This window comes from Topomyia yanbarensis, chromosome 2 (genome assembly GCF_030247195.1).
Source record: "Topomyia yanbarensis strain Yona2022 chromosome 2, ASM3024719v1, whole genome shotgun sequence".
In the NCBI taxonomy this organism is placed as follows: domain Eukaryota; kingdom Metazoa; phylum Arthropoda; class Insecta; order Diptera; family Culicidae; genus Topomyia; species Topomyia yanbarensis.
Window position 1 is genome coordinate 137,137,752 of NC_080671.1, and position 64,181 is coordinate 137,201,932.

The following is a 64,181-nucleotide window of genomic DNA, read 5'->3' on the forward strand; positions in this document are numbered from 1 at the left end:
ACTGTAACTAGCCGAGCCTCTGAGACTCCTTGCCTTTTTGAGGGTTAAAATTTGACAGAGATGTAATATATAGGTGAAAATATTTTTCTAAAGATTTTCTGGCAAGTCGGATCCTAAGTAGCAACTCTGACTACATAGTCGTTTCGTGAAAATGATATCTAATGCTCTTTGCTATGCTTCATACTCATGAAAATACAGTAAACCTTTTTAGACGTCTCTAGTGTTCACTTTCCAAATCCTGTTAATTTATGAATACTTTCAGATAACAGAAATTCAAAGTTCACGATTTATATGTGTATTTATTACTCTCAATGATTTTTTAGAATATTCGACATATAGAAAAAAAACGCTAAAAAACTTATGCTGAAAAAGTCGTACTTATTTCGTTACAAAATGTAAAACATACATTGCCGGAAATTATTTTTTGTATACAGGCCGGTGGATGCCCGTTGTAAGTAGTATATTTTCATATAGTACTTGTCACTGTCTTTCTCATAGAATCGAAATGTGTTCCACATATTTCCACATCTCTTAGAAATTGTCATTCAAAATGGCGGTATTTTTAACCCACTTTGTTTAATAACTCTTAAGTTCTGAAATATAAAATCTTGACGTCTTCGACAAATATCTGCAATTTCTTAATTTCAACAACTTCATAGAACATTTGAAGAATTGCAAAAATCTCAGAAAAAAGTTAAAATGAAAAAAATATTTTTTGGGTTCCTCCCACAAACAACGTGCTTTATCTCAACACCATTACATTTTAGAGAGTTTTCATGTTCAATAAGTTTTCTCGCAGTAGAATTTACTATAACTTTGTCATTGACATCGTGCCTCTATCTTAAATTTAGTGGAAATAAATTTTCTATCTCACTTTTAGGTGGATTAATCACAATTCAGTATACATCAAAAGAAGGGGGCTTCCATTCTGAAAAAGTGTTTCTAACACACCAAATCGCTAAAATCAACTCCTAGAGCACCATTAAATAAACGCACGTTTTGGTACCATTGCGACCACTGTGCAACGGCCGGCAAATTAAACCATTTTTGCATGAAAATATCAACATTTTTAGCAGTGTTTTGAGTAAGGCTTGGACTATATACATAAAAAAATCACGAAAACATATCAGCGAGCCTAAGGATATTTAGTCCATTGATTTGCAAATCAGTTGGAAAAGCACAATCTGCATTCATTGCTCACTCCAAATATTTGCCGGCAAAGATATTTCCTATAGAATTTCTTTCGCAGAACCGAAGCCTTTTGGAATAAATTAAAAATTGTTTTTCCCGGGATTCCCGAATCCCGGGAATGAGAAAACCCAATTTCCCGGGAATCGGGAATCCCGGGAAATCCAAAAATCCCGGGATTCCCGGGAAATAAATTCCCGGGATGGAAGCTCTAAGTGGAATTAAAACGGAAGACAACGGTTAAAGTGTTTAATATAACATTCCACTAAGTCGCTCAAAACAGTGCTTTTGTTAAAGTGATCAAAAAGGGTTTTCGTACGATAATGTCCTACCCGGAGTTTGAAAATATAACCAAAATCAAGAAATTTAAGCTGTTCTTTTCAATAAAAAAAACCAACCGAAACCACTGGCACAAGTCACTGAAAATATTGCAGTTTCCAAAATTTCATTGAATTTAAGGTATATAACTTTTTAACGCTAACTTAGTTTGCAATAATCAGTACAATGGCCAAAAAGTGCCAAAAATGATCATTTTAAATTAATTTAAAGTCATTAACAATTTTTTTTAATAAAAACACCCAAATACACCTTGCATATTTTGAATAACCAAAGTGTGCATGCTATATTTCTTATTGAAAAAAATGCCTAACTTTTTATATTTAATTTCATGGTTTTTCACTAAATAATGTTTAATGTTTTATGATAATATAAAGTTGAAAAATGTTTTTGCTGAAAATGGTTATTTTTTGGGTGGATCATTGGACCCATCATTGCGGATGTTTGATCTCCAATATGAACATTTATGATGCATCGAAGGCTGTTGATGTGAAATTCTTGGTTTTGGGCAAACAGTTTAATTTAAAAACATTTTTTTATGAAAACTCAAAAATAGCTTAAAATTGCAATAATTTGGACTTTTTGACCAATACCATTTTTTGCGCTTTCAGTTCTTGATTCTTTGAACTCAGGAACCTTCGTAGGTGACCAAGGCAACTTTGGACTAGCAAATCTGTTTGCACCCTTTTTATAAACTTTACATCATTTTGATATCATAATGGTACCAGTTTATATGGAAAATTAATGTGTGGCCACACTCCACAACCGTAACTCTGGAACCGAAATACCGATCGACCCAAAATTCAATTGCAGCTAATGGTAAGGTTGTACCTTTTATTTGTGACTAATTTGTGCTAATCGGTCAAACCATCTCTGAGAAAAAATAGTGACATTTTGACACATACACACACATACATACACACATAGACACACACAACCGGTAACCGCTGCTGACAAGGCACTGGAGGTAGGAAATGTTACAGTTAGATGGTCGGGATGCCCATTGAGAGGGGGTGAATAAACAAGCGTAGAATTTCTTCAAGTGTTTAGGCTTTGGACATTTGTAAATACCCGGATAGATTCAGGATGTGGTGGAAATTCGGGGAGACAGGCCATTTTGCGAGAGACTGCACGTAAACGCCGAAGTACATGCGTTGCACTTCAGTGGACGGAAACGACCATCAGACAGGTGGCTTCAAATGCTCTGCCCGCAAGAGGATGACTGCAGGCCAAAGATAATGGAGATAACCCAGATAAACCTGCATACTGTAATACAGCGCAGTAACTGTTGTGGCAGTCTACGACAGAAACAATGTGTGACGTAGCTTTGATTGCAGAGCGGAATCAAATGTCGAATGCTTCGTGATCGCCACAAATCAACGACGTCTTCGTGTGTAATTGTTACGCTCCTCCAAGATGGCCAGTGGAGCAGTTCAGCCTAATGTTGTAGCAGTTAACCGAGCAGTTTATCGGTTGATTCGCTAGTGTTCGGGTCTAAATTTAGAGGGGTGACGCTCTGAGCAAAAAAAAATCTAGCCTCATTCTGTTCGCCATACTTGTGGCACACAGATGGCCAGAAAAAAAGATGGCCGAAAAATCAACCGTGATTCGCTACTGTATTGGTAAACTGAACCCTGTTGCAGCACGGAGAAGGATGGCCGGGGAGCGAAAGTGGAAGACGAAAACTTTGAACAAAGACCTCTCCGTTGCGGCATTTCGACCGGACTGCGGGACCAAGAAGTTGGATTCGGCTGATCTAACAAGAAGGATTGTGGGGGCTTGTTACGCCACAATGCAGCGAAAACTGAAACCACGCAATAGACGGCATCCAGCTTATTGGTGAAACGAGACGCCAAGTACGCTACGCGCTCCTTATCTCAGAGCCAGAAGGCGGGATCAGAGAGCAATATTGAGGCCAGATTGAGAAATATGCAAGGCAGCGTTTCGGGAAGCTATGGTCACTTTAAAACGGGAGATCAGATTGCCACAAGGAGCTGTACCGAGAAGTAGACGCCAATCCCTGGAACGACGAGTACCGAGCCGGAATGGCGAAAATGAAGGACTCGATTACGCCAGCCCGAATGTGACCGGGTAAGCTGAAGATAATTGTCGAGGCCCGAAGCACGATCGAACTGTCTGACCACCAAGTCGTACGGCGTAGAAGAAGGAATAAACACGGACGATCGGCAAGTGACTAAGGATGAGTTCGTGAAAGCGTCCAAGCGCCTGAAATCAAAGAAAGACCCCGGTCCGTATGGAAAACCAAACATGGTGCAAAAAGCTGCAATTCTGGCATATTGGGACAAGCTGTTCATGATGGTGCTGCAAAAGTGTTTAAAGGAAGGCAACTTTCCCAAAATGTGGAAGGTACAGAAGGTGGTGTTTGTGTCGAAGCCAGGGAAACCACCAGGCGATCTGGTCTCGTATAGGTCTGTTGGATACACTCGAAAAACTTCCGGAATCATCCTTAACAGGTTGACGAAATACGGACTGTCCAAGATGCAGTTTGGATTCCGCAAAGGAGCATCGACAGTGGATGCAATTCGGACAGCCCTCGATGCTGCTGAGATATCATCTAAACAGAAGCGTCACGATAGATGTGAAGAACGCATTTAACAGCGTCAGCTGCGAAGCCATCGCTGCAACTCTGCACAGAATGGTGGTTCTCGACAGATCCTGAAGAGCTACTTCCAGAGCAGAGGGCTGCTGTACGAGAAGAGCAAAGGGCAGAAGTCAATGCGAGTCACAGTGGACGTTTCTCAGGGCTCCATTCTCAGTCCAACTCTTTGAAACGGGATGTACGATGGGGTTTTAGCGCTGCGGCTGCCCAGGAAAGTGAAAATCATAGGTTTCGCGGACGACGTGTCACCAACAGTGATTAGTGAGACACTTGAAGAAGTGGAGGTGTCGGTGACGAAGGCAATAGATGCGATCGGGAGCTGGATGAACGGAGTCAAGCTGCAAATAGCCCACCACAAGACGGAGGTGTTGTTGGTCAGCAACTGCAAAGCAGTCCAGCGGATGCAGATCGACGCCGCAGGCTACGTGATTGCATCGAAGCATGCACTGAAGCGTCCACGTCCACGTCGACTACGCCTGCGAAAAGCCGACGAACGCAACGAACGGAATAGCAAGAATCATGCCAAACGTCGGCGGCCCGAGAAGCAGCGTGAGACGACTCTGATATGGGGTTCCTGTCTAGGGTGCTGCGCTGAAAACCAAGCGGAACCCTGAAAAGCTGAACTGGACATGGTGGCTGGTGGCCGTTCAAGTATGCGTTATCGCTGGGATGATCCCTATCTACATCACTCTGGCTGAGGACGTGGAATGCTACCAGCAGAGAAATGCACGCAATGCAAGGAGATGAATCCGAACGGACTCGTTGACTAAGTGGCAGCCGGAGTAGGTCAACGTGGAGAAAGGAAGGTAGACTCACCGACTCAGCTCAAATGTGTCGGCTTGGGTGCATAGGAAGCATGGAGAGGTGAACTTGCATTTGACGCAGTTTTTGTTCGGGCACGGATGGTTCCAGAAGTACTTGCATCAGTTTAAACATGCTTCGTCACCCTTTTGCCCGGAGTGTGTGAACGTACAAGAGACACTGGAAAACGCGGTCTTCAAATGCCCTAGGTTCGAAGAAGTTCGAAGGTGTATGACTGGTGTGACAGTGGGCAATATCGTCGAAGAATTGCGTCACAACGAGCTTATCTGGGACGCTGTTAGAGTGGTTACGAGTATACTGTCAGGGCTGCATAGGAAGTGGCGAAGAGACCAACAGAGCAGCGCCGATTTGGCTAGAAAGTCGCCGTGGAACGACAAATCGGGTTTTGGGGAACTCTCCGTCGTTGTAGACTAGGTTCACCGCGGGTAATCAGTTGAGTAGTACGCAATGTAGCGCCATGTTCGGGTCGTCGAGGCACCAGTGAACCGGACGTCAGGCTTCATTGGAGTACCCGAACCGACATCGATACACTACCCGAGCAGAAGAAAATAACTTCAGAATATCAAATTCTGGTAATAACTGAGACATGTACTACGAATAACTAGCTAATAATGAAACGAGTTATTATAATATCTGAATAATAACATAAACTTTTCAAACTCCCAATAACAAAATTCATTGCATGGAGGTATTAATAAGGAATTGATTTGGTATTTGTAAAAATCACTGGAATACATCAATAATGCTAAAATAAAGTATTATACCTCATTGAGGTATTGAGCAGGTATTGAAGAATGTTTCTTCAATACCTGCTCAATACCGCGATGATGTATTAATAATCAATTAATACCAGGTTTTGGTGTGATACCAGAAAATAGTATGCTTGGGATATTGGTCAGTTATTTTCTCCTGGTCGGGTACCGGGCAGTGCTAGGTTTACCGCCGGGGACTAGACCAAGTAGACAGCATCGAATAGTTAGCAGTTGGTCATTGGGGCGCCAGTAAACCGGAAGCTACACTTCACCCGGAATCGCTGGATGGACCTCAGCACCTACTGGCTGGCCCGTTGAGTAGGCTAGATCGAGTAGATCGGGACGAAGCGGGAAGCTAAATGGCTCACGGAAACCAGTACCGGTATCGACTATCCGACTGTATCGTGACAAAAAAGGCAGCTAATTGGCTCACAAAACAAACTCCTATACCGAAAGAACTTCCGCAGCCGGTGAACTCTCAGTCGGAGAAGGGTAGTTCACCGTCGGATAATATCCGAGAAGATCTCGATAAAGCTGGGAGCTAAATGGCTCAAGGAAGCGGGTATCGGTGTTGGTAGAAATTTCTCCTTCCGGAAACCATCGGTAGGAATAAAGTGAATTCACCGTCGGAGACTATTCGAGTAGATCGTGATAAGGCTGAGAGCTCAATGACTCACGGAAACAGGAGCTAAAAAGGCGACGTAATAGATGGAGACAAGAAGCAAGAGAAGAGTCGAGAGTTAAATCAAAGCTCAAAGGTCGAACCATTTCATGAACCAAGTGAGGCTCCGAAGAAAGAGGTGCAACAAAAGCTCAACGAGCCCCCCACGAAGTAATACCTTGATGTAGTTCCGTGGGGAAGAATGGCGAAAAAAGAGTAGAGTGTTTTAGTGGTTAGATACGTACGTGAGTCGTAAGTCCCACGCAGTGCCAATACACCAATACACTACAGGGCAGGATTTTGAATCTTTTAAAACATTACTATAAAAAACGCACACACACATATACAGGCATTGTACCAATTTGTTGAGCTGAGTCGATTGGTATATGAGACTCGGCTCTCCAGGCCTCGGAACAAGTTTTCAAAGTTTGAGCGAATCATATACATTTCTTTTGTAAGAAATGTAAAAAATAAACGCTTTAGTCAATAACCGATTTCTGAGCCATATTCGAAAATCAGGTGTACACAAAAACCTACATATATCAGATTTGCTTCAAAGTCTGTTTGGAATCTGTTGAGATTAGAGAGACATCTGTTACAATAGTCAATACTCAGATAAAGCCAAAAAACTTGCCTGCTGACTATGTAAACAAAGTGATGTGTTTGTTTGATAAACATTGACATTGAAAATCGGTTTCTTGTTCGTATTTTTTAGATTGGCAAATTGTAAATTGATTGTCAAACACACAATAAATAAATCGAGTTTTTGAAAGTATAAGCTAGCACGTAAACAATCCCAATATGGTGAGCTTGTTCAACGTTCTTGGTTCAACACAGGTATTCAACGATGATTTCTACGTCCACAAACAAATGCGGAACACAGTTAACAAACTATAATTTATATATCAATGCCAACCTGCTTGACTTTTGGAAAGGATCAAAAAATGGATTTATCGAAACACTCTCAAGAGACGAAAAACTATTTTAACGTGGATAAGATCAACAAATCCTTTGCCAACAATTTTTCTTTCGATATTTCAGGTCGTTAATTTAGGTGTGAAATGCTGTTGCTCTCGACTAGGTGCCAATAAAATTAATAAAATTTCCATTCTAATCAATACACTGATCGATGAAAATAATAATAAACAACATTTAGAGTGGAAAACTTTTTCTAGTATCTGTTTAATCTTAAAGCGAATATTAGAACTTAATAGCCTTTATCGGTCGGGTTTAGCGAGTAGTATACTGTAGTACTAAAACAAGACACGCATTACACGAACTATATAAATCCGTCGATCAAATTTCAATTACGTCCCAGCTACTGAGAAACAAAAGTGCCACCTACCTGGGAAAAAACTTTCTGCCGCTGCCTGTGGCTCTGCCGGTTGGCCGCATCCGCGTCTAGCTTCCGCCGATTTTCCGTCTCATTAACTGCCACTTCCTCGCCCGGTAGCGCTTTCAGGATTTTCAGATTATGGAACGAATGCATCTGCTGGATTTGCTGCTGGCCCTGTTGCAGCGCTTCCGCCCGAGGTTCACCTCTAGGGTCATTGTCATCATAACCGTACTCTTCGGGTTCGTCATCATTCGAACCGTCGTCACCGTCGCCGTCGCCGTTGTCATCATCGGAGTAGTTCTTATCGTCGTAGTTCCACTGATTTCTATCCTCGGCAAAACCGACCGGGTTGTTGGCACTGTTGACAGCATAGTCCTGCGGGGCATCGCCACTTTTGATGCTCGCAGCCGTCGTCCCAAAGCCGGAAACGTCGCGCTCTCTATTTGGCCGTTGGTTGTTCCTTCGTCGCTCCCACCGGTCTTCATTGCCGATAATTAAGCGTTCGTCACAGTACTTGCTGATGCGAAAGTCTGGAAAAGTCAACAAAATTGCAGATTATTGAAGAGGCTAGTAGGGCAGAAAAAATATTTGCTGAGCAGTCAGTTAAGAGGTAGCGACAATCAACTTTAATGAAAATGAATATCATGAATTGGGTCATTAAGCTGTGTTTTTTATTTGGGTCTGCTCCGATTAAAATGACGTTAAAAATGCGTGGCGGAGTTATTTTTTTGTACGTAAAATGATACAAAAATTTTTATGAAATTTAATTAATAGAATCACACCTTTAATTCACCCCTTAACCTTGTGCTATGTTAACTAACAAAAATGTTAACCCATGTGTCTAAAACCACTTAGCCTTACTATGTCTTTAACTTTTTGTCATTCTAGATAGTCATACGACCTTCAGTGAAGTTCTTTATCGACAAGTCTTAGAATAGTTTGATGGAGACATATAAGTTATATCGGTCACACTTTTCATTTCACAATAAATCTAAAATCAAAGGCAAGCGTGCCTTTAAAAAAAAATTGTTCAATTCGAATAACTTTTGCAGTATAGATTTAAAACTAAAGTACTTTTCAGACAACTTTAAGATTGTTTTAATTTGTTTCATGGTACAACATATCTAACCATTATCGTTGAAAAGTTATGAGCGCGTTTTAGCCAAAAATGGGTTTCTTTAGAATAGCAATATCACCCACTGGAACAAATAAAAGGTAATTATTTTCCAAGTACATATAAGGTCATGTATTAATGGAAAATATTCGTCTTCAAAAACTCACATCTAAGGGATATGTTAGAAAATATGAAAACTGAAAAAGTCATATTAAAATTTTGGTTTTTCATGAGTTGTCTTCTGGTAGTATGTTTAACCGTTGTGTGTCCGACGCGGTACCCGGGTACCTTTTTAAGTTTCAATTAATTAAGTTCCTATGTTTTATCCATAGCTGGAAATTGAAATTTTGTGACATCTTAGAACATCACTAAGTCAAGCTTTTGGGTTAATAATATTGTTGATATAGAACGGGTGGGAGTGAGGAGGGGCTCCTGATTTTTTTTACTACGTAACAGGCCGACGTGGGTACCCGGGTACCCACAAAACTAAAATGCCCATAACTAAGGTAATATCCACCCGATTTCGATACTTTTGGCCGTCTTGGATTCAGGAACTCATCCACTTTTGGACTTGGTAAAAATGAATCGGGTTACTTCATTCGGTTCCCGCGAATCCGGGTTCCCGGATGCAGGTTCCAGTGCTGGGGTACTATTTGCGAACTTCAATGGAATACTAGCAATATGGGTATCAAAATTCTTGGAATTGCATCAGTAGGCCGTATCTCGTGGTTTTGGAACCATTTGGTGATTTGACCCCGGAACGGACATTCCGGAGCAGGTTCCCGTGGGGCCGTGAGTGGCCATTCCATTCCAATTCCATTTTTCAAATTGTCATAGGGTCCCGTAACAATAAAAAACAGACTTCCGAGACAATTTGAAGAGTTTTGATACTCATATTGCTAGGACATTATTAAAATTTACAAATCACATCCTAGTACTGGAACATTACTCCGGAAAGTCCGGATTACCAAAAACCAGATGCATTATTCCGGTTCTATTGTACAGAATCAAAAAGTAGACGAGTTCCTGAATCCAAAACATCTAAAAGTGTCCAAATCGGTTAAAGGAAGCCATAGTTATGAGCATTTCAATTTGTGGGTACCCGGGTACCCTCGTTGGCCTGTTAAAGGTGTTTTTATTGTTGGACACATAACTGTTAAATTACTTTCACGGTAGACAATATAAAAGATACTACTTCGATTTCATTAAAAAAATTGCACTTTACAAGACTTCTCTATTATTTTAAATAGTGGGTAGGGTGGTTTTAAATTTTTTTCATGTTTCAAGGTAGTTTTGCAATCCTTCAGAAAATTGAATAAAATCAAATTTTAAAAACATTGTTGAAAACACTGGAACTCTGTGTCTTGTACTTTTAATTTTTCATTTTTTACCGAAATAATAGGGTATTTCACAAAAATGGTTTTAGTTATATAACTTTTGCAGTTTTGAATTTTCATTGAGATGACTTTAGAAATATTTTAAGATACTTCATAGAAGAACAGTTTGTCCGAATATATTGAACCTCTAGCTTCTTTTGATTTAAAGTTATATGTAATTTTTACTAAAAATGAAATATATTTTGAGTAAATATTGCAAGGTATACAAAAACATCGTGCATGCCATTTTTTGGTAATCTATACTACAAAGCATGATATTTTATATGACAGCAACGGTATTTGAGTACTCTAATGAAAGATAATGTTATCTGAAAAAGTTATATTTTTTATGAAAAAGTTCTCATAACTTTGAAACAAAAAAAGTTTTGTAGCTGGAGCATAAAAACAAATTATGCGCTCTCAAATAATCTTTAAGTTGTCCAAAGGGTACATTAGTGTAAAAAAGTTACAAAAATTAAAGAAATAATACTGTTTTTTAAGGAAGACCCTACATTTTGATTTGTCGTGCAATGGAAAGTATAAAAGATAGAGTTTGCATGTCTTCAGCAATTTTTTTCAAAAATGTGTTGTTCTACCACTTTATCGAAGATAGTTAAGCTCTATCTCGAATCGTAGAAAAGTTCTTGCTATAATTAGAATCATTCTTAAAGGTTTTAAAGGTTGGACATATAGCTCAATCGATGTATGTAATAAAAGAAACATATAACTTCTTTATTCACCGAACTAATTACCTCGAATTGTTGGACTTAAATTATTTTATTCGGTTTAGATTGTACGATGTATAGATTGACTTGGAACTATCACCTGAAAAAGCAGAAAATCGTGAAAATCTGAAATGTTGCTTTATCTTCATTATAACAATACATTACACTTGTCCTTTCGATTTTCTTATAATCATTTCGTCTCATTCGTATCGTAACTCTCAGACAGCTTGGGTGTGATTGGACGCTTTGTCCACAGTATCTTATTCTCAAAACCACATTCCTCAGCCTTTTGTACGGTCGGCGAGAATTAAACAATAGCCAACTATACCTAAGCTGGATCTGCGCGCCATTGGAAACCAGTTTAAAGTGGATTTTATCTTTCTTAAGAAATTTATTGCTTTCTCCTGTCTGCGCGGGCGCCGACCCCGTGCGTTGACGTTTTCGATGGTTCCTTCTCCGGGTAGCACAATGGAAATCAAATCGGGTTCGTCTTCTAAAGCACCCCCTCCCCTCCCGAGCCAAACCTAAGTAACAATTGAAGTTTTATAGCACGCTACAAGTGCCATCTAAGTTTTATGAGTGGCTATAAAACTATCATAAAACCTCAATTGTTACTAGGTAAACGCTACTCAGAATTCTCAATGGGTCCATTTGTGATCCATGACTAAATCGTTAAATCTTCTGCAGATTTATAAATACCTGGCAGAACGGTCTCGGCTGTCACCGAAATTTCGGATAAGATCAGGGGTTTTTAATCAATTCAAAGCAGGCAAAGTCTATTGCTTGCTGTGAGCACTTTACACGAGATTATAATGTATATATCTCAGCTGCAAGGGTAGAAATTGACGGCACCGTCAACGATGCGGGTTTGACACGCAGCAGTAGGGGTTGGATGTTTTAGAGACAGCTTACTTCAGCCGGTGAAAATACGTATCGTAAACGTTTGAATGCAGTATTACTCGCAGGAGATGGTTCGAAAACATATCCCAAATCAAACTCTTTCCGCTGGAACCGCGTTACCGAACTACATCCTCTTGCACAAGGTTTGTCTGCCTGTCCGTCTGTTTTTACTGTGGGTCATGAAATGCTCTAAATGTAAACAACTTGGCACACACGCCGTGAAAGGTGCGACAAGAATCACGTGGATGATTCATGCATTAAGAATACTGTAAAGTGTTCTTACTCTGCAGAGAGTCTGCATATCTCGGGTTGTTCCCTTACGGGACGTTCCAAGCGATCTTTCGCAGAAATGTTAAAGAAATCTGCACCACCACTCTCAACGAACCTCTATGTTTACTTGCCTCCGAGCGAGGGCAAGGCTGATGATCCACAAGAGGAAACATCTACTAGCGAGCCTAGTAGAGGAACACCAAATGATCCCTTGTTTCAGTTCGAGAATGATCGCGGCACTGGAATTATCAAACTCTCCGACATTGTGGCCTGGATAATAAAAACTTTCATTATTGCTGATCTTATCCTGTTGTTAGCTATATTCTACCCACAGTAAGAATATTTTAAAAGCAGTTGATAGTTCTTTCAGCGGTTGTGTCCTTCGATAACTAACTCATCAAACTAAGTAACCGATTTGATCACTGGTCTACAGTGGAATTGCAAAAGCACATTCCGAAAGTCCTGAAACTGAAAGTTAATATTTTTCTCCCTTCTGTATGCAGGAATTCACATGTATGCATATCTGCCCTTCATGTCTTTCAAGTTTTAGTTGTTAAATACATAAGCTCGATAAAAATGCCCAACTGAAAAATAGACCTGACTCCAGTAATCTTAATAAAGTACAACTACTCCCACTAGTTATTCCTAGTTTAAAGATGGTAGTAAAATTATTCTTATTAGCTAATAATTAATTGCTCCAATAATCTTCCTCCTAAAAAAACTAAAGTGCATTACTTTTTTTACTGTGCGTGCGCAGGGACTTCGCGATCACGTGTATCGTCGCGAAAGGCTCGAGCGTTTGCATGTTAACGTGGTCGTTCGCGTGCATGTTTCCTTGTCGCGTGTGCAAACGTGTATGTAACTTCGCGTGTATAAATTCTATTTTATGAACGTGTGTCCTTTCGCATATTCGCGTGTGTTATTGGATGATTGGATCTAATACTGAATTTTCAGATGCTATAAGAAAATCAGCTCTTCCATATCACTAGACATGGAACATGTTATCTAGCGGATATGAGCGTTGTTTTTGATTGGTCCAACCAACCCAGGGACAACTTGACAGATAGTGCTTGTTTCATATATGTACAACCGATTTGATGGTAGCGCTAGTATGCCTTCTCTATACGAGTACCACGAACAACGAAACGAAAAAGTTTCAAGAGAAATGCGTGTTTCGTTGCGTGTGTTATTAACGCCGTCAATGCGGCTAGAACAACATTTTGAAAAGGCGTATTCCAAAATGTGGATAAAAAAAACTATTATTAGAGAATAAATTTATCCCTAACTGGAAACCGTCAGCAAAGTTACATAAACCTTATTATAAATTTAGCTGGAAGTCGTTGTTTTTAGCAACCGGCTCTCTTCCTTTTTAGTCAATGTCGAATTTACTTTATTTTGGATTTTTTTTAAATACAAAGTGGAATCTTTGTTTCTGTTTAGGTATGGCGGAATGAGGACAGCTTTTAATTTGAACAGCGAAATAAATTTGATAATAGAAATGCTTAAATTGCTTATTTTTTACAGATATGGAAAATAATAAATGGATACGCCTTTTTCAAATTTTGCTCCATTCGAGCCGCCATGACATCACCAAATCACCACAAAATTTTGCTTACGATTTCAATATATGGGAGCTGTGGCCATTCACATATTCGTGTTAACTTGTTTGTCGAGTGTATGTGACAGCAGGTGTATAAATTCGTTTTTTTGTCTCCATGGCACGTGTTTTGAAGTTAATACGAATGTAATTTTTTTTTATTGGTCCACCTGAAGGCATCCCTAGTAGCAATTAAGGTTTTATGGCACTCTTGAAGCCCTCCTTTAAATATAGATTGCACTTGTAGTGTGCTATAAAACTAGAAATGCTACTTGGGATTAGACCTATGCTATTAGGGCCGAGGATTTGGGCTTCCGGGCGTAACCGATTCACGATCGCGCGAACACGAGCGCTTGTATGTTCACTTCTGAGATCGCGTTTGTGAATTTACAAGTGCTAAAACGTTCACTTAGTCGCCGGGGTGTTATCCTGTCTGTGCGATCGCGGGCGTAGGTGTGCGTGAATGATCGCAAAGTAATCGAGCGTTTATATGTTAACGTGTTTGTCACATGTGCTAGCGTGTATGTAACTTCGCGTGAATACTTTCTGTCCATTCGCATATTCGCGTGTTCTTTAATGATCGCGCGACGACCGTGAATCTGCTACTTAATTTTTAGAGTATGGTTCCAATGCTAGAAGAGAGTGAGTTCTTCCATTTTACTCGAGTACTCGGTCATGTCGCCATGGAACGTGTTGTCTAGTGAATATAAACGTTATTTTTTGATCGGTTCAACTAAAGGTATAAGTCTCGATTGCTAGGACCGAGATAGAGATTGAGACCGGGTTTGTAAATTTATAGGTGCTTGAAACGTTCACTTAATTACCGGAGTGTTTTAATTGTGGCAAGATCGCGGGCGTAAGTATGTGCATAAAAATAATTGCAATTGCATGTTCGCGTTTGTAAACAGCTTTGCGTTATCGCGAAGGTCGCGAGCGTTTGTACGTTTGAGATAGGAGAGATTGTGAGTGTATATGAGAAAATATGCAATTTATTGTGACATAGAGGGTTAGTATGGCTTTAATTAAAGATGTAGTAATAAAAGATAAAATAACATACCAAATAAAGAAAAAAAGATGCAAAGGTTTAAGCTAAAGCGTATAAACTGGCTGATATTTTTTTTGATATGCGTGAGTAGTGGAAATGCAAGACTAGAAGTGCACCAAAAATAGACTAATGAAGTAGAAGAAAAACACACATGTAACATTTAATCAAACTACTTGAACTCATATAATTGCCAGTAAATGAAATTAATTTTATCATGCTGTGCTGGTCGGGAATGAATGATTCACGTTCGTTGATAAACTAGTCGTACCATAATTTATCCAAGCAGTAGTTATACAATAGAATTGATGTAACTAGTAATGCGCGGAAATGAAGGTCAAGTGCTACGTTATCCTATGCTGAAGTACCATAATTGAGAACACGAAGGTTGACTTAAGTACCAACACGAAGCGCCACTTTTGCATAGAATCACTGTCTCCTAGATACCTGAAACACACAAGGCACAGCTGGAGTTCGTAAAACATACGATAAGAGGACAATGAGGTGGCAGCAAAATTCTGCTATGGAAGGTGTGCCATAGAATACTCCTCGTAATGCTCTTTTCGCTCCTCTTTAAAACGAAATGCATATTTATGTCGGTTTAGGGGAGGCTGAGGCAATATGAAATGAGACTGTAACACGTAATTCTCAAATGAATGCATTCGAGATTCGTCATCGCGTCTTTGAGATGCATTTTCATAATTGATTTTCCGCAGTATTTACTGATTACATGAAATGGGCTATAGTGTTGAACTAAAACATATCGAATTTATTTTAAGTTGGATTTTTCGTGATAAAATCTTGTCATCAATAACAATATTTCAATCCATTTGTCACCCTTGACCAACCTTCCCCGAACTCCCCCATGTAGAATGCAAGATGATATCCTGCGAGATTCAACACCGTCATCACAATCACAGGACAACCATATCGCCGGGTTCAACTGGATAGGGTCTTTTTTGTGTCCCACATTCAAAGTGCGGAAGAAACACAAAGCGTGCTGGTTCAGTGTGCACTGTGCTGTGTTTCGCTGCTAATATTGATTTATTATCCTCGTTGCATTGTCCCATATTTCGACACGTTCGAGGTCACGTTCAAGATGAAAGCGGATTTCCGCGTCTACAAGCTGGGGTTCCTGTGCAACGAGGGACCGCTTTAATGATCAAGTGGTAGTAACACAAACTGTAATTTTGGTAGGTTATAAACATTTAAGATACAGTAATGAACCAACCCAGTTTATGTTTGTGAGAGTGTTTGGGAATATATTTTTTAAAAGTTATGCGATTGCTGTTTAATTAATATTAATTATTTTTTCCTCTCTCTACCACCACACCACTACATAGGGTAAAGTGCTTATTTTCACTATACTAAGCAGAGTGCCTCACTAATTCATTAATTTCTCGGTCTAAAATCAATGGAAAGCGTAAAAATTGACATCAACAGTTTTGCTTTGTTGTTTAGAACCTATATAACAACACAATAGCGCTGAAAACAGTGAAATTCTCGTGTTTGAGCGCAACAAAAACTCGAATCGAGTGCCCCCATTGTTGCGCTACCATTTGACTCAATGCGCTGAACAAAGATGGCAGACACTGCTCTAACCAACGGATTCAAATGGGTAGGGTGATAATAGAAACATGGCGAAAATGGGCTCATCACCCTAGGTTGAACATGAACATATTCATTAGAATTGATCAACAGGTGAACGAACTATATGTTCCCTCCACCCCAAACAAAACGTTGAAAGTGTGAAGCCACACATTATCCATTACATTTCGTTACCAATTGTTGCCAAGTGAGCGTTGGTCCGTAACGCCCCATGGCCTATTTTGTTTCACGCAGGGCCGACGCAAGTTTTATAAATGTAGAATTCAGATTAAAGTTACTGATATGCTTTTCGACTATATTGTTTTCTACAGGACATGATACATATACAAATGTAGCAAAGACTTTTTCATGTTTGGAAAACAAATATTTTGCAGAGAAAAGAACGCAAAACTGTATTTAAAAGGGACCATTTCGCCTACTTAGTTTGAACGAAATATGGAACGTTGTGCTAGTTTGTACTATTCAAAAGTATAATTGGTCCTTTAGAGCGTTTAATTGAAGGTATTGATTTGAATGATTCCTGAATCTGTTCAGACTCTCGATATTTTATACGACGTCTATTCTATTATACTTGAATCCTTACCCAGCCAGTAATGAAAAACATTCCCCAGGGAAAACACCACAGTTATTCCGTAGGATTTTTTTTCTTGTCAATATCAGTATTTGCAACATATAAACATGACACAAATTATCAAACGACCGGGCTCATTGTGCATAGTTGAGTTCAATTACAAGATACCAAAATAATTGTAATCAATGTCAGTGGACAAACAAAGGTGAGTACATTTGATTAGATTTTTTTTGTACACTTGAGAAAAAATGTCAGAAGAAAATAGGAAAACTTGTTCCAACATAATTTTTTTTTTCTTTCCTGGACATATAAACAACGAATCACTGCTACGAGTACCATTACACATACATCTTCTGACCATAACCTACTGTAACTGCTGTACGTTCCGGATCATAAACGCTTTGTGTGCATCGACAGTATTTTTCCCAAAACCAAAAGAGAGGTTATGCAAGAATACATTTCGTATGGTGGGCAAATATATATTTACAATAGAAGTGATACGGAACCGGCATTCATTTCGGGACTCCCCCTCTGAGTTGGAAGTAAGATCGGTCAGTTTCCTTTTGTATGTTTGTTTTGAGAGAAGTCATAAACTGAAGTGCGTTTCGGAAGAAAAGAGTCATAAAACCAGTTCATTTGTGATACCATCACAAAGTTCGTTACTTATTTGAAAGGATTCCATACCATACATTGTTTGACGATATTTGGGTGTTTTTTGTTTCGATTATAGAGGTTAACTTAAGTTCATTCGCTTCTTTTTTGTGTTAGAAAAATCTGTAATCTTATGAGTGAATCGAACCCAGGTGAGCTGTGTACCAACCGATCGAATTATCAACTACCATATTTGCAATTATGTGCAATTAGGTAATACTTTGATGAAAATATTAAGAGATGGCGCTGCTTCGGTGGTGGATAACATGAATTAACATAAATAGGGACGGTATTAACAGTTGGGTTTTTGGAGAAACTATAACATGTTAGATGTAAAATAAATACACATTTGATGTAGAAAAAATAAGGGTGCAGTTTGTAGAAGTTTATAGTTTATACACTAATATACTAAAAAAACTGTTCGCGTCCATAAATTCTACCCATTAGCTTCAGCATACTTGCATATAAGGTAAGCAGAAACGACATAAACTACTCAATTATTTATCTACTAAAGATTTTCAATCTCATCTTGTTGATTTATTTTATTTTATTTATACTAACCACGAGTTGTCAATGACAACTAATCAACGACTAACTTTCGTGCCTAACCACTAAAAACACTCCTTACTCTTTTTCCGCGCTTCATCCCCACGGAACTACATCAAGGTATTAATTACTTCGAGGCTCGTTGTGCTTTCGTTGCACGCTTTTTCTTCTGCTCCATCTCGGAGCCTCACTTGGTTCATACCAAGTAATGGCTCGACCTTTGAACTTTGATTTAACTCTTGACTCCTCTCTTGCTTCTTGTCTCCATCTATTACGTCACCATTTAGCTCTCGTCCCCGTGAGCTGTTTGGATGCTGATTCTATGAGCCATTTAGCTCCTGTTTCCGTGAATCATTCAGCTCCCGGCCTTATGACAATCTACTCGGGTAGTCTCCGACGGTGAGCTCACGCTACTCCGACGGAGGAATTTCTCCCGACACCGATACCAGCTTCATTGTACCATTTAACTCCTAGCTTTTCTGAGATATTCTTGGATATTATACGGCGGTGAACTAGCCTACTCCGACTGAGAATTCCCCGGCAGCAGAGTTTCTCTCGGTAGTGAAGCCTGTTTTGTAAGCAATTGGCTTCCATTTTTGTCACGATATAGTCGGATAGTCCACGGCGACGAATCTTCGCTACTATGAATTCCCCGGTGGTAGATTTCTCCCGATACCGATGTTCGTTTCCGTGAGCCATTTAGCTCTCCGCTTTGTCCCGATCTACTCGAGCTAGTCCCGACGTTGGACCCTGCCTACTCAACGGGCCAGCCTGTACTAAGGTACTGAGGTCCATCTAGCGATTCCGAGTAGAGCGTAACTTCCAGTTCACTGGTGCCCCAACGAACCACGGCTTTTGTGTTCGACGCGATCTACTTGTACTAATCTTTGACGGAGGATCTAGCCTACTCACGAGCTACCTGGTTGAGTGTCGAGGTCCGTTCGGTGATTCTGGTGAAGCCTGATGCCCGGTTCATTGGCGTCCCAAAGACCAGAACCCGGTGCTACGTCACGTATTACTAAATATTTTTGGATTTGGGCAGTAGATCTAGTCTAAACCCGATTTGTGGTTTCACGACGGCTTTCTTGCCGACCGCGCTACTTTTTCGGGTCCTTCGCTACTTTTTCTGCAGCTCGGAAAGTATACTCATGTGCACTCTGTTGACAGCGTTCCAAATATGCTTGTCGTGGCACATCTCTTCAACGATATTGTCAACTGTCGTACCAGGCATACCCCTTAGAACTTCTTCGAACCTAGGGCATTTGAAGACCACTTTTTCCGGTGTCTCTTGCACGTTCAGGCAATCCGGGCAAAGGGGCGACGAAGCATGCCCAAACCGATGCAAGTCTTCTGGAAGCATCCGTGCCCGGACAAAAATTGCTTTAAACGAAGTTCACCTCACCATGATTCCTATGCACCAACACCGACATATTTGGGATGAGTCGGTGGGTCCACCCTCCTTTCTCCACGTTGTCACACTCTTGCTGCCACTTAGCCAACGAGTCTGCTGTGACCCGTCCTCTTGCATTTCGTGTATTCCTCCGCTGGCAGCATTCGGCGTCCTCAGGAGTGATCATCCCGGCGATGAAGCATACCGCCTCCGACGATATCGTTCTGGACGCCTACACGAAAAGAACAGCCATTAGGCGAAACGTGCTTCTCATTTTCATCCGGTTACGCTTTGAATTCAGTGCGGTAGCCTAGGTCGCTACGCCATACCTCAGTATTGAGGACGAGACACCCACCAGGGGACGTCTCGTGCTGTATCTTGCTCCTCCGATGTTCGGCATGATCTTTGCAAATGCGTTAGTTGTCCTCGCAGCCTTCTCACGTACTTAGTCGACATCGCTGTTGTAATTCATCCGATTTTCGACCCTCACACCTAGGTGCTTTGGAGCACACATTGATGGGATTGAGTGTCTGCCCACGCTGATCACGACACGCACATTTTTTTACGATTACTGACCAGCACTACCTCGGTCTTGTGGTGAGCCAGCTGCAACTTGACGTCAGCCATCCAGGTTTCCATGGTGTCTATCGGCTCAACATCTTCACTTCCTCAAGGGTCTCGCCAGTTATAGTCAGGACAACATCATCTGCAAAGCTGGCGATCTCAACTCCCCTGGGCAGTTTCAGTGTTAACGTTGTACATCACATCCCATAGCGTTGAGCCAAGCATGGAACCCTAAGATACTCCCGCCGTGACCCTAATCGAAACTCATGTTCGTCTCGTAGACCAGTACTCGGTTCTGAAAGTATCTTTTCAGAACCATACACAGATAGTCCAGGACTTGCATTATGTGCAGCGCTACAACAATCGCCAACCAGCTGGCACTGTTGAAAGCGTTCTTCACGTCGATCGTTACCACGGCGCCGTAGCGATCACCTCTCTTTTGCCGCGACGCTTTCTTCACGCTCGCGTTTACTTTTCGGATGGCGTCTACCGTCGAGATCCCTTTCTGGAATCCGAACTGTCTTTGCAATAATCCGTTCTCACTTAAGGCGTAGTTCGTCAGCTTGTTGAGGATGGGTTCTTCCAAGAATATCCAGCAGACACATAGGCCGATACGATACTGGATCGCTCTGGTGGTTTCACTGGTTTTGACAGAAACACCAGCTTCTGGAACTTCCATCTGTCCGGGAGGTAGCCTTCGTTCAGGCATTTCTATAGAACTAGCCTGGACATGTCCGGAAACGCCAGGATCGCGGCCTTTAGTGCCACGTTGGGCATACCGTCCAGACCGGGAGCTTTCTTCGCTTTCAGCCCTTTTGCCACCCTAAGGAGCAAAAATGTTAATGTTATCTATCAGTCTTTATGGAATGTGTTAGCGGAATCTTCGTTGCACGTTACATCTAGCTTCGCCAGGTCATCCAACATACGTTGATCAGCCTGCTACCTCACTCCATGACCCAAGCGATAAATCTCCTCCTATAACAACCGGCGTTCGTTCGATTGTACTGATTGTACCTTCGTGTGTGCTATCCACCACCACTTGGATAGGGAAACCGCCCATCACGTGAATTGTCGCACTATCCACCACCCAGTTATCGTTATCCCGGACACGATACGGCTCTGCAATAATTGCAACGCCACACTTCGTTTCTGTTGTTGACTGCCACAACAGGTGCTGTACAATGTAGCAATGATTGAGATTAAACTGGGTTATCTCCATCATATCTTCGCCTTCGCGCCCTCATTTGTGCAGAGCATACAGTTCGGTTGCTTTGTGCAGTCTCTAGCAATGCATCCCTTCTTCCTGATGGCTGAAACCCAGGCACCTGAAACAGCTCTTCGTTTGTTTAGTGGCACTAGAAATCAGTCGTAACGACCACACCGACCACCCGATTTTATCTTACCGGTCGACATAAGCTTGTTGGCTGCGTTTGGCGATATGCGTATCACTGCTGTCTGTGTGCCACTATACGCTGTTACTTTGCTCCATTAGCGCTCTCCTCACTTCATCTTCCGTTGTGATCTCGTCCATATTCCTGCACTCGACCACTGCTTCATGAACTGAAGCTCTCACATTCGCTTCTTCTCCCACCGCCTCGGCCATAAGTTCCGTATAGCTCGAGCTCTTGATCAATGGATCTTTTTTAGCTCGAACAGCATCTCGCCTTTCTAAGAGCGCCTATTTCTTATTACGTTCTCCCCCAGCTCCTTCAGCTTGGGATCATCTCTCACCCTTTTGAGGATCGCAGCTTTGAGCCAGAGCTTCTCACAAATACTTCTCCTGGCGCAGCCGAAGGTGTTCTTTTTCTTCTTTTCATCCTTTTTATTCTGTTTTCCTTCTCTCTTCTACGGCTTCTACGGTGCGCCATTCACTCTGACATTGACGGCTCAGACCTTCTTGGACTTCTTCGGTTCCTCCTCCCACACCAGAATAGTGTTTCTATTATCTTTTCACAGAACGAGAATACCAGTCACTCTTCGGTGTCTCATGGGCTTTCGCTAACTCCGTTGTCTTCAGTGACTTTTCATCGATTTCAGCTCTTTCTAGTAACGCCATCTGTTCGCATTCGGCTGCTGCTACGGGGAATTGATGCTAATCACTGGATTCTTGATCTGTCCGTTGCCCTTGCTTTTTACGAATTCGTTGAGTTCTTCGATTTTTTGCCTCAGTTTCGTCACTTTAGGCAACCTAGATTCAGACCCCTGGCCTTCTTGGGTAAGGCTTGGTTTTGGCATGCGCACCTGAAACCCTAGCTTTCCTTGGCGCCCAATTGGTTTGTCGCCACTCGTGCTCGATATGGCTTCCCCGGGCTGCTCTCTCTGCTACTGTTCTTGCGGTTGCATTTGCTGTAGCATTTGGTCATTTTGCTGGTTCGGCGACCTTGCTAGCCCACCTTTGGCGAACGGATTCACCACACTTGCTCCGTTAGAATTTTGTTGTTGTTGTTGTTATCTTCTTTCATGCTTTTTGGGTCCCAATTCTAAACCACTATCTACGCCCGTCATAAGTAGTCGCCTCTATATGATCTCATGGTTACCTTTGCAAGCCGTGAGGTCGCATGAGAGAATTGACGCGGTCCTTCATGGGGTACCGCGTTCAGAGCCGGATCGGCGCTGGTCAGGAACGTTCAACTAAGCCTGCTTCCACCGGCAAAGGTGTCGGATTTCGATCGTACTAGGAGACCTAACAGAGTTTAATATCTCATTTGGCAGGCCATCTGCTCTTGCGGACTGAGGAGTGAGCCTTTCGTGACAAAGGACACACTAAATGGCGAAATCTACAAATATGAGTGCCTCGAGAAGCGCCTTTTGCCGTTCTTGCAGCAGCACGACGAAGCTCCGCTATTTTGACCAGAGGTGGCATCATGCCACTATTCTAAAAGTGTCCTGGAGTGGTATGAGGCCAATTCTGTCCATTTTGTTCCAAAGGACACGAATCCGCCAAACTGTCCGGAGCTGCGCCCAGTGGAGCAGTACTGGGCAATGATGAAGCGGGAACTTCGGGAGAGCAAGAAGACAGAGAAAGACGAGAAGGACATGTTAAGAAAATGGAAAAAAACTGAGAAACTGGTACCGGATGACACTGTAAAGACTTTGATGGAGGGCATCAAGCGAAAATGCGTTCAATTTTACACTCAAGGCTCCATCGATTAACTTTTCTTTTGATTTTTGAAGTAAATATATGTATAAAGTTACCCTAAAATTTTGGTTTGATTTTAATCATTATAAGAAAATTGGCATGACATTTTCGGTGTCGCAATAATTTCGTGTTCGCCCTTTATCCTTCACGCCAATTCAAAATAATCTTAAAAAGGAAATGTGGGGAAAACTCTGGCGTTGTATTTTCAGAATAAGTTTGAATAGAAATACTTTGTAATTTTTGTGGCATGTCCGTAAAATATTTATCTACAAAATTAAATTAATAAACAAAACTTGATTTTTTGTTCTTGTAAAACAGGTAACAGGCTCTTAATCTTTGTTCAATGACTCAGTGGTGCTGAAGCTATAATTTATTCAAAGCCTTTTGTCCGTGTCCGGTATGTGGTAATGTTCAATAGTGAGTAAACCCGATTCGATATACTAAAAATCCACTGACATTGGTAAGACGAATGACTTTTAAGAACAGCAAATTTTAAGGCTACCATTGATTTTCAAGTAAACAGTTTTTCAATTGAAAATTTAGGCTCTCAATGAGACAGAAAGGTTCAATAACTAAAAATTCGAAACTCAATTCGCCGACGCCGGTCCAATTCTAATGCCGGAAGAGCACGCATCTAGGCAATTTCGATGATCTCGCAGGAACACAGGATTATCAACTAAAGATTTTATCCCCAGTACAAACCATCTGGAGAAACGGAATAACGAAAAAGAGAAATAATTCAAGCGTCCTCGTAAATATAATAAATCTTTGACACAAGCCAGCCATTTGTTTCCCAGTAGCTTGACGCCGGTTTCGTATCGCCCAGCTCTGCATCACATGCGCTTTCCGCTCTGTTTCGGCCATACCAACTGTCAAGCATGAGATGCAGAAAGGAATAGGGTCTATTGATTGGATATCGGAACGGAGAGTGGTAGTAAAAACGACGAGCGTCAGATTCTAATCGCTTCGATTTCAATTTGAACACATCGAACCGACGAACATCCCGTTTCGATTCGTAAACACTGTTGCGGACGCACCACGCTCAGATCTTTTATCATTACGGTACGTTCTAATTGTACAAATGCCACGCTCGATGTAGCACGGAACAGCGTGCGAGGGAAATCGATGATAAAAAATACAGGGGTTGCGGCCAATACCAATAATGAACTAAAAGAAAAAAAATCGTGCCTATTATTTGCATGCGTTCAACACCCTCGCTTGGATGTACACCACGCCGTTAGTAATTGGGTATGCCATTAGGTAAATATCAATTCAATAACTCTTGTGCTAAGAGCCTTCCCAAAGTGTTGAGAACTCGTAATCGTAGGATAACCAACTGGCTCGTTACTTGCATTAGTATTTAGAACATAAACTCTACTAGATGACTTTGCAGCACGATGGCTGTGTCGTGCCTTCTACAGCGATCAGTGAATACACACACTGGAGGAACCCTCAGTTTCTTACTGACAACCGAACCAGTGATTGATGCCTGTGCAAAAGTGTCACAGCAATTTATTTCGAATTATTAAATTTCGAGCGCAACATTCTGCGTTTTATTCAATTATCTTTATTGTCAAGCAATCGATTGGCACGGCACAGTTGGCAACGGAAGTGGAAGCGAATGCCACCCCTTTTGTATCTATTTTCCTGCTTAGGTCCGGTGTAGCAACAGATGGTACATGTTCTGCGAAGGAGAATTGTTGAAAATATCGAAGGATTTTTTAGGAGTGAGTTATAAAATAAAGATTTCAGGTATATTCAAAAGTCGTAAAAACAGAACAATTTTTACATCCTATTTAGACATTCTAATTTATTACAAGCGGGTTTTACGATGCATATTCTTTTCTTGCGACTTTTATTTTCGGTCGCTCATATGTAACTCTTTGAACTATATGAATATTTAATGAACTAGGAAAATGAAAATGCATTAATTGCTAGCGCGAATCAGTTCCAATTAGGGATCATCCATTAATGACGTAGCATTTTTTGAGTGATTTTCAACACCCCTTCCCCTACCGTAGCATTTCGTCACAAAACTCTAAATACCCCCTGGTAATTACGTAGCTTGACGGTAACCCTCTCCCCCTTGTCGCCGTAAAAAATAAAATTAAAATTAAAAACTATGTTAGTTAGATGAAAAGGGCAAGGTTGTCGTGACATCAGGTCAACCCCTATTCCCCTTTATAAAAGCTACGTAGCATGACATGACCCGCTACGTCATTTATGGGCGGACCCTTAAAATAAGCGACCCTAACAGTTGCTCGAGGCTTAGTGCCTTGCAATTCTGCTTTTACAACTGACATTTAATCACTTGAGTGCTTATAAAAAACTTTCATGCTCTCGCAACGAAGCGATGGCATTGTTGGATGGGCTCGATGATGTGATCTGCTACACGTGGGCTCATTATTCAATGTCAGTGGAAGTGTCGCAAATCAACCGTCCATTGTCCACTATATGCGAGAGGAGTCCAACCTGCTTATTATCTTCTAGTTTTTGTATAATATACGTCAGAAATGAAATGGTAAGATGTAGTGCTCTGATCGACAATAAAAAGAGTAACACAAATCAAAATCAAGCATAAACGAACAGTAACTACACTGTCACTAGCCAAATTACTAAACTTAAACTGTCAAACATAAATTTTCATCATTTTAAACTACAATACACATTCATTACTTGTCAAATTTCGTTAAAACATAAAAACTTAAGATAAAACAAACAAAACGAACAATATTTGGTCGGTAACATATCACGTCATTTCTCTTTCAAATGATAGTATTTTTGTCATAAATCAAAAAAAAAAACACAATTTAATCCTTTCCCCTAGGATGACGGGTTTGGCAGTATTGCAAACATCATCAAGCGTATGTCGTGCATCAGTGCAAAAAAACCTCTGACATACAATTACTTTAAAACGGTTATTGCATTACGCCTCGATAGCAGTGCATCGAAGAGACCGAGAGGGCTTATGGGCTTTTTTATGGTTTGTGTTTCTTCATACTCATAACCAACCCTAACTATCGATCAACCACTAGCCTGTGCGCGCTGGCATGGCCTGGTCGACGTGGATTGACTGTTGTTGTGGGCCGTGTTTGCAGACATTGTTTCACAGCTTTATGGCAGTGCTGATGGACACGGCTCGCTGTGCGGGTTATTGTGTGTCGATTTATCGGCCGGCTTCGTCATCGTGCTCAGACTAAATGTAAAAGTAGAACCCTATTAGTATTAATGTAGTAATAATTGTAGTTTTTAGTACTAGAGTACAATTGTTATGTGCTAGTATGTCTATCTGTGTATGTGTTCGTCTGAGTAGTTGTAACAGTTTCAGGGAATGGATGCAGAACTGGCGTTTATGATGGAATAATGGGTGATCCTTCCTAGGATTCGTTGGTCACTTTTTTCCGGTGCCCTATTCGTGCATTTGATTCGATTCATTCGGGATGATCGGATTAGATAAATTAAGGTACGATTAGTTTACCGACGCACGTGAATCAATTCTCGGTCATGATAAAATTCTTTCATAATGGAATTGTCGTTAATAGTAAACCATTATCATCTGCTGGCATTTAGACGAGTTCAAGTAGTTTGATTGCATGTTACGTGTGTGATTTTCTTTTACTTTATTAGTCTGTTTTTGCGGTACTACCCATTTTAACAAGTTTCTCAGTAGTAACAATTTATATGAAAATTTGCTATGTGATCACACTCTTGAACCCGTTACTCCCAAACCGCAAGTCGGATCAGAAAATAAATAAATAGGGGAAGGAAAGATTGTACCTTCATTTGAGACTAAGTGGTGTACTTAGGTCGCTGAGAAATAGAGGTGAAATTATTGCCATATACATATGAACACACACACATACAGATAAGGTTCAAAGCGACATGCAGGAAGATGCTTGAAACGGGAGGAGCGCATATCCACCCGTATAATGTCATCTACAGAATGACAAGCGACGTAAACACGTGGAACACGGTCAACAGAGGGGCCATCAAGCGGTCATTCACATCTGAAACAGAATTACTATCCCGAGCAAATGTAACAAAATCGCTAAAACCCAACGATAGAGCAGAATTTTGGTTATACGATCGCCCGAAGAGGACACCCCAACTACTGCTGCTCTTAGTATAGAGTGCAATGCGAACGACCAGAAACTGGAGGTGGGACAGCAGGCTTCAATAGGGACGAGTCTCAAGAGCTACCGCTACGAACGGACGCAGAGAGCAGCCATGGACAACACACAGCAAGGGGCGATGTACCTGTGAGGAATGCTGCGACTAGGAAACGCTAGTCGCTCACCTACACAGGAACACAGAGGCGTAGGATCCTGTGCGGGACGACGGAGATGAACAAATTCGTGATCCACGTCTACTATTTCTGTGCAGCGCTAGTGACTAAAATGAGTGGACGACCTAAAAAACCTGAGATGTTCGATGAGGCGTTATAAGAGTTTGCCGGACGTATGAATCAGAACGAGATGAACGCAAAGCGTAGAGCAATCATCCGCAACAATATGCTCACTCCAGTTAAAAACGATCTGATTCAGCAGAAAGTGCAGAGAGATCTGAGTAGAAGGAATAATAGAGCGAGCGATGTATCGTGGCGAAGTTCAGTAAGGTTGAGGGCATCATTTGCGAGTGAGGGCCGCGAAGGTATTTGGAGCTGGTGAAGGTATTTGGAGCTAGGCAGCTACTACGCGATTTGGTCTTCAATCTAGACGAAGCGGTTGCACAGTATCGCGACATGGACCCAATGTCGCGTCCCAGAATCTCAGTGTTCTTTTAAGTTAACCTGTGCACTACAGGTCATGAGCGGAAACGTTCCTCCAATGCACCTGGAGTTGTGCAGAACCTGAAAGTACAGTGGTAACCCCTAGATGTTTAGGATACCGATTTACATCTGGAAGCGACCCCAACATCACCAGTAAAGCCAAGTTTCCCCATTGCATTTTCCCCATCCCCGAGATTGGAGAGTTGGATCTCAAACAACCATTCCACTATTGGAAGGTTGACCACATCCAAAGACTGCAAAGGATCGGCGAAATTATGACGTCATATGGCTGCGATCATTGCACCTACTGGGCTTCGCATGTTGGGATCGCATCAGCTCGATATGACATCCAAATTTTTTCAACGTTGTGGAAAAATGAACAGCATCAACCGAGGCGAAGGAAGGGGTACTTTTAGGTATGAAGGAAAAATAATAGAGGATGGACATCCAAAACTTGATTAGTTTAATTTATGGGTGATCATAAATCGGCTATTTAATCAGTGCGCACTACGATGACAATAAAACGAACATTTTTGAAATCACCAATCTACACCCCCTGGCGTGCCAAATCATGGAAAAATGACACTGTCCAAAATTGGGCGAGATCGGTTAACACTAACCCCCGCCCCCTCCCCCCCCCCAGAGCTTAAAGTTTGTATGGGATTTTTGGCCAAAATGTATGGAGAAACACACTGCTCACTCTTACCCCGACCATGGCGCACATTTTTGTTCTCATAGGAAAATCATTTCTCGAATCGCAAACACAACTAAGAGACTTCTAGAAATTCATTTTGAAGGTACCATACCAATTTTCAATCATGCTGATTTTCTCGAGCTTTTCAATTACGAAAACTGTTATGTCTGTGCGTGTATATGTATGTATGTGACCAAAAATAAGCACATAGGTTACTCAGGAATGGCTGAACCGATTTTTTCAAACTTAGTCTCAAATGAAAGGTAAAACGTTCCCATAGGCTGCTATTGAATTTCATTAAACTTTCGGTTCCGGAATTACGGGTTGAAGAGACACACAGCAAATTCACATTTTTGCCTTTCTCCTATAGAAAGGTTATGCAATCACTCTGAACATCATCAACTTAATCCCCAGGAGGGCCATTTTTGACTTGTATAGGTTTTCTGTATTTTAACAGGGGCGTAATTCGGGGAATACGGTGAGGGGTACCCTCTCTCCCCCACATCACTCACCACCTTTTCCTAAACCGCCCTTCCCTCATCATGTACCTCCCTACCCGTATAAACTTTTCTAGTTCCTCCAGAATAAATTTTCCTAGTGGGTCTGAAAAACCAGTGAAAAAATTAGTTTGAAATGATTTTGAGTTGAGAAACTAATTTAAAATTTCTAACAAGTTGAAATTTTTTGGTGGAGTCCAAACTCCCGAACCCTCCTCCTGGATCCGCCGCTGATTTCAAGTGTTTCAGCGTCGACACATAGCAACTCAAGTTCCAAGCTGTCGATTCATTGTACGTATGTGTAAATCGCACTGAATATGTAATAGGCATTTTCACCATTAAATTACACATACCCAGCCATGGAATCGTAGTTTGGAAAAATGAGAAAGGCACAATTGCACCACCAGGTGGATTAAAACGGGTTTTTGTACCTGTTTTCTCAGAAAGTCCTTTCTTAAAATATGATTCCTAATTAGTGTTTCGTACAAGAGTTAGCGCAAGCAAATATGTCTCTATTAGTTAATGGGAAGCTCCAAGATGCTACTTCATACAAAAAATTGAGAGAAATTTAGTGGGAGTAAAAAATGTCATTTTTTCATTGTTTATTAAATTTTTCAGGAAAATGTCTTTTCCTCACATTTTTAGTATTTATATTATATTAAAGCCACAGTGATTTATTATTTAGCACATATTGAGAAAAAAAAAGTAGAACAAAGCTGCATGACTCGACTAAAAAGAAGTAGGTTTGGTGCAAAAATCGACAATGGAAATTATTTTTCAAAGCGGCACTTTAGACAATGTTCTTCGCCGAACTAGTTCATTCGTTCATCATCGATGCGATATTCGTCGTGTCATTCACCCATGCCTCGAATAACGCTGCGCCGTTCGTCACACGAAAGCACAGAATCATCGAAAATGAATAATACAAACAAACAAAAAATCCGAATCTGATGACTGCTGTTCGCTGCTTGTTCGCATCGTTGTTTGTTGAATTTAGCCATTCATGCAATGTTCATCTCCACGCATCGTTCGGATCGGCACACGAATGGCTTAGGTGATAATCGCCACTAGCCATTCTTCGCTAAGGATTCTTCGTTCTTCATTCCTCCTGCATTGCGACCAAGAAAAACAAATTTCTTGTTCATTGATGGAAGGGTCAGAGCTTCATGACTGAAGTGGTGCAGAAATGCTTGCTATGTTCGGAATAGGATGACTTTTGCTATAAACAACAATTAGTATTACATAATGATTATTTGCTGATGTTTTTTTTATCAGATTTGAAACGGGAAGCTGCGTAAGCAAAGCAAAACAAATCAATTACATATGTAAATCTGCGGATGTCTCGCGGGCGAAAACCGAATCAACACAATTATGAATCTACATAGTAGACTATTGGTACTTCAAATAACTTTTTTTCTAATGATGAAATCAACACTGGGTGATAGTTTCCTTGAATCTACGTTTAATGATTTTCTTAGGACCATTTGGCACAAATAGCAACCGTAAGACGAAATACTCTTATATAATATAATTTCTATATCTATAGAAGTATAATCAAGCCACAAGTTTTTGACAAATCGATGCATTCCGATTTCAACCAAACTTAGCAAATATTAAACTTTTTGCCAAAACTGAACTGGTTAGTCTTATACCCTAGTATCAATTGAGGTTTTATCGTACTTTTATAGCCACTCATAACATTTAAATTGCACTTGTAGCGTGCTATAAAACTTCAATTGTTGCTTGTAAACATAAGTTTTTGTACCATGAAAGACTATTCTTTAGCTTAAATAGCAGCTAATATGGTTTTAATTTCAGCAAAATTTAGCATGTTTTCAATAAAGTTGTACAACAAAGCATTACAGAAAAAATGCTGAATATGTATATCTTACTTGACATGACATCAAGAAATAAAATTTGGATATATTCTATTAAGGGGCTACACCACTGTAGAGCACGCCAAATATGTCATGAAAATGGACACAAAATTAATTAAAAAAGCTAAGCAATAAAAAAAATCCTACGTACGTCGCTGGAGAAATCAATTTTGAATATACTGTGAAAATTTCCAAGCGTTCAAAAATCATTTGTTCGAGTTACATTTGCGGCTTCGAGAAAAACACGGTTAAAGTTTTCAGTATACACGAGATATACATAAGAGGCATGGCGGTAGAATGGAAAATCTGAATATTTATGTATTGTTTGCGTCTTTCATGTTTTGGGACATGATTTTTAACATTCTAAAGCCATTTTTGACTAATAAATTGAAAATCGACTTTTTTTATTCTACAGTGCTGTGACACTTTAAAACCGTTTTTAGATAAATTTAGTAATTATTATTTAACATAAATGTAATCTCTGGACATATTAAAAATATTTTAGAGCGCATGAGATGTTTAAGGACACCAACCACTAAACTATTTTCATTTGAAAGTTATAAGAACTTCGTCATCTTCGAATAAAGTGCCTGAAAGTGAAACCTGTTTTATCCATAAAGAATATACGACTTTTTAGAAAAAAATGGCCTGAAAATGCCAAAACAATTTTTTTATATGTTGCAATATTCATTCAAAATCCTATATAAAAAGTGTTCATAATTTTTTCACGGAACAAACTAGAGTCTAGGGAATCAATATGTCAAGACATATCAATCCTCTAGGCCAGATTTTTAAAGGCAAAATTTTTCTTCGAAAACTTCAAAATTTCTTTTGTGGAGAATATGAGAAATGGACGTTAAAAATATCAATATTTTCCAATATCGCTCAAGTGTTCTACAAGTCATGACATACTATGAAGTTGAACGGAAATAAGCTTTGCTTGCCATAATCAGTGCTACTGGAATATTAAACAGAAATATTTTTAATGAAAAAGTGTTCATAACAGTTTCATAAATAAATTCAAAATGTCTAGCGTGAAAATGCGTTCCGCGATATGCTTTTTTTTAAACGACTTATTTTGATCAGAAATGTGTTGATTATCTTGAAGCTTGCGTTACTAAATTTGATCAAGTTGTTTATTTTAAGTGGGCGAAATTTAAATGTAAAATTGATTGGAACTTGGTACTTCTAGCATATTTCGAAAATGTACGAAAATTTAATTCCTCTGACGATAGAGTAGGGGAACATGGGGAGACTTGACTAAGTGTAAGATTCTACATTTGGCTATAACGTATTCTCTTTGGTTTTTAATTTTTTTAAAATATTTTTATGCTTGTTTCGATCCCTTAAGGTAATTATAAATGTTTGAAATGGAAAATACTTTCATCATAGAAAATATTCTGCTCGGGGTCGCCGTACACTAATTACGTAAGGCTTTTTTAGAACTATTCAAACTCGCCCTCCCCCCCAGATGAGAGTTCGTATGATTTTGGTGAACTCCCTCTCCCCCTACATAAGATTTTATCTTACTTTGTGTAATTTTAAATCATATTGTTAATTCATTAAATTATTCGATAGCGAACACGATACTTATTGAATTATTAAAAGAGAACTCAGGACAAAATTTAACTACACACCAAAAAACTATAAATTTTATCATTGACGTAATTGCAAACATGACACAATTTAACAAACCGTAATTCACGAAATGACTAAATATTAAACATCACCGTGTTCCATTTAATTTTACATGAAACATATTTTCCATGCGCAATGACATAAAATTACACTTACTGTCATACAGAACAAACGCCATATGTGGAGTAAAATTACATGATTTACGAAATTCAATGTCATGTAAAATTAAAATCAAACGTAAAACTAAGTCATTTTTGATTCTCGTATATGTCAGGATCAGGAGACGTAAATTTATACGATTTTTTCTAAGTATAAATAAATTTTAAGAGATATTTAGAAACTCCGATTTGTTCCACATAATTTGCTTCGCTATATTCCACTTCCTTTGAATCTATTTTTTTGTGATGTAGAACTCAAAAGAATTTATTACCTCTTCTGGTGTGAATTTGTTCGGAGTTTCAACTATAACGCTTATCGTACGCATAGTTCCGACATAGCTATCTTCGAATTTTCTTGAAGTAAAATACAGTTCACACTCTGGAACTATACAGCCAACAAGTTCTTTGACAATCACATGACAGAAAATTTTTCATATACCTTGCGGGTTTGAAGCGAAAGTTTGAAAAGAAGGATGTTGGTCTAACAACACGAATGGTCTCAACACTTCTTAACTCGTAAAGCAGATTGTGACTCCAGTTCCCGATCAGAACAATGTACCACCAAGAGTCAAGAAATTTCTGTAACTGCTCCAAAACCATCGACAATTAAGCCGCCCCTTACGTTGGCAACAATAAATTCCATAACTAATTTAACAATCAATCAACAATCATATTCTGTCGCTTGAGGTCTGCGTTTCCATGACCATGATGTACAGTATGTGCTCATTTTGTTTGATATATAAAATGTTATATAATAGAAGAATAAGAAATAAGAAATAGTTTCTTTTCTTATGAGAAGAATATTTTTCTTATCGATTTCATTTTTCATGCATGTTTTATGATATTACTTAAGAAAGGACAAACCTTCCCTCCCCCAGGTGAGAATTGGTAAGATATTTTGAAACACCCACTCCCCCCATATGTCCTTACGTAATTAGTGTATGACCCCTAATTAATAAATTTGCGTTAAATGATGTATTTTTTTATCAAACTGTGGTACCTACTGTTAATGTTAACCACGTCACAAAAAATCTCACCTTAAACATCAATCTAACTTTATAGCACTAGTTAACAAAGTTAGCAGTCATGGTTGAATTCGTGAGATGTGCACATGCAATGTAATCATTATAGCTAATCCCTAGAAGGGAATGCATTAAAAAATCGAAATTCAACAATTTTATATTTTTTGTTGGTATCTAAGGATCTCGACAATATGGAGTAAAATAATTACAGCACGTTTTTTATGCCAAGTCTTTCCCGATGGGGGAACAAGAAGTAATATTTGTATTGTCCATATTACACCCACAACACACTGTTCATTCTACAGCTAATTTATTTTTAAACAACCGTGCTGATTAAGCGAATTCGTCGTGATACTAGCAAAACATGCGCAATAGGTTAAATTATTGTGATATAACACCATGAGCAGATTAAAATCAAAACTTCATCCAAAAGAATTTTGTTTTGCTTATGCCGAGTTTTATCACCAAACATGGGTTCAATCTCCTTTGAATACTTGACACACAAGGCTTCTATTAAGATTGTACTATATTCAACAAATATTGCCTTGATTCGGCTGTTAATTTAACCCATAGTTTTGTACTGAAGAACCAGTAGCGCATTGGCTTGTTCCGAAAAGTACAACGCATCAGAATAAAAATATATTTCTTCGCGAGCCATCATTCTGCGAAGATAAAATTGAAGTCATCTTCGCCAATAGTTGTAAGCGATCATCGCTATGGTGAGGAATGGTTTGCTGATTCGTTTATTCGTCATTCGCTTCATAGCTTCCTCGTGCAGTTCATTCGGTCGTTCGATGAGTAGCAAGGCAAGAACGTATGGATAAGGCATTCGGGTAAACACGGATTGGCAGTCGGATTCATTCGTGGATGAATATCAACAGCAAGTTGAATATAACAGCGAAGAACGATGTTGGACGAATGCAGGTGATTAATATTCACCGTGCTTCGTCGCGATGAAGATTCTGAAGCAACATTGACTTTAGATATCAAGAGACTTATTGATGTACACAAATACAAATAACAGTATATGATACTAGGTTCAAGCAAAGAATTTTTATTCCAAAACCGTTCGATTAGTTGCCTGAAAAAACTACCCACGAAAAAAATATTTTTTACAAAAATTCAAACAATATTTTAGAAAAGCTTCATTTTGATAAGAAAACCAGAAGACTTTATTTCAGCAAAACTAGTTTAAACCAACTAATTAGGGTTACAAACAAATCGAACACAAATTTTACGGGGCTGTTATTTATTTTCCTTTACATTCATTCTCTGCCTAATTTGCTGTCGGCAATCTCTTTAAGGGTAAACAACATGTTTATTATTCATTGAAGATCGATGTCGAACTAACCAGCTTTCCCCAAGTACAACAACAAGACAAAACAATCAAAACAAACACGTCCCTAGGCGCATTCATCGGTACAAACATCTATGTCAGTAAACACGGAAAAATAAGCTATTTCCCAAGGTCACGCTCTCATACGGGTTTGGCCTTGCTGCGGTTCTACGATGAACACGTGGGGCGTGATATTAGACTGGCATACCACCGGGATCCGGGAAGAACGAAAGCCAACTTCATCAAAGCAAAGACCTCATGCGTTAAATTGCGCAAACCAATGTCGTAAAGTTGGTGATGGATGCCCGATCAGAAACACATAACAAGAATGTTTCAAAACTATATCTCCCAATGTTACTTGTTATAAATTTCTGTTATTTTAACTACTAACGAGACCAAATTTATAACACAATATGTTATGAAAATTGCATTCTGTTATAATCTTGTTATTTCATTCTGATCGGGTGGTAGCGAGTCACAGATTGCTATCAGCGTAAAAGTGTCACTCTTTGCATTAGACACATCAGTTCATCTGTGGTATAGCATGCAGCTTCTAGTATCAACAAAAAATGGTAGCGTTGCATTTCCCCTAATTTTAAATATTTTCTCGTCTCGGTTTTGTCGCCACTTCGCTTCCCTCCGGAACCAAAAATAGTAAAATATTTTCCACCCGGACGGCTGTCAACCATAGGCCAGTGCAGTGTCATTCTGGCTTCAGGCAAATGGAGGAAGTGGAACGTTAGTCAGACAGATGCGTGAAACATAGTGCAGATATTCATGTAATATAAATTCCTAATAGAGGAAATAGTTTTTCAAGTTAAAAGAAGTTTGACTACCCCACGTGTAAATCGTTCAAAAAACTCCGTTCACTAGACAATGGGTTCGCTATCAGCTTTGGAAGGAGGATATAAAACATACTTGATATTAGTTGGGATTTGTGTGCCTAGAAAAAAAAACAGAATTGTCACGAGAACTTGGGTATCCAGTAGCAAACGAACGTGGAAGACACAGAACTGTCTTGCCACCTGTATGCTGCGGAGGACACTAGACTTACAGAGGAGAAAAGGTATAGTCCACGTGAGAATAAAGTATTCATATACAGACAGGTCCTCAATTCGTCGATTGAGTACAGTGGTATATAAGCGACCGAAAATAAAAATAAACCCGCCCAAAAATCAAATTTTAAAAAAATTATTCGTTTGTTTTATTTCAGATTATTCATTTCAGTCGTGATGAGTCGTCTACCTTCCGTTAAGTAGGTGGAGCATAATCACTTCCCGTCTAACTTATCATTTATCCTTCCCCGTGAAGGATGGAGATGGGGTCGGCCGGCAATGATGGCTATCATGGTGTTAAGGATTTGAAATGGGTCGGATTGGTATGAATTCCTACTTCCTAACCAACTCTTATTAGTTAATCAGCAGTCACACATGATGAATTCAGTGTGCAATTCGTCAAAATCATCGCAACGTAACGCAATAATCGCATGTCGAAAACTTTGTCACGAACAGCAATTCTACAGAATCGTAAAACACAAACACAAAAAATAAGGTCTTTCGACCGGTCTCAACTGAATCATTCCCTGCTGTGAAATTCAGACGAAAATTGTGAAATGAAGCCCGTAAATAAGCAATAATGAGACAGAAAAATTCTAGCACAAACAAAAAGGATCACAGCATCTGCATTAGCGTTTAACTATAACAATGGTAATTCGGATCACAAAAAGTACAAAAACAGGAATGGTAATGAAAATTCCGACAACCGCTATTTTTGTGCAAAAACGTGGCGGAAACGGTAAATGAAAGTGAATTCGGGAAAAAAGCTCATTAATGATAATCGCTTAATTTGAATGTTACAAAGTAGCTGCTGTTGCCATTCATGGAACTTCACTTGCACGTTCCACACTACACTCAAGTTTTTTTTACGCGGTTTTTTTTGCGCGGTATTTTTTTACGCGGTTTTTTTTACGCGGATTTTGAAATTTACGCGGTTTTCATTTACGCGGATTTTGAAATTTACGCGGTTTTCATTTACGCGGTTTTTGAAATTTACGCGGTTTTCATTTACGCGGTTTTTGAAATTTACGCGGTCTTCATTTACGCGGATTTTGAAATTTACGCGGTTTTCATTTACGCGGATTTTGAAATTTACGTGGTTTTCATTTACGCGGATTTTGAAATTTACGCGGTTTTCATTTGCGCGGATTTTGAAATTTACGCGGTTTTCATTTACGCGGATTTTGAAATTTACGCGGTTTTCATTTACGCGGTTTTTGAAATTTACGCGGTTTTCATTTACGCGGTTTTTGAAATTTACGCGGTTTTCATTTACGCGGATTTTGAAATTTACGCGGTATCCATCAATGAGGTTCCCTTTATCGCGGATTCTTAAATTTAAGTGGTCTTCATTTACGCGGATTTTGAAATTTACGCGGTTTTCATTTACGCGGATTTTGAAATTTACGTGGTTTTCATTTACGCGGATTTTGAAATTTACGCGGTTTTCATTTGCGCGGATTTTGAAATTTACGCGGTTTTCATTTACGCGGATTTTGAAATTTACGCGGTTTTCATTTACGCGGTTTTCATTTACGCGGCTCGTATCCCCCGCGTAAAAAAAAACCTGAGTGTACTGGGATTTAGCACTCACGTGCAAGGATATTGGCGCAATTGCAGGAAAAGCATTCGAATGAAGTCCCATTACTCGTCTGCCTGAACACGCTTTCGTCGTTACATTCTTTATCGATTATGCAATTACATTTTATTCGTGCGTCATTTGGTCTCTCGTGTCGGTGCGCCTGAGAAATTTTCGTACCACCTTTCTTTTTGTGTTCGTCTGGAAATTGGGGGATTTAAATGTTGCTAGCTGTGTTCGAGAAATGAGAAACCAAGCGGACGAAAAATAAACAAAGTTTCGTTTGCTTAACAATTTAAATTTAAACACATTTCCTTATGAAATATTAAATATTACAGAATGAAGTTCTACTCGTTTATTATACTTATGTTATTAGTTCTGTTTTCCATGGTGCATCATTGGTTTTAACTTCCAATAAAGATAAATTTAACGATGTTATCATTATGCCGAATCGAAGGTTTTCAAAATATATCGAGATCAAAGCGCAGAACGCGGAGATAGAAAATGTTACGCGATTCGGAAGAATAAATTCCGTGAAAAGAAAAGAACCGGCGAAAACTTTTCCATTCGACGCACCAATTAGCCCTTGCCCGAACGGTAGCATTCGGCCTATATCTGTCAGCAGTGGGTGCGGAACGGGTGCTCGTCTTTCCCATCCTGATTCCGAGACAGTACATATTGTACCTGCCTTTGTAGCTGATCAACAAAAACAACAATACTTAAAAGAAGACGTTCAACTTGCGGTTGTCAATTCCGGTCATACTTATCTCCGAAGCGACTATGCATATAGGAACGAGTTTCTACTAAGCGGCAATAACACACCATAAACTTCGCTGACATGATGAAATAAACATTATTTTACACACTTTTCTTTCACACATGCTACGATAAATTTGGGTACACGTTGCTGGAAGCGAAAAAATACGTCCTACATGAGCACGCTCGTTTTATTCTGATTCAACTGCTTGCTTGTTTTGATTGATGATTTCATTTACTTTCGTAAAATAAATCTTGAGCAGTAGTACCAGATCCAGTAGCGAGTAACGCCGCTCAGATTCATCCAGTTAGTGCTTCAGCACCACCGTGAAAATATGGTGCCATGTGATTCAAATTAATGATCCCAAATAATCCATCCAGTGGTTCTGCTTTGGTGGGTTTGAACTTCTCGGTTTAATCGTAGTGGCTGGCATATGGGAACAGCTATTCATTAATTATATTCTTAACATTGAATAACACTACGTTTTGCCTTTTTCATATAGGAAGAACTATGCAATCACAGGTTATACGGTAATGAGTCTATTTCCACCCTGTTCCTTTTATATACCAACCGATTTAAAACTGTTGATTATAGAGCATCGTTCGTCATCGGTGTTGAATGAATTGGTTCAAAATGGTATGTTGAAAATTGGGGCCCCGATTCGAGTTTCCGTTGCATGAATGTTTTGCCATTTTCAGGCTATTTTGTCATTGTACTGGTTCTTAGGAACGAAGTAAAGATATTTCTGCGAATTGGCATTGTAGGATGAGTATTCAATAAAATAGTGCACAACCTCCCCAATAGGCTAAAAGAGACTTATTACCCTATATTTTCCTCGAAAAAGATTGAACCGATTTGCACAAAGTCGTAATGTTTTCAGAAGCCGTAATAGAATTCGCTCGGATCAGAAATGCAGTACTGGGCACATGTGTGTTCATAAGTACGGCTCCATATGAAATGATAATGATATTCGAGTGCTATTGATAAAACACTCACCTAGTACATAATCGTCTCAAAATTGTAGAACGTCACATAGCAGAGTTTATAATCTATATTAAGCTCTCGAATATATGGTACTAGAAAGTTATTATTACACAGCTTGGATAAGGATTGAGGTAGGTTTACCACCCTGAAACATATGGTTTCTTTAAAATACGTTTAAGTTCAACATAAAATTTCCGGTAACAACGTGCTCGATGGATGTCCGTATCATAACCGAACTTTATCTCATGCATTTAATTATCTTTTCCATGGAAGTTACAACTGTTATTACCTATCTCACCTAGCCAGGCGGATGGATTCGTTTGCCTATGACAGAGGTACGTATACGAATAAATATAACCCTAATTATAATTGGAAGATACTATCGTGGATCAGCGGAAACATTTTGAAATGAAATATAGGACTCATTGGTACGGTATGTAGGTCATCTAGAAATGCTGGCTATGAATCCGATTGTAAAGGGAGGTTTCAACATTACACAGTAATTCAATCTTGCGATCTACTAAATGCGTCTAAATCGTTAAATTTTGGTCAATGCGATGTTTGGAGGAATTTGTGGACATTGTAAGCCGGTTCATATAGTGTTTTTTTCGAAAGTTGTCCTACTGGAGCTGTAGAGCTAGGTTCTCGGAAGGGCTCCCCGTCAGAATCACACACTACAATTGCAGACGAGACAAGCAGTGTCGCCCACTAAAACACTGCCTAAGGCCAATTGCAGCGGATCGTGATTCTGAATGTGATACTCATTGTACAGTTCAGATATGTGCGGGCGTAAACACGTGCATCATCACGAAGGGCTCGAGCATTTGTATGTTAACGTGTTAAATCGCGTATGCGTTTGTATGTCACGTGTACTAACGTGTATGTTAGAGTGGCACGAATTTTAGAATTCAGTGGAACCGATCTAAAACTAATCGCTATGCGGCCTCATTCCACCATGCAAAATGTTGATTTGATAGGTTGCACTATATTTTAGCACAAATGGTTTAAAGTTAGTATGTGATTTAACATGGATAAACGATCCACGTTATTTAATATTTCGTAGACACGTTCCTATGTATTCTACAAATATATGCTATGCCTATTTCGGTAGATACGAGTACCGTGTACAACTTCTCCGAAGAGTGTAATAGGCTACGACTTCTGGTTCAAAAGTTATTCTTTATACAATGCTTAAGTGTCTACATCGTTGATGAAAATTGAATTTATCTGAATACTCTGGCTGATACTTCAATCAAGTTAACCGTGATATGCTAGTCATAAACCGAATTAGGCAGCTATCAACATAGGCGGTTTTATAGTTTAGATGCGAGCGTCATAAATAGATAATCTGAAGGACATGAGTTTAGGTTCTTAATTTTATTTTTTTTTGCTGCATGTAAAGCGGGAACGTTATTATGTAGAATTGTTAGTTTCAAATAAAGTAATAAGGGAGATCCTAACCGTTATTCCTGACGTGTTATTTAACTAGCGGCGAAACGCTGCGTTGTGAACATCGTTTATTGTGTATTTTAGCTAAGTTATGTTCTAACGTTATCTTAATCCTTGGATGATTTGAAGTTTTGGTTAAAATCGAATCGTGCTTCATGGCCAGAGACATTCTTACTGGCGTGTAGTGACCGATATCGCCCAGCTTACTCAATTGACCTACCTTCAGTTCACCGAGCAATCCATAGCAGTTCTAGTTCCAGCTCCGAAGGAATATAATGAACATCAGTTGAGCTTCAACTGACTTTAACTCAACTTCAAGAATCTTTCCCGCTTCAGTCTCGTTTCAATTTTAATTTGCTCAACGTATATTATTGTACCAAAAAAAATGCATAAAAATAATTCTATTACACAATTCGATCCCAAGTCCTTTTGATCCCATGTTTCTGATGATACTATCTGGACTATATTTCCGCTTTATACCAACGGCATTACTGGTGACCACAACAATTACGTCAAGGTTCACTTGATTGAAGGTTCAACTCGCCGGGTAGCCAGAGACGGCACTATTTTCATAACTTTCAGAGCAACGAAAGTTTAATTTTGCAATAACTCATGAACCAGTTGTCATAGCTATGAACTGTCTTTAGAAAAAGTTGTTCTACTTGACTGAATCTATAGAATGTAGCATGCAATTTTTTTTCAGGGGCACCAGACGGCATAGTTATGAATTTAATGATAATGTATTATTTTCTTATAGTAAAGTCCATACAAACTTAGAATCATTTGTGCCAAAACATGCTCCAACAGATTTGATTCAGATTTAGCGTAGGAGTTCGTTGAAGAATTACGAATTTTTCTAACTTGGTTCTGCGGTATTCAATTTTTTTCATACATCCTCGTGCCAACCTAGTGTATGTAACATCGCGTGTATAAATTCGATAACTATGCGCCTTTCGCATATTCGCGTGTGTTCTTGGATGATCGCGCGCGGACCGTGAAGCTAATACGTAATTTTTGGTGTACGGCTCAGATGCTAGAAGAAAGTGAGATCTTCCATATCACCAGAGTTCCCAGTCAATTCGCCGTGGAACGTATTTTCTAGTGGATATAAGCTCTATTTTTTGATTGGTCCAACTGAATTTATGGATCTAAGTTGCTAAGATGGAAGGAAATGATTTCCGGACGTGACCGATCATGATCGCGCAAACACGGATGTTCGTAGGTTCGCGCTTGAGACCGCGTTTGAAAATTTATAAGTGCTGAGACGTTCACCTTATCACCGGGATGTTATCATATTTGCGCGATCGCGGGGGTAGGTGTCATGGATTGTCGCGAAGGGCTTAAGCATTTGTATGTTAACGTGTTTGTTTGTACGTGAATTCGTGTGTATAATTTCGATTTTATCATCAGGCGGTTTTTTTTCTTGAATGATCGCGCGCGGACCGTGAATCTGACATTAAATTTTTAGTATATGGTACAGATGGTAGAAGAGAGTCAATTTTCCCATATCACCAGTTCCCGGTCATGTCGCCATGGAATTTGTTGTCTAGTGAATATGAGCGTCATTTTTTTGATTGGTCAAACACAAGACATGAGTATAGGCTGCTATGACCGAGGTTAGACTGCCGGACGAGACTGTTTCATGATCCCGCGAGTGGCGGGTTAATGCTTGAGACCGCGTTTGTAAGCTAATAGGTGCTACGTTTACTTAACTACCGGGGTGTTTTAAAGTTGGCGAAATCGCGGGTATAATTATGTGTAGATGATTGCATTTGGATGGTTGCGTTCGTGGCCAGCTTTGTATTATCGCGAAGGCCACGAGCGTTTGTACCTTTGTACCTATATGAATATAGACAGACTATAGTATAGAGATATAGTAATAAAAGGAATCACAACATGCCGAATAAAGAAAAAAAGATGCAAAGATATTGATTAAAAGAGTACAAATTGACCTAATATTTTGGTAGACATGAGTTATGAAGAAGCAAACTAAGAGAACTACAAAAGAAACAGACTAATGAAGTAGAATAGAAAAACACATGTAACAAGCAATCAAACTACTTCAACTCGTCCAAAAGCATCCATTCCCTGTCACAAATACTCAGACGAACACATACACAGATAGACATACAACTACTATATAACAATTGTACACAAGTACTAAAAATTTCAATTATTACAAAACGACGAATAATAGGTTTCTACTTATGTTTTTGTTAATTTAATTTAATTTAATTAGCCTGTACACGATGACGAAATCGACCGATACATGGACACACAATGACCTCCACTGTGAGCCCCGTCCACCAACACTGCCATTAAACTGTGGAACAATGTCATCAAACGCGGTTCATAACAAAAGTCAAACAACGTCGGCCACGCCAGCGCGCACAGGCTAGTGATTGAACGATAGTATGGGCAAACGCAGAGTATGAAAAAACATAAAAAAGGCCCATAAGCCCTCTCGGTCTCCTCGATGCGCCACTATCGAGGCGTAATGCAATAATCATCTTAAAGCAATTGTCCGTCAGGGGTTCTGTAGCACTGATGCACGCAATATGCTTGATGATGTTAGCAATACCGTCAAGCCCCTCAACCTAGGGGAGGGTGTATGCCGTTTCATATAGTATTGTGATTCTAATGATTAATCTCCCCAACAGGGAAATATAATTATCATCAGCATTTTTGAACTACATGTATTGAAATCATGCCTTGGGCAAATTTGTAGAGCATGATTTTGGTAGCAACCTCGCTCAAAACATAAAGGTTTTATATTTGATACCTACGACATGACACACAAGCTTCTTAAGTTATGGCCACGGCTGAGAAATAGTTGATGCTTCGGATTTGATCTGCTTAAATATTTTACGAAGGTTTTGCTCTCTATTGTTTTAACCCTTCTTATATTAAACATTATACTTGCGATGTATATATTTTTTATAATATTATTATATTACATTTTATTCGTTTAAGTATTCAATACTTTTATTTTCACTATTATAACTATAGTCATGTTTTCATGATATTTATTTATTTCATTATTTGGGTAGAGATTCCTGCATGCGGGCATCATACGAACTGTGTCATGAATTAAGGCACTGACTTCCTAATTCTTCGAAATTATGTAGTTATTATTAATATTCCTATCTGTCTTGGCACGACAAGTTTGACACGCTCTACTCACACAAACCATCAGGCAGTGCTGTAACGAGTATTGTAAATGCCGCTTCTCAAACGTCTGAATTTTATTGTCGGAAGGAGATTCTTTGCCCCTGTGGAGTGCGCATAACAACTTCTGCCTATGGATCCAACTTTTTTTGGCCCTCCATATAACGGTAAATTGAAAGTCGTTTGCTAGCATCATTTGGCTTTGCTGTTAAAAGCAACAGCAGCACCCGGCGTAGTGCTTGCACTGATGGTGGTTAGAGCATTGCAAAAAAAATGTTTTTTTTTTGATTCTCGAAGGCCCTTCCTCTCATGTGGTAAATGCCAAAGTAAGCTCAGATAGCAAATTTCAGATGATTTGGACAATTTTAGACTCCCGTCCACTTCGCTTGAAATTTATAAAATTGGTACTATGGGAAAATTTGAGAGAAAAATATATCAAATGCTATAACTTTTGAAGTAGCACTCAGAAAATTTCAATTTATGCTTTTTTTTAAGGAAATAACCTTGGTATTTCTTTTTCTCGAAAAATACAGGAAAGTGGGGTACTAGGTCATTTTGTTCCCGAAATCCCCTATTTTTAATATTTTTGCCGCTCCGTGATGCAAATCATACATATTTTGCTGTTTTCTAATGTGGAAAGATTTCAGAATTTGAATGAAATCTTTTTGACCTTTGTACGAATACGAGAAGTTGGGGTTATAGGGCATTTTGTCATTCATAATAAATTTTATCATTTTCTCGTGCATATATCTCTATTATTCTTCCATCAATTTTAATAAAATGTAACTTATTAAACACAGAAAATTCTTAGAAATAAAACAAAAATAAATTCGTTACCGGTAAAATTCAGAAATATCAATTTTTTATATTAACACTACAAATAACTTTTTTTTCAATTAATGTCCTAATGCCCCAACTTCCCCTATTTTTCCAGGAATGAAACTTTTCTCATGTGATTCCTAAGCGTATTTCACTAAAACACTAAAAGTAGCAAATTAAATAAGAATGTATTGTTAAATGGAGTTAATATGTGCGATTTAATGATAAAAATGTGAAATCGAGACAAAATCGAGAAAATTTGATGCTTCTGAATTTTACCGGTAACGAATCTATTTTTATTTTGTTCCTAAGAATTTTCTGCATTCAGCCCTTTTATTAAAATTAAGTGAAGAATAAGAGAGATATATACACGAGAAAATCATAAAATTTAATATGAATGGCAAAATACCCTATAACCCCAACTTTTCGTATTCGGACAAAGGTCAAAAAGGTTCCATTCGATTTCTGAGATTTTTTCACATTAGAAAAAACTGCAAAATATGTATGATTTGCATGACAGAGCAGAATTTTTTTTAAATGGGGGATTTTGGGGACATAATGACCCAGTACCCCACTTCCCCTGTATTTTTCGAGAAACAGAAATGTCTCCATTCAAATATCAAGGTTATTTCTTTTAGAAAGAGGTATAAATTGTAATTTTCTTAGTCCTACTTCAAAATTTATTGCATTTAATATATTTTTCCTCCATATTTTCCCATAGTACCAATTTCAAAAATTTCAAGCGAGGTGGGCGGGGGTCTAGAATTGTCCAAATGATGTGAGATTTGGCATCTGAGCTTACTTTGACATTTGTCACAATATGAAAGGGTGGCCTTTGAGAATTAAAAAACAATTTGTTTTTTGCAATGCCCTAATGGTGGTTTCACTACATCATCATCATCAGTACCTTCGACATTATTACCCGTAATAATTAAGATGAAAGATTAATGCAGGGTAGATAGAAGCATCAATTGTCTTCTCCGAATCGTTCCTACCATTTATAAGTTTCAAGATATTCAATCTCATAATCCAAAACTGCTTTTCTCGAAATGTTAAATGGCGTTTGTCATAAGGGTCCATCCATAAATGACATAGCATCATATGGGTGAGGAGGGAGATAGTTTGTGACAACACGGGGGTAGGGGGTCATGTCATTCTACGTAGCTTTTTTGAGGAGCATAAGATTTTTTATTCTTGAAAAAATTGATTTCTTTCTTTTTGTATAACCTTTAACCCTTTCATGCCCAACTTTTTTCTAGTGCATGTAAGGTTTTAAAACTATTTTTCCTTGAAAACAGTGGGATCAACAAACACGAAAAGCCTTTTTTCATAAATATAGGTGCTCCCCTGGCAGTGCTAGAAGCTGCTCAATTTTTACCTTCTAATGCTCAATACAATTCTCCTATAATATTTACAAGAGTCCAGTTATGTGAAAAACTTAGCCAAAGACAGCCTAAATTGATAAGCTTTATCATTTTTCAATAATATTGCACCATACCGAAGATATATGAAAAATTCATTTTCCATCATCAACAAAAACTGTCCCTGGCAGCACTGCTCCATCGGAATCCAATCAGACTAATTGCAATAACTTCAGTTCTAGAGCTGATCCTGGTAACTGTTAATGCTCGAATGAAAGGCAACAGTCACATTTATTAGCCTTACTTATTATTTTTGTCATCAAATCTAGCCCCAATGAAAAGTTATAACTGTTTAAAAACGTTGTTGTCCACAAACAACATGGTCATGAATGGGTTAATAATAATATTTATAGAATACTTTTTTCCGTAAAGTAGAATCGTCAAACCGAAGGTATAGGAACAAGTTAAAATAAAAACAAAATCGATTATTCTACATTTTGTAAAAGTAGCATATTTCAAAAATATTCTCTAAAAAAATCAGTTTAATCGAAATTTGAAAAATAATATTTTTCCGATACAATTAAAGATAATTTTTGCGCTAAAAATTGAAAACCGTAGCTATGCAAAACTAGCAATTAACTATCAGATTCTCCAGACCAGAAAAATTTCAAAAGATTCCATACCCGTAAGCAAAACAGTTGGTGATCACACAGAATGACGATTTGAGTCTAACTACGGAATACTACTTAAATCTAGATGTGTTCAAATGTATAGTATTCGGCTGAATATCTGCCGCTGCAGCTGAGACACTAGTACTTTTGTACGCAAGTCCTGATTCTGGAACTTAATAAGACAAAAAATCTGCGGAAGTTATTATTTTTATCGGCCTGATGTTACGGCAGGTGTACCCGAGGTATACCGAGCATTTAAAGCATTTATTGCAGGTAATGTTAGAAGTCAACTTACAATATTCTAAAGCGTTTCCTTATAAATGATCCCAAATCCAAGGTATAAGCGAATTATTTGGTTCCTGTACTGAATGAATTACACTGATAAATTCTTTGATAATTTTCGAACAGTACAACTCAGTTTTAGGGGAGTTGTCGTGAAGCTACGTCATTATCAGGGGGGTGTTCAAAGGTTTGTGATGAAATGCTACGATGAAGGAGGAGGTGTTGAAATCCGCTTCAAAAATGCTACGTCATTTATGGATGCAGCCTTTAAAAACTTTTTTTATTATTGTATATTTTTGAAAATTTAGGAATAAAAAACTTACTTCCAGAGATTTTATCATCAAAAATAGGTTAAATTTCATGATAAAAATACCTTTTGAATGGCATGATAACATTTATCACTCTTTAAAACTTTTTCATTATTGCATATTTTCGAAGATTTAAGAAAGAAAAAGATTCTTCTAGATTTTTTTCTACAATCTAGCATTATTATACTGCCACAAATTCCCTTGTCAAAGAGAAAGTTACAGGCAATTTTGTGGGTCTTTTGAAAAACCTATTGTTGTTGATGGAGAACCGCGAATAACTTCTGAAAAGGTCTAATAAAACAAAATAACAGTATTATTAAAAAAAATCAAAATATCTCGAGAACCGTTAAGGAATTTTTTTTATTAAGACCATTTTGATTTGAAATGGCGTTTAGAATCATATTCAAAAAGAAAATTGTATTTTTGACTGCAAACAGTATGAATTATAAAAATATGCTAAAAGTTGTTGGTAGGAAAACTTTTTATTGAAAGCTTCTCCGTGAACCAAATACACTGAAAAAGTTTCTTTTACGTCTCGAAACCGATAAACATTACATTGTTGACATTTTATGATGGGGTAACGCGAATAACTTTTGGAATGGGAATAATTACCCGAATTCATTGTTTATGCAGGACTAAAATTCCAAATATCTCGACAAATATTTGTCGGAAGATTTTTGTTAAATGCATTTTAATTTAAAATGATACTTAGAATTATATTCCGTAATAAAATTACAATTTCGAAAGTCAGTTAGTATGAAATTTAAATTTGCTTTTTTTCTCTTTAGGTTTTGTTGACAAAATATAAAAAAACTAGCTACCCGCCGAGCGTTGCTGCCACTTTCAACGAAATAGCAGTAAAACACAATTTGTTTCGAAGTACCGTCTGGCGGGTAGATAATCCCCAACCAATAGCACACAGACACGCTTCATAACTAATGTCTACTACGTATATTTTTTACGGCAATCGGTTAAGCCGTTTAGGAGTCCATAAATCACATACATGCAAATATTGACTTTTATATATTAAAAATTAAAAAAATGGGTCTTTTGCAATTTAAATTTTCAACCCAATTTTTTGTTTTTGTGAAAAATGACACATAATTTTTATCAGTGTAGATTTTTATCGTACTTAGTATTTAGTTATCATTCCCTGTAACTCGTTTTCAGATAGTTTTGCTGTTTAAGGTAATCGAACAAAAAATCTTGAAATTAATGCACGTAGAAACGTCTACGCCCTTTTGAAAATTTTCTCCTGTATCAAAATATAGCAATTGGTAGAGAAAATCATGGAGATTCATAAATCGAACATAACTCCAAAATTTTGTTCGAATCGATGATGGTCATATTTTGCGGTCGGCCAGTTTCTCATGGAATTCCTCTATAGAGTGTTGAGGGGCATGAAATAAATAATCATTATGATGAATAAAAAAATACAAAGCATCTCGAAAAACATTAATTTTGAACTACTTTGCTTGTAAAAAGTTACTTACAACTCTTGATTAACAGATATTTGTCCATAATTTGGTGAAAATTTCCTCGCTTTCCAATGGAATCTCAAGAATAAGGATATAAAGCATATTTTCAGGCTAGAATCTTATTAGTGGCACTTATTAGTGGATTACAATAAAAATTTAATAATGAAATAATTGAACCTTTAAATTAACCTTTTTTCACACAATTAAAATTATGGATCAATCCGACCCCAAAAAATCGACTATGCCACTGCAGTGTAACCAATCTACGAATATCTAGGGCGGCGTCTGACTGTCTAGATAGAAATAACGTGACTCCAGAGGCAAATGGTACATCAAACACATTCCAAGGACTTTGTTTCAGCAATTTCGGACCAACTTGGATATGAGAACGATAGTCGATTCTAAGCTTGTACAGTCTTGTCTGTTTTACTTTCGATGTGGGAAAATGTGTATAGGGTGGCTTACTTGTTCCGTTCAATCTGGTAACCCTAACAGGCAAACGATGATGTAAGACTTTTTTGTTTGAAACAACAACCAGACATAATGAATGGTGTCATAGAATGTAGGCTTGTTAGCCCTCAAGCCGTATAATGGTACCCTCGTCGCGAGTTTTATGCCTTATGGAATGAAGGAATAACGTGCTGAATTTCATCGCATGGCTCCACGTGATGGAGCAGTGGGAGAACGTAGTCCACAGTGCGTGAGACAATCGTACACGAAAACTAACGCGGTGTACGACCTTGTGGTATGCCTTAGAGGTGAAAAGCAATAGAAAACTATGAATAGAAAGCAAGGTACACTTGTCGGACCGACATGACCAATCAAGATGTGGGGTAGAAATGAAACATTGACTCAAATTATTTTATAAATACAATGTATATTATAAACCAACAATATTTTAAAAGGTATCAGTGATTTTGTTGCTTGCAATATATAGCTACTCTATTTCCTAGAGTAGCTATTCGCATTTGCTTCTAGTGATATACCAACAGAAACAAACTGTTGGCTTTGCAATCTCACAAATGACAGCTGCACAATGAATTTTATATTCAACGAACTGCTACGCAAAACGATTCTCCTCTGCACTTTACCGGAATGCATTGCCCTGTTTAAGTTGCAAATAGGATTAGCTACCACCTTCCCCCCATCAATGTAGTGCCAATTGCACAACCGAAGCAAACGAATGCGCCTTCCATCCCATAAAAATTCACTTTCAGTTCTAGCATCTAAATCCTTGAAAAGAAAACCTAGTTTTCCGTTTCCGCGCTCACTGCCAAGTTCAATCCCTAATTCCTAGGTACACAAACGACATGCAGTGGTGAACATTCCCAACATTAGTGAAAGCATAACATTGCAGAATTAAAACCATCAACAACAAAAAATACAACTTAGTTGGCACGAAAGAAGGGACAACCGCACCGTCGCATCGAAGGGAAAATGATACTCAAGCAAGGGTTGGTTGGTGCAGGGTTTCGCTTTCAGCACCAAGTAGTCGAGCAAAGCGATAATTCCAAACACACGCCCGTCACCCTGAGCTAACACAGTGTGGGTGATATTTATTAAGCCGTTATGACATTTTCCTGTAGCACCCGTCCCTATAGCAACACACAAATGTTTCATAACGAAGGCAGATGAGATTGCGGAATATGTATTAATTCCCGCGACATTTCTCCCTAATTACAACGCATGCCATTATATCCGCTGGTAAGCACGGCTTGCATGCTGAAACAATCTCAACGTGTTGAGTACATCGGAATCGGGTTGTTTACTTTTGTCGTCATTTTCCCACTGACAGATAGTTGCCATCTCAAAATTCTGATAGCAGGTTTTCTCATAAGTCAGTCGTCTTAGAATAAAGCCACTGTCAAGCAGTAAATATATTTTTAGTTTCAATAAAGTAGCTATTCTAGCCCTACAATTGTCCTGACTGTAAAGTCGTACAATTCTGTGTTCTGATATCTTTACGCGAATATAGTAATGAATGTATGAAACACACTCTATGATTCTGCTAACGCACTTGCACATATTTAAGTGATCCTGTTTAATATAGCAGTTTGGTTGTAAGATTTGCGGTTTTAATATTCGTCGCTATTTTACAATAAGAGTCTTCAGTTTCTACGATCTGAAGTATCTATGTTTCATATTCAGAGGATACAGCAATTCATATATGTAGTGCAATATTGACGGGGTAAAGTATATGTGTATATCAGCAGATTAGACTTACCATCCATACAGATGTATTTCACTCGAACAATCCCTTCTTGCCAAATTACTGCGAAAGGATGATCCTGGGCAAACACAAAGCTGCAATGATTCTGTCCGGAGCACCTAAAAAAAAGAAATATAATGTAAATTACAAAATTTTCAAATACATATCAAGGGATGAAACTTATCACACTGAAAAGCAAAGCGTTGTTTGAATCCTTGGTGGAAATATTCTCTTACTCAATTTGAACCAATGGATTGACAAAGTTGTTCTGATAAATCTGGAGCTCTGAATGTATGAAAATAAAAGAAATAATTGGGAAGAATTACAGCCCATTTTCTTGATTGGCTAGCTACACTGTAGCTAAGAAATGCGTTGGTATAAAGGACAGTTCCAGTTCACAAACTTAATGTAAACTACTTCGGTGATAACAACATTTTTTTTACATCCAATAACACTATTCTTTTAACTGGGTTGCGGGTCAATTAGCAGAAAGCCATTTGGCCGAATGTCTTTCGGCAAAGTGTCATTTGGTTTGGGCGGCAATATGCCGTTAGGTCGAATGCCGAAGGGTTGTTTGGTGAAAAACTGTTAGGCCGAAAGGATCATTTGGTCGAATACCATTTGGGAGAACGTTATTTGACCGAGTGCCATTTAACCGAATGTCAGTTTGCCGAATACTGGTTTGCCAACGGCAATTTAATCGAATATCACAATTTAAATGATTTTTTTAAATTTTTTAATACATACATAAATGTGTTGTGATATAATAACGGGTGGAAGAAAAAAACAATAATTTCGATGCGAATAAATGATCTTACTTAGCACGACCGATAACACGGTGCTACAGTGTTTTTGTGCAATCCGGCTTGAACCTTCATTCGATCCGGTCACAAATCTTGATAGCTCCTAGTTTACCAAAAGTTTTTTACAGCAACAGTCTTTCTCAAGACTACACATATTTCTTACTCGATCAGGCTTTCTCAAGACTACCTATACCTATACCATCATGAAGAAATGTTCAATTCATCCAGCATGTCTGGGTCTTCCCAGAAAGGTCGTGTACCAAATATTAAACATAAACGTAAAAGGGTAACTTCACCGAAAATTCAATCGACTGTATCGATTTTGTTGGCTATTTTCGGCAAATTTGAGACTAAGAGAAACGAAAGCAATGAAATTGAAAGACGGATAGGTATTCTAGAGCGAATCAGTTATAAACTTAGAACGGAAAACTAGAACTAGGCAGGCTCATATGGGCATGATCGAAAGGAAATGTGAAGAATTCTTTGCCTTCTGCAGAGTAGGAGTTGGGCGTTTCACTCAAGTCTACCGCATGGTCTATGGTAGAACATAACTCATCATCATGTTTTACCGCCGACGCCGAGGATTTGTGAAGAATTTTTTGCCGGCGTCGGCGGTAAAACATGATGATGAGTTATGTTCTACCATAGACCATGCGGTAGACTTGGGTGAAACGCCCAACTCCTACTCTGCAAAAGGCAAAGAATTCTTCACATTTCCTTTCGATCATGCCCATATGAGCCTGCCTAGTTCTAGTTTTCCGTTCTAAGTTTATAACTGATTCGCTCTAGAATACCTATCCGTCTTTCAATTTCATTGCTTTCGTTTCTCTTAGTCTCAAATTTGCCGAAAATAGCCAACAAAATCGATACAGTAGAACCTTGCGGCAATTAAAACATAGTAACATAACAAAATTCAATCGATTGTAGTACCTCATTCGATGTTTTAACCGTATGTGAAGCTGAAGAAATTTGTAAATTTGCTCGCATGGTGCGTAATGCCAATGCGCAGAAGCAGCTATCTCCTCCCCCGATAACAGTAATAACCTCCAACGTCAGAGCCTTTCGAACTGAGCTTTCGACGTTCCTTTCGGACGTTGGCCGAAGAGGTGAATGTAGTGTTACATCGGATGGCTTTTCCTGTATCTTCAGTAGCGACTAGCTCAAATGGCGCGTTCCTCATGGTGATCGGATATTTATGCCTTGCCGTGATTTGCCTTTCTATCATTTCCTGATGGGGAGGATTGTGGCAGTGGTAAGGTTAGGTATAAATAAAATAACGACACAGAGAACATAGACAATACGGAAGTATTTTTCACTCCTAAAGGAATAAAAGACATGAGCAACTATATCAACAACCCCAAGGGGGTATTGGGATAACTAAACGACTACACCCCCGAAGAGATATTGTCATTCAAATGCGGCTTAAACTGTAGCTCTGTGCTACACTGGGTTAGTAAAAATAGTTTCAGCAATCGGATTTACAAAGATCACACGAATAATACTCAGTACGCTGAATAGTAGCCATGTGATAATTTAGTTCGCAACGTCTAGTCTTGCAATTGTACTTGGATAAATGCAGCAAATTTTTTGACATTTTCAAACCCACATCCGGCAGAAAAGTTTATATTTGAACGTAATTTTACAAACAACGCCAGTCGTAGACATGTTCGGATGCAGCCCAGGAGTGAATCTTGTGCTTTATTCAACTTATCGACAGTCGTAGAACTGGTTCTGAACCAACGAAGTCTGGCGCAACACCAGCTCTAGCCAATCGTTTTAAAAGGAAAACTGCATGTGAGTGTAAGGTCACTGGGGCCAAGTGCAGTCTTTTTTGGTTAGTTGAGGGATCTATTGGGTTACTGTTCCAAAGTCCAGTAACTTTGAGACGATATGCACAAGAAAGCACTACTTGTTTCACAAATACAGTGATTTTATGTTCAAGAATGCCTCTACAGCCGCAATAGATGTTGTCGAGAACGCATCAGTCATCGCCATCAAGGCCATCTTCTGAAGATGGTTTTGCTTTGATTTGATTTTCACGACGTTTCCCGTCTGTCATCAAACAAGGCACCCGTATGTCAGTATTGGTCTAACAATTGTTGTTTACATTCGCTGAATGTTCTTGGGTTTAAGTCCCCAAGATTTGCCGAAAGTCCGTTTTAATTGGCAGAAGGCCATGCAAGCTTTCTTGATCCTGAAATCGATGTGAGCTGTCCAATTAGGTTTTGATTTTGCCGATAATACATAAAAGTCAAGAAATACCCCAACGTACTTAGCTTGATCTGCGACAGTAATTTCAGAATCACAGAACTGCAACTGCTCAATTCCGATTCAATCATCGGAAAATACCAATGAAATCTAGTTGTCCAGCCCTGTCTCTAGATGTCCCAATTCGTAAATTTGAGATTACGATATGTGACGACGTTTAAATGACCAAAGACGATGTACTTATGAGCAGATAACGACGGTTCGAGCTCGTAAGGTACGAGCCAGATTGCCATCTCATGCGTAATACCATCAGAGCAGAGAGTTACATCTAACACCTCTTCCCGTCCAGTTCGTGCAATTGTTGGGCGATTTCCTACAATAAGTATGTGCAGATTTGTTCAATTTAAATATCCCATCAATTCGGTACCTCTCAAATTGACATCTGAGCTGCCCCAAATTATGTGGAGGGCGTTTGCATTACAGCCGATTATAAGGGAGAACCCATTTCTGGAACAGCATGATACAATCATTATGCTGCGTATATGCCGAACAATAGACGCATTTCTTGTTAATGTTATCAACAGTCATATTGATTGTGACAGCACAAATATCGCGAGTTGTGAGGTCGGATATAAGACATGCGTCAATAGCACTATTCGCAAGTATACATGCACGAAGCGTTTCACGTGGGTTTGTCCATTGCTGTTAAAAACTACGAAGACGGGGTTGAGTAGCTTTCCAACATAGAAGTTTCCTTTATGGAAATACGGTTCTTCAACCAAAACTTTTCCTTCCTGTACAAGGCAGGATAGATTCATAGTTTCTGTACTTTTATACTGAAGATTAATTTGTGCTACTCTAACCATACTCGATCACAGCACTACACACTTCATCATCAGCACTTGTTGTACAGTAACTAGAAGATACCAAACACGTTGGCTTATAATCGCCTATAGCGAACCACGGAATGGGTATTAGGGACATGATCAGCATTTAAATCCCACGATTTGCGAAGAAACAAACGTTCGCAGTGTCAGAGATTCGCTTAACCCAGTAAGGATAAGATCCACGGCACTCCGAGTGCTACTGGAATATTTAGGTTCTGCCAGCCATTCTGTCCTCGGCATGGAGAAACACATTGACTAGAGGACTTCTGTTTTAAGAAGCCTCTTAGGCCATGAGAACAGAAACCCAGTTGGTTGAGAAACTCCAAGCCGCCGGATGCCACACATCCTTTAGATTGGTTTTGTCCGGAGAAAGATAATAGATTATTATTAACTTCGTAGTGGACCACATCAACACACTTACGGAGATGTTATATATATATTTTATTCATATTATTTCAAGACAGATAGACCATTCAAGGCTGTTTTTAAAGGGTTACCGCAAGATCAAAGTTTGGACGAAATATCCAACGAATTGAAAAATTTACTTGGCTTTTCTTCTTCACAAATTATTCTTATGAAGAGAAAAGCTAACAGCTCCAGTGGGTCAGAACGCTCTGGAATTATCCCAGAGTTTTATTTAATTTATTTTAACGGCAATGAGGTTAATAATTTGAAAGTCTTAGAAAAGGCACGTTTTATGTACGAGTAAAGTGTGATATAATATAATGACGACATGGGGGCTGAATTCAAAATCTAGGTCACTGTCGTAGATGCCAAGTCTTTGGGCATGATACAAAAAAAATGTCATTTGGATTCCAAATGTATCATCTGTGGTGATACATCGACACTCAGAACACTTGTTCAGTGAAAGAATGTGGTAATGACTTACAAAATAAAGCTGACACTGATATTGCAATATAAAATTTAAGTGATTCTATAGTTGATGCTAGAAATTTATCAGTACCAACAACACAGATAAAATTTAATACTCCTATTATTGACGACGATCTTCAACTGATTCGCTTGGATAATGCTCGAATACGTCAATAACAACGTTCTCGTGATCCTGCTATGACATTTATCTATCAGGATCTACAGAAAGAAAATAAGCATTCAACTACTCATCAACAGGTGAACATTTTTAATAATTAGCTGAAAAAATGGAAAATTTCTACTAATGCGACAAAAACACAATTGATTGTGTTCCTGCATAAGCCGGGAGCTTCTTCTGTTAAATCAAATCATAACCAGATTATTAAATTTAATGGTTTGAATTGAACATGGTCAGATCAAATTAAATACTTGAGCTTGATTTACAATAAAAACTTACTTTTAAGAATACCTTAAAGGAATCTAAGCAAAATGCAGCAAAATATTTAAAATGTTTAAATCCTCTTGTGAACAAGAAGCCCAGAAGGCTCTGCCTAAAGGATAAATATTTAAATTATAAACAACAATTATTAATTTATAAACAACTTCCTACTCCCAACTGCAAAAATAACTTAACCTCGACAGCATATTATAACTTAAATGAAAATTAACCGAATCATGTAACCAACAGGGATGAAAAGTCACCACTTGTGACTAAACACTCAATGAATTGAATTAGAAATGTAATGCAAACTAAACAACATAATCAAATTCAAAACAAAATTAAAAAGAAACTATTCTATCTTGCACCAAAATGGTCATACTGCGTTTTCATAAGTGGTATGTCTTTTTCATAGTAAAAGAAAGTAAACATATGAAAGCGGGTGCAAATAATTACAATGGCCGAAATATACTCTGACACCCCTATTATCTTTGTCTATTCATCAGCGTTAGATTAAAGATAATACCCGAAACTCTGTGAAAACGTAATTATGAAAGATGACCGACCTCCAAGCTTACCCAAACTTCGTAACACATAGGCGCCAGCCCGGAACGGTCCACTGTAATATACTGTTATCTGATTGTATCTATCCTATTATCCTAGCCTGCCGCAGTAAACTATAGCTATTGCTATGACCTGCTATGTAGAAACAATTCGGCCACAATTGCCTCGAAACGACCTCAATTTCATCTGCTTTCGAATTTGTATCGATATTTACTCCACTGTTCCTGCCCTCGGCATTCATCGCATCCCAAACTAACTCAAGTCTGTCGCATCATAATGCTTTATGCTTGCGGGAAATGCACTAACACTGCAACGACAGTTTAAATTCCTCCCATTGCATGCAGCACAGAACTGGCGCGCACAACGGATCTGGAATAATAAGCCCCTGGAGGGATCGCGTCGCGCTCATCGTTCCCATCGCATCGAATTCGATACCCGCTGAGAATGTCACTTGCGATGCAAGGCGGCACGCGGCTGTCAAGTTTCCCCTTCCGCGAGAAACCTATTTTCCAGCTAACACTTAATTAGCAACCATTTCGGTTCGTAAATTATATGCTCATGGGAGAAATTCGGAAAAGGGAATTTTTATAAACCAATTATCTTTTTGTTTTCATCGACCGTCCGAGTTTGGAGTTCAATCCGGTTGTTATCTCTTGTAACCGATATTGGACACGTTCCGGAGTTAGGTTGGGTACGAGGCGTGCACCTAAACGTTTCGAAGAACATTAATGCTAGACAGGGAAAACGAAAACGCACTGTTCATTGTATCCATCGACCAGCAGTTGTGAAATAAGGAGAATTTAAACGGCATTTGTAACATACGAATATGTTAAAAGCGATGACCTATGGGAAGTCTATCAATGCTTTAAAATTGTTAGAAATTAAGTAATACTATCATGGTAGTATTTTTGGTTTACCGAATTTTAATTACATGCCTTACTGACATGGCACTGTCATTGGAACCCTTTCGGGCTCATCAGGACGGCTTATGGAGCTTATTAATAAGAAAGAGGTGGGGCTATGTAACTAATTGATTCTATTTGAACAGTGTTCAAATCACTCGCTCTTCGCAATGACAATTGGTTTGGTTAGTCCACTTTACATGTCAAACGTTGAGTGTCAATGTAAATAATTCGCCAAAAATTAACCGCCAGAAATCTGAAAAGAAATTAATCTCCTGAAAAGGGGACTCAAATGCATTCAATGGAAACGTTTCGAAAATGTGGGAGATTTTGCGAAATCACTGGGCACGGTCGTTCTAGAAACGCCTGTATTTGGCGACACGTTTGTAGATTTCTCCTATAATTGCGACGCCCGAACGAAGCGCAGGACCGTATTTTTTCTTATCCAACCTGTCGAAATTGGCAGGGCGGGCTCAGGACCAACGAAGTCAATCCAGAAGTCATTTCCAGTTGTACTGGAATATCCAGGCATCTAGACAAGGTAGATAGTGTTGGCAGTTTTTGGATTTGGGATCGAATCACCAGGTCGGAACGTGATTTGTTTGAGCTAAGGGCCTTGATTGCAGCATGACTATCGGAGCAGAAATTTATAACTTGGCCGGACAAACTCTGTTGAAGAGCCGATTGTACCCCGCACATAATTGCGATGATTTCTGCTTGGAATACAGTACAGTGTCTATCTAGTGAATGAGATTTGTCGCAATCTCATTTCGCGACAGCAGACACCAGCACCAGCATATGACTCCATCAGAGAGCCGTCAGTGTAAAAGGCCACTTGCGTTTGTTGTTGACTGGTATCAAGATCAACATGGTTACTATTCCCAACACCAATAACCTGCAATCTGTACGCAAATGATGGTGCTTCTCGTAAAATGTGTGTGTGTATGTAACGGTTTAATAATACGGAGTGCCGAGCAGTTGTAGAACAGTTGTCGTCTAATACATGTATTTGTGTTTGAGACCCCAGGTCTTTCCAAAAGTTCGTCTTTCAGTTTGGAATACAATATAACCTCAACGTATTTGACTTGATCTGCACATAGTAGCTCATAGTCAAAGGACTGCAAGGAACGAACAGCGGGTATTATTCGCTTCTTCGTGAAAGAAACCATTGAGGATTTGTTTGTATTAACTGATAATTTAACTTGACACCACTGTTCAATAGCTCTTAATGCTTGTTGCATTAAATTAAAGGTTGTTCCTAGGCAAAGTCCAGTAATTAGTATTTAGTAACTGACAGTAAACCTGTAGGATGGAAATCCAAACTCATTGAGTATATTCAACAATCCATTGGCAACCAGATTCCATAGCAAAGGTGACCTTCGTGACCGCACGTCGCTTCCAGAATAGACTTAAAAGACACATTGTCATAGATTACCTGTACGTTTATGCTAGAGATTGATTGCTGCTATTCTAACCATTGCTGATTAGAAAACTGTACATTTCAATTCCAACATATATTGCACAACAACTAGAGAACACCAAGCAAGTTGGGATGCTTGAGTGGTCCTAAAAAGAAGTTTTGCGAAGAAATCAATGTGAATCGGAACAATTTTGCTGAAGACATGAACTTTCACGGTGTCTGATTAGAAAACTGTACATTTCAATTCCAACATATATTGCACAACAACTAGAGAACACCAAGCAAGTTGGGATGCTTGAGTGTGTGTGTGTGTGTGTTAACCATCCTAACTCCCACTAGCTGGTAGTGATTTACAGAAAAAAGATGTTTGCATGTATATTAACATATCCATGCAAATAACTTGGTTCAAGGATTTAGGTAGGTGTTAGCTCAATTGACTTTCCGATGACCCATTTCGTGTACAGCGCCAGACATGTTCCGAGGTCATCGTTCCATCAACCAGCCCCGCCTTACTGTAATGTTTGTATCAAATGGATTATAACATTACAATAAGACTTTCGATTCCTTACATGAGGTAAGAAATCGACGCGTATTTAGTGTATTTATTTGATTTTTGTATATATAAATTAGAATGTCTGTAGAAAAATATACCAGTTTTTCTATTTCCTTCCTCATCTCCTACTTACGCGAGTGACTGATACTTGCTTATCCATTTTTCGTCCCATTCCAAACCTTCTCCAGATATCCTCAAAATCTCCAGCTTCTTTCTCACGCATCAAACAGCCCGAGCAATCCTTTCTCTTTCTCACGTTTGCAAGTACAGCGCAATTTATCAACAACAGTATGCATGCAGCAGATACAGAAGACTCCACTGGCCACGCACGTGGTCCTGACCCGAAAAAGGTTTGGAAAATGTCGGAAGAAAAAGAAAAACTGTCCTGCAGGTTTCCGAATGTGGAACTAAGAAATTGGTGCGACACCTATCGGGCGATAGCTACGGGTGACGCGCTGATAATTTGGAATCGCCACTTTTTTCACCAAGTGACGCCGAAAAATTTTCACTTTTTGGGAAAGATTTATCACTGTGAAAAACACTTTTGTGAGTTTTTGATCTCCACTATTATTATTTACGTTGTTAAAACACTTTTTTCTTCCCCGCATCGGGAATAGACGGCCCGTATTGCGGGGGGGAGCACTTTTGACACTAATGCTGTGTGGCTTTGAATCACTTTACGCCGGGATGAAAAACTCCAAAAAAATCACTGAATTCCACTTCCGATTTACGAAAACTGTTCACCGATTCATTCTTCGTATTTAAAAACACTTTTGTTTGATAATCCGTACCGAAAAACTACTATTTTGGACCGACTAGCGAGGAGCTCCAAAACAGTCGACCGATCGCGGCTAAGGTACACACTCCTTTTCAGCAAGTTGGGATGCTTGAGTGGTCCTAAAAAGAAGATTTGCGAAGAAATCAATGTGAATCGGAACAATTTTGCTGAAGACATGAACTTTCACGGTGTCTGTGGTAGAAAAAATTTAAACAAAAAAATCAGTATCGCTAAACTTCTCACTAACCGAAAGCTTACATGCTCCTCTTTCATCTGAGTCTAACTTTGAAATGTTTTGCCTTTCTTATATAAAGAAAGGCTATGCAATCACTGTAAAAATCGACTTTTTAACCGAAGCCCAGAGGGCCGAGTGTCATACACCATTCGATTCAGTTCGTCGAGATCGGCAAATGTCTGTGTGTATGCATGTGTATGCGTGTGTGTGTATGTGTGTGTGTCATTTAAACTCACACAATTTTTAGTTGATCCGACTTCCGGTTCCGGAGTCACGGGTTGAAGAGTGCGGTCACACAGCAAATTCCCATATAAACTGGTACCACCATGATGTTCAAATGATGTAAAACATATTAAAATTGATGTAACATTACTCTAGTTTGCGGGTATGGATCACTAATGATCAATCAAAGCAGCTTTGACCACATTGGCCACCTATGGCGGTTCATGACGCCCCCGGGGAACCCGCCAAGTTCCTAAGCTAATATCACACCTATTCCACAACGAATTCTCTACCGATTTTTACAAACTTGATTTCAAATGAAAGATACAGTAATGCCATTGACTGCTGCTGAATTTCATTCGGTTCTGACTCTTGCTTCCGGAGTTACAGGGGTGTTAGTAAGGATACACTGGAATTTTCCATATAAATCGGTACAATCGTAATACCTCAGAGGCTAAAAACTATTGAAATGGTCACCAAATTACTTCTAATCGCTGATCTAGATCACTGATTGCCAATCAAACATTCTTTTAATATATTGTCCACTATCGACGATTCCGGAAGTCCGGAATTCCGGGCATATTCCACAATTAAAGTCACATCGGTTCTTCGGTGATGACTGAACCGATTTTCTCAAATCAAGTCTCTAACGAAAGGCAAAATATGCAGTTGAGTATTGCGTCGCCGCACCTCCCCCCCCCCCCCGCCTTGCCCTTACACCTCCCTCCTTCATCACTCCCCTCCCCTTGGACCACCCTCACGCCCGCATTTCCTTCATCCACCCTCTATACCGAAATAAGATGAAGGATTTCTGACGCATCCTCCATTCCCACTCTACTAACCCCCCGTTCCCTCCACTTTCAAACCCATTCCACCAACATTTCAAAATATAATCACATGAAGATAACATTGAACTCCTGCTGATTAAGCTAATTAAATATTATTGTTTTGCCTTTCTCATATAGAAAGGTTATGCAATTGCTCCAAAAACCGACTTTCTAACCGAGGCCCGGAGGGCCGAGTCTCATATAACATTCGACTCAGTTCGCCGAGATTCTCGGAGATGGCTGAACCGATTTTTACTAAGATTCAAATGAAAGGTATAATATTCCCATAGGTTGCTATTGAATTTCATTTTAACCGACATCTTGTTCCGAATTACGAGTTGAAGAGTATGGTTACAAAACAAAATTTGTTGATTTGTCTACATCGGTTTCTCGGAATTTTCTGAACCGATTTTGACAAACTTGATTTTAAATGAAAGGTCCATCAGCTGCTGTTGAATTTTGTGTGGATCCGAGTTCTGTATGCAATGTATATTGGTTTCTCGAAAATGGCTAGACCGATTTGATCAACTTAGTCTCAAATGAAAGGTGTTGCGTCCCCGGAAACTGATATTAAATTCCATCTCCATCCGACTTTCGGCTCCGGAGTTACGGGTTGTGGAGTGCGATCACATAGAAAACTCCGATTCAAACCGATACAGCGATGAATGCAAAAAGGTGCTCTTATATATACTTACCAAGTGTATTAAGAATGAAAGACATTTCCATAATGTAATATTGTACGAACCAGCTATTAAATCAAAGTTTGGAGAAATGAGAAAGGCACAATTGCACCTCTAGGTGGATTAAAACAGGTTTTTTGTTAACATTTTGACGATCAATTTTTAGGCAATTTTTCAATTTGTAGCTCAAAACAGATATCTTCCTTTTAGAAGGTTTAATCAGTGAACAAACACTGTCCAAGGAACGGATTAGAAAAGTCAATGAAAACCTTCGAAGCCACCATTTAGCCAGTTTCGCGTTGGTAATTAGATTTCTTGAAATTCGCAAAACAAACCTTCAGTTTATTTTTCTTTAAAATATATTTTTGCTCGGGGTTTCTATGTAAGTGATGTTACATTCAAAAACCCGTTTTAATCCACCTGGTGGTGCAATTGTGCCTTTCTCATTTATCTAAACTACGATTTCATGGCTGGGTAAGTTTAATATAATGGTGGAATTACATATTCAGTGTGATTTACACATATATAGACTCGTAGAACTAGTGTATTCTGTATTCTATGGAGGTAGCTTCTAGGGTTATAAGCCAGACACAGCGTATAGTCAGTTCTGATTGATCCGTTGGTATCAACTGGTATAAATGATTGTGGAATATTGTGTTATCTCCTATGATACAATACCTGCTTGCATATCTATATTGAATCAGAAATTTTATGATTACATTTGTACATTTCTTATAAAATAAATTTAAATTTTAAACTTTCATGATTTCTTTCCTCAATTATCTGGCGCAAGATATTAATCCTTCTACGTATGCTCTCATCCGTATCAATCTACGATACTTCTAATTCCACAGTGTTCTTCGATACGTCCATGCATGGAACAGACTCGCGGAATCCTGGATCATCTACGTTCACGGAAGTTCCCGACAGTTTCTGCAAATAGATTCAACACGTCGACTACGAGAAAATGTTATTCACTGACGGATCGCGTATCGAAGAGTCCACTGGCTTTGGTATTTTCAAGAACATATCCGACTCCTATTATTTATTGACATTAGCATTATTGACACTCTGCCATAGACCATCATTTCATCTTCATTGCTAGCCTAAGTACAATTGAGGCTCTTCTATCAATGAATGTCGATAAGCACTCCCTGTATTTCATGGGGAACATTCGGAAACTGGAAAAGAAATCATAACACTTGACCATGGAATGGGTTCCTACTCTTTCTTCAATTCTAGGAAGCGCGAGTGCGGACTCTCTCCCTCTCTCTCTCTCTCTCTCTCTCTCTCTCTCTCTCTCTCTCTCTCTCTCGCGAAAATAGGCCCATTAGACGGTGATATTTTTGAAAAACTTATAGCTTTCAATGAATTTTTCAGTATGTCTCGTCAGAGAACGACCAAAAGTAGGCAAACCGCATGGAACGATGAGGACCTCGGGCGTTGCACAGAGGAGTAACTAGAGAAAATTC

The 64,181-nt window shown here is 39.0% G+C and overlaps 1 protein-coding gene across 1 annotated transcript; it reads right to left on the minus strand.

Annotated features, from left to right (window-relative positions):
• Positions 1-7,697: 7,697 nt before the first annotated feature.
• Positions 7,698-51,433, minus strand: LOC131679793 (uncharacterized). The gene is made up of 2 exons (XM_058960540.1): positions 51,334-51,433; positions 7,698-8,245 (listed from the first exon to the last, which is right to left on the minus strand). The coding sequence occupies exons 1-2, from the start codon at positions 51,338-51,340 to the stop codon at positions 7,698-7,700; spliced, it is 555 nt and encodes a 184-aa protein (XP_058816523.1). The 5' UTR covers positions 51,341-51,433.
• Positions 51,434-64,181: the final 12,748 nt, after the last annotated feature.